Here is a 58236-nt window from a genome sequence, read left to right on the forward strand (position 1 = left end):
GGGGGTGGAGGCCTGGTCGAGGACCGGGCCGCGGGGACACTAAAAAGCCCCGAAATCATCTCAACATAACCTTAAGAAGGCCAAAAATCATCATCGTACTAGAAAACGGTAGCGGCGAAATTGGCATAATATCTCGTTTTCTGTTTTGGGTCCTCTGGTAGGTTAAAATAAGGGCACTTTAGTGCGACACTTTCTTGACGTTGGGGATGGGGGGAAGGTGCTTGAGTAATGTGTAAAATGCAGACAGGAGCGTCCAGGTGCATGTGTTAGTTCCGGGAGACGACAGAGGCGCTGACTCCACGACTCAGGACACGACGACAACCACGACCCGGATTCACGAAGCACTTACACAAGCACTTACGAACGTGTACATCTTTCCTCAACCTTTGACGGCTTTGGTTACATTTATTAAACAGTTTACAAGCATGAAAACTTCCCAATCAACTGTTGTTATTGTTATAAACAGCCTCCTGGTGCTTCGGAGTTCATTAACTGTTTAATAATTGTAAACAAAGTCGCCAAAGATTGAGAAAAGATGGACAGGTTCGTAAGTGCTTGCGTAACTGCTTCGTGAATCTGGCCGCTGGCAACTGGGGAGCAGGAGCGGTCATGGCACTTCCTGGAGGAGGGCAGAACGAGCCTAAGCTACTCTATATTGTCTTGAGATGTACCGTATTGTCTCAATAACCGTACCTGAATGTTACCTCTCGACGACGATCTATACGGGAGGAGGCCGGCGGCCATTGGTGGAGCCTCAACACCCCCCCCCCCACTCACTCCCTAGTGGCTAGTTGGCTAGCTTCACCAAGCTAAAGGTTTCTCACCCCACAATGTGAGGCACTTTACAAGTAACTCCTATTCTCGTTGTATTAAATCCTTTTACACACAGTTCCTCTACGGTTCCAAATAATCAGGTGTCCATTGGCTGGAACAAATTCTCTCCATCTCTGCAGTTAGGCGAGAATATCTCACATCCCTTTTCTGCCATTGCACGTTTCAATAATAGTATGCGGTAGACTGTATACCTCACTGACTATATCTTGCACGGAACGATGGTGTGTGATAGGTCCGAACTCTTCTGCAACAGAACACAGGATCTCCCACTCCAAGACACAAACATTGAAGAATTCTCCAAAGCGCTAAATCCCCCCCTAAGTTACCTCTTCAACTTTTACTGTGAACAAGTTAGAGGACAAGACTTGGTTTCAAGTCCCCCGCCAAGTTCAGCCGCCACTGGATTGCGCACAAAGGCTTTTTCCCGCCAAAACAGCTGCAAGGCAGGACAACCATCTGTAGCAAGAAGTAGCTTGACACATTAATGCATAAGTAGTGCTATCAACATCTGGTGGATGTTGGGAGGCCTTAATAACCCTCCAGAGGTTGATAGGCCTTAATAACCCTCCAGAGGCTGATAGGCCTTAATAACGGTCCGGCGGCTGATAGGCCTTAAGCCCAACGCCAAACAACAATATGGCGGCCTCTGGGCACCGGGTGGCGGGAGGTATATAAAGGCGGGCGGGTGAGCCGCCAGGCCTCACTCCTCAGTCACCGCTCTTGTGCCCAGGTCACCTTCCTCGCTCCCACAATGGCTCCCATCGCTGGCAAGTACGTCCTCGAGTCCTCGGAGAACTTCGACGAGTTCATGAAGGCTCTCGGTAAGTGTCTTCAAGTTCTTCCTGTGAAGTAGCGGTACTTACCTACCTTAATGCCCCGCCTGCTGGCCCTTGTTGTACCCGTTGATAAAGGCGTTCTTTGCATCGTGGCCGCAGCTGGTGGCTTCGTCAGCAAGGGCCGAGGGTTGGAAGCCTTCCGTCGATACAGGCTTCCACTAATTTATTTTTTTTATACAATAGTTCTTATACATTCTTGTGCAGCCACTAGCAGGCGTAGCGTCTCGGGCAGGTCCGTAATGCTAATATTTTCCTCGGAATACGACCCGCCAAATCGTTTACCAGGTATACCTATTCACTGCTGCATGAACAGAGGATGCAGTTAAGGATTGGCGCCCAGTCAATCCTCCCCGGCTAGGATACGAACCGAGGCCAAAGCGCCGGGCGAGTGTCTTACCACTGCGCCACAAGACACAGTGGTAGGGGGGGATCAGTCTGAGAAGATTTACCGCTTGTATTTAGAGGCCGAGAACTGATCCTTTCTTCCTTCGCTATGGCGGCCAAACTGCTATCTTCTTGAGGTTATCTTGAGATGATTTCGGGGCTTAGTGTCCATGCGGCCCGGTCCCAGGCAGCAGCCTGTAGCAGCTATCTAACTCCCAGGTACCTATTTACTGCTAAGTGAGCAGGGGCATCAGGGGTGAAAGAAACTCTGTCCATTTGTTTCCGCCTCTGTCGGGATCGAACCTGGAACCTTAGGACTACGAATACCGAGCGCTGTCCACTCAGCCGTCAGGCCCCCCTTGCTAAGTTAATTACTTTCTGCAAGAAGTACTTCATCAGTTTTAAAACACTGATGAGCTGAGCCTCGCTATGCTCTGAACCAGCCGCTAGTGGAGCTTACCAAGCAGCCAATCACAGCCCACTGACTGAACACCATTTCCGGCGGCAAATTTAGAAATATGAACCAGAGAGTAAGGACATCCTGCAATGGTTGAATGAACTTGTTTTCTCTACATTCTTGTGAACTGCTCGTTAATTGTTGATGGTTAAAAAAGTGTCTTGGGGTTATCTTGAGATCTTGAGGTTATCTTGAGATGATTTCGGGGTTTAGCGTCCCCGCGGCCCGGTCCTCGACCAGGCCTCCTTTTTGTTACCCTCCCCCAGGAAGCAGCCCGTAACAGCTGTCTAACTCCCAGGTACCTATTTACTGATAGGTGAACAGGGGCATGAGGGTGAAAGAAACTCTGTCCATTTGTTTCAGTCTCCACCGGGGATCGAACCCGAAACCTCAGGACTACGAATCCGAAGCGCTGTCCACACAGCTGTCAGGGCCCTCTCGGGTTAAGAAAATTCTTGAATTCTTCATTTACATTGCTAGTTTTAAAGATTAAGGTAATAGCATATTTAGTGAGACAATCAGTAGGAACCTTGAGCAAGATTCGAACCCGCGTTCTGAGTAGTCCCACGCAACGCACACATCCTACTGGTTTTCCCATAGATGAAACGTCACGTTAATGAGATTTCTTTGTGCAGTGTCTTGAAGTTGTCTTCGTTGATCAAAGTATTCATCTGCTTCATAATCTTCGTTGGGTTCTCATCCCACGGGCTACCTGTTAATGATGTAGACTTGGCTCTGATTACATTTAGCATTGTCTTGTAAAATGGAGATTTATCTGTGATTACTTCACCCGTGAGTGATGTATCCCTCAGTCATGTTCGGTCGACACGTTATACATCCTGGTGTTCGGTCACTATGTTATACACCCTTGTGTTCGGTCACTATGTTATACACTCTTGTGTTCGGTCACTGTTATACACCCTTGTGTTCGGTCACTATGTTATACACCCTTGTGTTCGGTCACTATGTTATACACCCTTGTGTTCGGTCACTATGTTATACACCCTTGTGTTCGGTCACTACGTTATACACCCTTGTGTTCGGTCACTACGTTATACACCCTTGTGTTCGGTCACTACGTTATACACCCTTGTGTTCGGTCACTACGTTATACACCCTTGTGTTCGGTCACTACGTTATACACCCTTGTGTTCGGTCACTACGTTATACACCCTTGTGTTCGGTCACTACGTTATACACCCTTGTGTTCGGTCACTACGTTATACACCCTTGTGTTCGGTCACTACGTTATACACCCTTGTGTTCGGTCGACGCATTATACACCCTTGTGTTCGGTCGACGCATTATACACCCTTGTGTTCGGTGGACGCATTATACACCCTTGTGTTCGGTCGACGCATTATACACCCTTGTGTTCGGTCACTACGTTATACACCCTTGTGTTCGGTCGATGCATTATACACCCTTGTGTTCGGTCGACATGGTATACACCCTTGTGTTCGGTCGACACGGTATACACCCTTGTGTTCGGTCGACACGGTATACACACTTGTGTTCGGTCGACACGGTATACACCCTTGTGTTCGGTCGACACGGTATACACCCTTGTGTTCGGTCGACGCATTATACACCCTTGTGTTCGGTCGACATGGTATACACCCTTGTGTTCGGTCGACATGGTATACACCCTTGTGTTCGGTCGACACGGTATACACCCTTGTGTTCGGTCGACACGGTATACACCCTTGTGTTCGGTCGACACGGTATACACCCTTGTGTTCGGTCGACGCATTATACACCCTTGTGTTCGGTCGACATGGTATACACCCTTGTGTTCGGTCGACACGGTATACACCCTTGTGTTCGGTCGACACGGTATACACCCTTGTGTTCGGTCGACACGGTATACACCCTTGTGTTCGGTCGACACGGTATACACCCTTGTGTTCGGTCGACACGGTATACACCCTTGTGTTCGGTCGACACGGTATACACCCTTGTGTTCGGTCGACACGGTATACACCCTTGTGTTCGGTCGACACGGTATACACCCTTGTGTTCGGTCGCTACGGCGCGCGTGCCTGAGAGAGACAAGTCTAGACGCCGTTGTTCCTGGTACTGGTAGTCTAAAACAATCACTCCGGACCTTGGTACTGTGAGCCTGGTAGTGCCTGAGGCGAGAGGCAGTACCTGGTGTTCAAGGGAGTACCAACCCAGTCATGTGTGTCGAGAAATGCATAAGAGTTGCTTGAGGTCTCCTTGTCTGGTGATGCAAGCACTACAATCACCTTCTGTGGTTGATTGTTCAATAAATCACTGCTTGATACCTGCTTGATGGGGTTCTGGGAGTTCTTCTACTCCTCAAGCCCGGCCCGAGGCCAGGCTTCACTGAACTATATGTTGAACACATCTCTCACCCTGTCCATGGAGGACAGAAGAAAATGTATATATGCTGGTTAGCATTGTAAATGTCTGGCCACGTCTGTGGTAGAAAATGAAAATATCCGGACCTATATATTTCTCTGATCAGATCAACTTGACCACCTTATTGACCATTCCCAGGATGCAACCCACAACAGCTGTCTAACTCCTAGGTGCCTACTTACTGCTAGGTGCTCATGCACCTAGCAAAGTTAAGGGTCCGGTTTAATGTCCTCTAATTACTGCACAATTACCTCCGTCCCCGCCCCAACACGTGGGTGATAACGCTCAGTGCTCTCCACACCACTCTCACAGTCTACGCTATATGCCGCTGATTAACAGCTATGCAAGTTTGCCATGCACATTATCTAAATTATAAATGGGTTATATCCACCTAAGATATAGCTAAGATCACCAGGATGGGGATGTGTGGGAGGATGATAGGCATCCGTCAGTCTCAGGAGACTATGGAGTTGTGCTCTGGTTGTCGGTCTGGAGTGGCCTCACCAGGGCGCAAAGTCAGGGTAGGTTGATACGGGGGAGAAGCTGTTACCCAGGCAGCAGGCACCCCCCCCCCCTCTCCACGGCGCTGAATTTCTCCAATGGAAAGGCTTAGGGTAGGTTGATACGAGGGAGAAGCTGTTACCCAGGCAGCAGGCACCCCCCCCCCCTCTCCACGGCGCTGAATTTCTCCAATGGAAAGGCTTACGCCAATATGATTGGTTCCAGCGCCGTCGCAGGAACTGTGAGTTCCAGGACTAACTGAAACAACTCATATTGAGAATATGTATAGATATAACCCACATAATTTGGGCAACGGGTTTAAGCTCAACAAGCCACACTGTAGGACTGAGAACAGGAGATACTTCTTCACCCAGAGGGGTTATAAACCCGTGGAACCGCCTACCCGCCGAAGCCGTAAATGCCAAAACTCTGTTGGGCGTTGAAATACAACTGGAAAAGATCCTCGGGGTAAATAGGGGCACCTTTGACAAGCCGCCGGCTTCCTATCTTCGTCGAGGCCACTAATACTAGTGGCCCCTAAGGTAAATTCAAATAAATTCAGGAATGTTCATCAATGCCGGGGAGCCGGTCGGCCGAGCGGACAGCACACTGGACTTGTGATCCTGTGGTCCCGGGTTCGATCCCGGGCGCCGGCGAGAAACAATGGGCAGAGTTTCTTTCACCCTATGCCCCTGTTACCTAGCAGTAAAATAGGTACCTGGGAGTTAGTCAGCTGTCACGGGCTGCTTCCTGGGGGTGGAGGCCTGGTCGAGGACCGGGCCGCGGGGACACTAAAGACCCGAAATCATCTCAAGATAACCTCAAGGAGATGGTTCTCATCGTGGCTGTAACTACAACGTAAACAGGACGATGGGCTGTTGCAGCAGGGCTTATATAATGTTCCCGTCATATAGGATCATTATAGAGCTCCGTCTTCAGCTCACTCGAGAAGTTCCTGTATATACTTCAGTTAAAGTCTACTGCTAATTTTGTTTTTAATTTTGCCTCGAGGGGCGAGTTTATTGGGCAGCGGCACTCATCCTGTGAGTGGACACACCGCCATAGTGACAGTATTGGGCAGCGGCACTCATCCTGTGAGTGGACACACCACCATAGTGACAGTATTGGGCAGCGTCACTTATCATGTGAGTGGACACACCACCATAGTGACAGTATTGGGCAGCGTCACTTATCATGTGAGTGGACACACCACCATAGTGACAGTATTGGGCAGCGTCACTCATCCTGTGAGTGGACACACCGCCATAGTGACAGTATTGGGCAGCGCCACTCATCCTGTGAGGGGACACACCGCCATAGTGACAGTATTGGGCAGCGCCACTCATCCTGTGAGTGGACACACCGCCATAGTGACAGTATTGGGCAGCGCCACTCATCCTGTGAGTGGACATACCGCCATAGTGACAGTATTGGGCAGCGCCACTCATCTTGTGAGTGGACACACCGCCATAGTGACAGTATTGGGCAGCGCCACTCATCCTGTGAGTGGACACATCGCCATAGTGACAGTATTGGGCAGCGCCACTCATCCTGTGAGTGGACACACCGCCATAGTGACAGTATTGGGCAGCGCCACTCATCCTGTGAGTGGACACACCGCCATAGTGACAGTATTGGGCAGCGCCACGCATCCTGTGAGTGGACACACCGCCATAGTGACAGTATTGGGCAGCGCCACTCATCCTGTGAGTGGACACACCGCCATAGTGACAGTATTGGGCAGCGCCACTCATCCTGTGAGTGGACATACCGCCATAGTGACAGTATTGGGCAGCGTCACTCATCCTGTGAGTGGACACACCGCCATAGTGACAGTATTGGGCAGCGCCACTCATCCTGTGAGTGGACACACCGCCATAGTGACAGTATTGGGCAGCGCCACTCATCCTGTGAGTGGACACACCGCCATAGTGACAGTATTGGGCAGCGCCACTCATCCTGTGAGTGGACACACCGCCATAGTGACAGTAATGGGCAGCGCCATTCATCCTGTGAGTGGACACACCGCCATAGTGACAGTATTGGGCAGCGTCACTCATCCTGTGAGTGGACACACCGCCATAGTGACAGTATTGGGCAGCGCCACTCATCCTGTGAGTGGACACACCGCCATAGTGACAGTATTGGGCAGCGCCATTCATCCTGTGAGTGGACACACCGCCATAGTGACAGTATTGGGCAGCGTCACTCATCCTGTGAGTGGACACACCGCCATAGTGACAGTATTGGGCAGCGTCACTCATCCTGTGAGTGGACACACCACCATAGTGACAGTATTGGGCAGCGTCACTCATCCTGTGAGTGGACACACCGCCATAGCAGCATGTACAACACTCCCCAATAGGAAGAAAACCCGCTGGGTTGTTCATCCTGTCACTTGTACCCAAACACACTGCTTATGGTTCATTGAAGTAGTTATGGCAAGTGATCTTCTGTGTTGTCAGGTCGTGTTAACAGCAGGGGGTCAGTCACCTGACGAGGCAGTTAGTGCTCAGCTCAGCAGGGGGCGGCGTGAGGTCAAGGTCGGTTAGTTGGGCCGTCGTGGTTATTGGGCTGTCGCGAGGTGACCCGGGAGGACCCTTAACATTATCTCTGGAGTGCTACTGATAGTATGATAGCTTGTTGGACCTTAATCAGTGGGTGAGGGGCGCATCTGTGGTGGTGGGAGGGGCGCATGTGTGGTGGTGGGGGGCGCATGTGTGGTGGTGGGAGGGGCGCATGTGTGGTGGTGGGAGGGGGGCGCATGTGTGGTGGTGGGGGGCGCATGTGTGGTGGTGGGGGGCGCATGTGTGGTGGTGGTGGGGGGCGCATGTGTGGTGGTGGTGGGGGGCGCATGTGTGGTGGGGAGAGGGGGGCGCATGTGTGGTGGTGGGGGGGGCGCATGTGTGGTGGTGGGGGGGGGCGCATGTGTGGTGGTGGTGGGGGGCGCATGTGTGGTGGGAGGGGCGCATGTGTGGTGGTGGTGGGGGGCGCATGTGTGGTGGTGGTGGGGGGCGCATGTGTGGTGGGAGGGGCGCATGTGTGGTGGTGGTGGGGGGCGCATGTGTGGTGGTGGTGGGGGGCGCATGTGTGGTGGGAGGGGCGCATCTGTGGTGGTGGGAGGGGGCGCATGTGTGGTGGTGGGAGGGGGCGCATGTGTGGTGGGAGGGGCGCATGTGTGGTGGTGGGAGGGGGCGCATGTGTGGTGGTGGGAGGGCGCATGTGTGGTGGTGGGAGGCGCATGTGTGGTGGTGGGAGGGGCGCATGTGTGGTGGGAGGGGGCGCATGTGTGGTGGTGGGGGGGCGCAGGTGTGGTGGTGGGGGGCGCATGTGTGGTGGGGGGGGCGCATGTGTGGTGGGAGGGGCGCATGTGTGGTGGTGGGAGGGGCGCATGTGTGGTGGTGGGGGGGGCGCATGTGTGGTGGTGGGGGCCGCATGTGTGGTGGTGGGGGGCGCATGTGTGGTGGTGGGGGCCGCATGTGTGGTGGTGGGGGCCGCATGTGTGGTGGTGGGGGGCGCATGTGTGGTGGTAGGGGCCGCATGTGTGGTGGTGGGGGGCGCATGTGTGGTGGGGGGTTGTGATGGTTGGCAATAAAAACCATTGAATCTCCCGCCATCTTGCTTTATGAAAAGCAAGATGGATGAAAAACGAAAACGTCATTAAATGAAAAAGTCACTATTTGACGTTTTGATGGGATGAAGTATAGGTAAGGAAGGTAGTGTATTTCACCTAGTTGTGCTTGCGAGGGTTGAGCTCTGGCTCGGTGGTCCCGCCTCTCAACTGTCAATCAATCTTTTTTTCCACACACACACAGCCAGGAAGCAGCCCGTGGTAGCTGTATAACTCCCGGGTACCTATTTCCTGCTAGATAGCAGGAGCATCAGGGTGAACGAAACTCTGCCCATTTGTTTCCACCGCCGCCGGGAATCGAACCTCGGTCCATAGGACTACGTATCCAGCGTGCTGTCCACTCAGCCACCAGTGTGTGTGTCCGCCCAGCCTACTGTAGCATCACAGGGCGATACTTTTTGACCTAAGTTCCAACACCACATATGTTGGTGTCGGCTGCACAACACCCACATAATACAACATGGAGCCCCCAACACCCACACAACCCAACATGGAGCCCCAACACCCACACAACCCAACATGGAGCCCCCAACACCCACACAACCCAACATGGAGCCCCCAACACCCTCACAACCCAACATGGAGCCCCAACACCCACACAACCCAACATGGAGCCCCCCAACACCCACATAATACAACATGGAGCCCCCAACACCCACACAACCCAACATGGAGCCCCCAACACCCACACAACCCAACATGGAGCCCCAACACCCACACAACCCAACATGGAGCCCCCAACACCCACATAATACAACATGGAGCCCCCAACACCCACACAACCCAACATGGAGCCACCAACACCCACACAACCCAACATGGAGCCCCAACACCCACACAACCCAACATGGAGCCCCAACACCCACACAACCCAACATGGAGCCCCCCAACACCCACATAATACAACATGGAGCCCCCAACACCCACATAATACAACATGGAGCCCCCAACACCCACACAACCCAACATGGAGCCACCAACACCCACACAACCCAACATGGAGCCCCCAACACCCACACAACCCAACATGGAGCCACGAACACCCACACAACCCAACATGGAGCCCCCAACACCCACACAACCCAACATGGAGCCCCCAACACCCTCACAACCCAACAAACATGGAGCCACCAACACCCACACAACCCAACATGGAGCCCCCAACACCCACACAACCCAACATGGAGCCACCAACACCCACACAACCCAACATGGAGCCCCCAACACCCACACAACCCAACATGGAGCCCCCCAACATCCACACAACCCAACATGGAGCCCCCAACACCCACACAACCCAACATGGAGCCCCCAACACCCACACAACCCAACATGGAGCCCCCAACACCCACACAACCCAACATGGAGCCCCCAACACCCACACAACCCAACATGGAGCCCCCCAACACCCACACAACCCAACATGGAGCCCCCCAACACCCACACAACCCAACATGGAGCCACCAACACCCACACAACCCAACATGGAGCCCCCAACACCCACACAACCCAACATGGAGCCCCCCAACACCCACACAACCCAACATGGAGCCCCCAACACCCACGCAACCCAACATGGAGCCCCCAACACCCACACAACCCAACATGGAGCCCCCAACACCCACACAACCCAACATGGAGCCCCCCAACACCCACATAATACAACATGGAGCCCCCAACACCCACACAACCCAACATGGAGCCACCAACACCCACACAACCCAACATGGAGCCCCCAACACCCACACAACCCAACATGGAGCCCCCAACACCCACACAACACAACATGGAGCCCCCAACACCCACATAATACAACATGGAGCCCCCAACACCCACACAACACAACATGGAGCCCCCCAACACCCACACAACCCAACATGGAGCCCCCAACACCCACACAACCCAACATAGAGCCCCCAACACCCACACAACCCAACATGGAGCCCCCAACACCCACACAACCCAACATGGAGCCCCCCAACACCCACACAACCCAACATGGAGCCCCCAACACCCACACAACCCAACATGGAGCCCCCAACACCCACACAACCCAACATGGAGCCCCCAACACCCACACAACCCAAGATGGAGCCCCCCAACACCCACACAACCCAACATGGAGCCCCCCAACACCCACACAACCCAACATGGAGCCCCCCAACACCCACACAACCCAACATGGAGCCCCCAACACCCACACAACCCAACATGGTGCCCCCAACACCCACACAACCCAACATGGAGCCCCCAACACCCACACAACCCAACATGGTGCTCCCAACACCCACACAACCCAACATGGAGCCCCCAACACCCACACAACCCAACATAGAGCCCCCAACACCAACACAACCCAACATGGAGCCCCCAACACCAACACAACCCAACATGGAGCCCCCCAACACCCACACAACCCAACATGGAGCCCCCAACACCCACACAACCCAACATGGAGCCCCCAACACCAACACAACCCAACATGGAGCCCCCAACACCCACACAACCCAACATGGAGCCCCCCAACACCCACACAACCCAACATGGAGCCCCCAACACCCACACAACCCAACATGGAGCCCCCAACACCCACACAACCCAACATGGAGCCACCCAACACCCACACAACCCAACATGGAGCCCCCCCAACACCCACACAACCCAACATGGAGCCCCCAACACCCACACAACCCAACATGGAGCCACCCAACACCCACACAACCCAACATGGAGCCCCCCCAACACCCACACAACCCAACATTTTGACCCTGTGTGTCTGCCTGGCAACCAAACACTGGCGCCTTCCTCCCTTCCTCCAGTCATCATCCAAGTGGAATGCACTGAAGGAAGTTGTGGAAGCCGCCTCCACCCAGAACCTTCTTGAGGTTATCTTGGGATGATTTCGGGGCTTTTAGTGTCCCCGCGGCCCGGTCCTCGACCAGGCCTCCACCCCCAGGAAGCAGCCCGTGACAGCTGACTAACACCCAGGTACCTATTTTACTGCTAGGTAACAGGGGCATAGGGTGAAAGAAACTCTGCCCATTGTTTCTCGCCGGCGCCTGGGATCGAACCCAGGACCACAGGATCACAAGTCCAGCGTGCTGTCCGCTCGGCTGACCGGCTCCGACCTTGAGGCCAGTTTCGCCAAAGAATTCGACCAGCAGATTAGTTAAATTATAAAGCAACGGGACCAACAAGGGTGGCAGGCGGGGCACCAAGAGCTAGACCTGACACTCTAGTAGTCAGATAGGTAAGCACTACCACCTGTGACTGCTATACTGGGCGCCGGTGTCCACATCTTATCAATAAGACTGAGACAGATAACGCCTCCGTCAGGTGCCCCTCGAGGCGGCCCAGCCTTGACCTCTTATCTCCCTCCCTCTCTTGTATTGACTAGTTGTCTAGAGAATCGAGCTAGTAGCTCTTGGACCCCGCCTCTCTAACCTGTCTATTTTTCGTCTATTCAAGCATTCATTCTTTTATGAATTATACAATAGAGGCTTGAGATCTCTATCTCTCTAGCACACGCATACACATTCCCAGGAAGCAGCCCGCAGCAGCTGTTTAACTCCCAGGTACCATTTTAGATCCAGGTGAACAGGGGCACAAGGGTGAAAGAAACTCTGGCTATTTATTTCTACCTCGGCTGGGAATCGAACCCTGTGAATTATGCACTATTTACCTGTGAGTCACTACGAGGAAATGAGACGAAGCTCTCTCTTCAGCCAACTAGCCTCGTTGTCCCAGCTGTATGAGTTCGTGGCCACTCGAGCCCCGTCCTCGGCTGCCTGGCTGGCTGGCTCCATCTTCGTCTCATGTTTTTTAGGCCCAAGTTGGAATCTTCGATTATAAAAGCGGATGAAATGTTGCTATTTACGACGCTGTGTATTCCATCTTATGGCGTGGATGATGAGGCGGGACGCTACCAGATACCATGGTGGTGAGGCGGGACGCTACCAGATACCATGGTGGTGAGGCGGGACGCTACCAGATACCATGGTGGTGAGGCGGGACGCTACCAGATACCATGGTGGTGAGGCGGGACGCTACCAGATACCATGGTGGTGAGGCGGGATGCTACCAGATACCATGGTGGTGAGGCGGGACGCTACCAGATACCATGGTGGTGAGGCGGGACGCTACCAGATACCATGGTGGTGAGGCGGGACGCTACCAGATACCATGGTGGTGAGGCGGGACGCTACCAGATACCATGGGGATGAGGCGTGGCGCTACCAGATACCATGGTGGTGAGGCGGGGTCGCTACCAGAATCCATGGTGGTGAGGCGGGACGCTACCAAATACCATGGTGGTGAGGCGGGGCGCTACCAGAATCCATGGTGGTGAGGCGGGACGCTACCAAATACCATGGTGGTGAGGCGGGACGCTACCAGATACCATGGTGGTGAGGCGGGACGCTACCAGATACCATGGTGGTGAGGCGGGACGCTACCAGATACCATGGTGGTGCTGCTGAGAAGGTTCAAAGTCTTCGTTTAATAAACGCCGCGAATACTAGGTACCAAGGTACACGCCTTGTATGTACCTAGGTACATGCCTTGTATGTACCTAGGTACACGCCTTGTATGTACCTAGGTACATGCCTTGTATGTACCAGCTCTATCTATAAATCCATCAACGTTTTGTATCTCACCTTGTATGTATGTACTTTACCTGAATAAATATTTGTATTAGTGGCTTTACAAGAATGTAATCATTGTTATGTAGCCTCACAATCCCAATGTACCTTCTTGTGTATATATATATATATAAATAATACCAGTTACGTATAGCTGGAGTATACCTGAAACAGGTTCTGCCAGTGTCTCTACACCTGGCCTGGAGCCAGGCTTGATTTGTGATAGTTTGGTCCAGCAGGCCCAAACCTGCTGGACCTGCGGGCCTGCGGGCCGCTCCAGGCTTGCTTGGAGCGGCCCGCAGGCCCACTTGTAACTCATTTCGTATATGTGTACTTTTCCCTAAATCAACATGATCCTTATCATCATCACAACCGGTTGGTCCGGCGCTTCCTGCAGGAACCTGTACTTCTGCAACCGAGCTTAGTGAGGATCCTGGCATATGTTTTGCACATGTCTGCTCTTATGGACGTGAAAGGTGAGGCGCGGAAGTTGAAGACAAACGAGAAGAAGACAGCGTAGGTGACTCACCTCCCAGTAACGTGGCGGGAGTTTGTTTACGCGGCGCCATGACTGACACGGTGTTTACATCCGGGGAGCTGGACCCCTTGCCCGGACCCCTTCCCCTCACCCTGGACCCCCTTCCCCTCACCCTGGACCCCTTCCCCTCACCCAGGACCCCTTCCCCTCACCCAGGACCCCTTCCCCTTCACCCAGGACCCCTTCCCCTCACCCTGGACCCCTTCCCCTCACCCTGGACCCCTTCCTCTCACCCTGGACCCCTTCCCCTCACCCTGGACCCCCTTCCCCTCACCCTGGACCCCTTCCTCTCACCCTGGACCCCTTCCCCTCACCCAGAACCCCTTCCCCTCACCCAGGACCCCTTCCTCTCACCCTGGACCCCCTTCCCCTCACCCTGGCAGACAAGGTTGCCGACACCTCCACAGGGATATATACACAGGGATGTGTACCCTGCTTCTTGGTCTATATACAGACTTCAGTCCTCAACTATGTTCAGGAGTTTAGTTTAGTTCATTTACTATGCACCCCATACCCATCATGAGGGCGGTAGTGGAAAGCGTTATTTTTTTATATCTACTGTACAAGAGTTCATTCATTCTTGTACAGCCACTAGCACGCATAGCGTTTCGGGCCAGTCCCTTAATCCTAATATTCCCCGGAATACGACCCGCCAAATCGTTTAACAACCATGTACCCATTTTACTGTTTGGTAAACAGAGGCTACAATTAAGGACTGACGCTCAGTAAATCCTCCCAGACCGGGATACGAACCCAGGACAAAGCGCTCGCGAAACGCTAGGTGAGTAACTTAACCACTACACCACGGGGAATGGTTACAGAGGTACATAATGGGCTCAGGGACTGAACGCCACAACTCATTTAGCTAAGCAAGTTACAATCTTGATGAGCTAGTTACAAAATTCAATGCACATCGTCACATCAACAATGGGCTCGAGACTGACCACAAGTACAGTTTCTAATTGTAAGGTGATTAATAGGCTATTGTGGTGGTTTTAATAACCCGTTACAGAGGTTGAGAGGCCTTAACCCCAACACCAAACCAAGATAGCACACTTGTAACATACGATTATGTTACGTTGTTGAGTAGATTAGATACAGTGTTTAGTGGGGTTTTGATATTTATTTAGTAGTCTTGGTTACAGCAATGTCGTAGACGTTGAGACGGAGTTTGGAGCAGAGGTGAGAGCTGAGTGAGGCCGCAGTAGCGGAGCTCGATGCGGGCGAGCGTGGAGGCTCGATGGGGGACGGAGAGTGTCTAAACTCGATGCGGCTGAGAGCGTGGGAGCTCGATGCGGTTCTAGTCTACTGTCTGCTCTGTGTCGAAGCTGGAGCATCTTGGGGTCGGTTAGAACTGCATACACCGAGTGCTACATTCTTGTGATTGAAGGTGTGTGGTAACTCCGAAGCGTCTGTGCTGAAGTTAACTGAATCACTGGAAATTGTACTGATGATTACTCGATTTAGCCAACCAGGAGGTGGCACGGGCATGAATAGCCCGTAAGTGTTAGATTTTATTTTTGTTATTTTTTAATGAATGTATACTGTGTTCTGAGGTCGCATTTAAATCGTCAGGCTGCTAGTGCGGGGGAGGATACTGCTTGACTGTGTTTATGAGGGTCTCCCGCTGCTGGACACCTTTTTCTTGACCACAAGAGTGGCAGTGCTGACGGCTTCAGGGTGGTGACTGCAAGATACTGCTTGACTGTGTTTATGAGGGTCTCCCGCTGCTGGACACCTTTTTCTTGACCAGAAGAGTGGCAGTGCTGACGGCTTCAGGGTGGTGACTGCAAGATACTGCTTGACTGTGTTTATGAGGGTCTCCCGCTGCTGGACACCTTTTTCTTGACCAGAAGAGTGGCAGTGCTGACGGCTTCAGGGTGGTGACTGCAAGATACTGCTTGACTGTGTTTATGAGGGTCTCCCGCTGCTGGACACCTTTTTCTTGACCAGAAGAGTGGCAGTGCTGACGGCTTCAGGGTGGTGACTGCAAGATTCAGGGACTCTTGAAGCTCTTATAAGGTCGTTGGTTGCTTGACATTCCAGGAGATAGTGAAGTAGTGGCTTTTCTGTGACTGTTTGGCAGAAGAGATGATTACTGGCTTCTCAATTGCTTATATGATTGGACTACACCTCATCTCATCATCCTCCAATAGGTTGGAAGGAATGATAACTATAATTAAGGAAAAGGTATGAGTGATATCATTAGTGCTAATGAGTTTGGAGCGATTATATTGTTTATACTCGCCACACACTGAAAGAACTAGCGGAAGCCACCTCCATCAACAACTTCACAGTTAGACTTTACAAACAATTCGAACGTCAGAATAGTTCCGTTATAACGCAACGGGTACAACATGACCAGTGGGCGGGCGTACACAGCTAGACAAGTACCTGTGTTCCCCTGGTTGCCTGGTGACAGTCTAGTTAATTTATAATGGACCCCGTGGATGGTGGTGGACCCCATACCCATCCTGTGGGTGGTGGTGGACCCCATACCCATCATGTGGGCAGTGGTGGACCCCATACCCATCCTGTGGGTGGTGGTGGAACCCCATACCCATCCTGTGGGTGGTGGTGGACCCCCATACCCATCCCGTGGGTGGTGGTGGATCCCATACCCATCCTGTGGGTGGTGGTGGATCCCATACCCATCCTGTGGGTGGTGGTGGATCCCATACCCATCCTGTGGGTGGTGGTGGACCCCATACCCATCCTGTGGGTGGCGGTGGACCCCCATACCCATCCTGTGGGTGGTGGTGGACCCCCATACCCATCCCGTGGGTGGTGGTGGATCCCATACCCATCCTGTGGGTGGTGGTGGATCCCATACCCATCCAGTGGGTGGTGGTGGATCCCATACCCATCCTGTGGGTGGTGGTGGACCCCATACCCATCCTGTGGGTGGCGGTGGATCCCATACCCATCCTGTGGGTGGTAGTGGACCCCATCCTATCCTGTGGGCGGTGGTGGATCCCATACCCATCCTGTGGGTGGCGGTGGACCCCATATCCACCTTGTGAGTGGTGGGTGGACCCCCATCCTATCCTGTGGGCAGTGGTGGATCCCGTACCCATCCTGTGGGTGGTGGTGGACCCCCATACCCATCCTGTGGGTGGTGGTGGATTCCATACACATCCTGTGGGTGGTGGTGGACCCCAGACCCATCCTGTGGGTGATGGTGGACCCCAGACCCATCCTGTGAACAGTGGTGGACCCCCATACTCATCCTGTGGGCGGTGGTGGACCCCCATACCCATCCTGTGGGCGGTGGTGGACCCCCATACCCATTCTGTGGACGGTGGTGGATCCCATACCCATCCTGTGGGTGGTGGTGGACCCCCATACCCATCCTGTGGGTGGTGGTGGACCCCCCATACCCATCCTGTGGGTGGTGGTGGACCCCCATACCCATCCTGTGAACAGTGGTGGACCCCCATACTCATCCTGTGGGCGGTGGTGGACCCCCATACCCATCCTGTGGGCGGTGGTGGACCCCCATACCCATTCTGTGGACGGTGGTGGACCCCATACCCATCCTTTTGGTGGTGGTGGACCCCCATACCCATCCTGTGGGTGGTGGTGGACCCCCATACCCATCCTGTGGGTGGTGGTGGACCCCCATACCCATCCTGTGGGTGGTGGTGGACCCCCATACCCATCCTGTGGGTGGTGGTGGACCCCCATACCCATCCTGTGGGTGGTGGTGGACCCCCATACCCATCCTGTGAACAGTGGTGGACCCCCCATACCCATCCTGTGGATGGTGGTGGACCCCATACCCATCCTGTGGGCGGTGGTGGACCCCCATGCCCATCCTGTGGACGGTGGTGGACCCCCCACACCCATCCTGTGGATGGTGGTGGACCCCAGACCCATCCTGTGGACGGTAGTGGACCCCCACACCCATCCTGTGGGTGGTGGTGGACCCCCACACCCATCCTGTCAGTGTTGGTCTAAGCCTATCGTCGCCTAGCAACCAAATTACTACTGTATTATTATTATTATTATTAATAAACTACACAAAAGAACATGTTACGGTAGTTAACTATCATGTACAAAAATTGTATATTTTAATTTTGTAATTGTAATTGTAGTTTAAAATTGTAATTGTAATTGAAATTGAATATTACTGTATATAAAGCTATTAATTCACGAAGTGTTTGAGTAATTATCTGAATTTACCTGAGGACCACTAGCACTCTAGTGGCCTCAATGAGGACAGGAAGCCAGTGGCTTGTCGAAAGTCCCTCCATTTGTCCTGATAATGTGTTCCAAGATGGATTTTAAAGTTCAGTGGCGTTTTGGCACTTATGGCTTTGGCGGGTAGGCAGTTCCATGGGTCTATAACCCTGTGAACTGTTTGAAGAAACATCTCCTGTTTTCTGTCCTACATTGTGGTTTTTTGAGCTTGAAGCTGTGGACCCCCACCACCTCTCTCTACCTCCATCACCACTCACTACCCCATCACCACCACCACTCACTATCCCCATCACCACCACTCATTGCCTCTTATGGTGTGTGGTCATACTCACCTAGTTGTACTCACCAAGGTGTGGGCATGATGCTGAGGAAGCTGGGTCAGACGAGCAAGCCGACGGTGGAGCTGATAGACAACAACGGGGAGTGGAACCTCAAGACGACCACCACCTTGAAGACCACTGAACTCAAGTTCAAGCTCGGCCAGGAGGTCGACGAGTCCACTTTCGATGGCCGAGATTGTAAGGTAAGTGTGTAATGGGTGTGTGTAATTACCTAAGTGTAGTTACGGGATGAGCTACTTTCGTGGTGTCCCGTCTTCCCAGCACTCTTTGTCGTATAACACTTTGAAACTACTGACGGTTTTGGCCTCCATCACCTTCTCATTTAGCTTGTTCCAACCATCTACCACTGTCTTTGCAAAAGAAAACTTTCTAATATTTTTTCGGCACCTGTTTCCTCAGATTGAATCTGCGTTCCTCTTGCTAGTGAAGTTGCTGGTTTTAGGAATTTCTCTTTGTCAATTTGGTCGATTCCTGTTAGTATGTAAGCGGTGATCATATCACCTCTTTTTCTTCTAACTTCTAGTTTTGGCACGTTTAATGCCTCTATAAGTCTCTCCTCATTACTCTTGTATTTCAGTTCCGTTGTGTGTACATTTGCATGTGCTGTTTATTCATCTGTTTGTGTTTACAGAGGTGTTTATAAGCATTAGTTGTCTAATGTATTGACTCCTGAGCTATTTTCTCTTATATTTGTTACTAGATATAGTATGTGGCTGTCTCTCCCTCCCAGTGCCCAACCACATTGACTGGACGGTAAAGCTACGATCTCACTTCTTGCAGGTTGACGTTCAATCCCCAACCATCCAAGTGATTGGGTACCATTCCTCCATCCCCCTTTCCACCATCCCATTTCAAATCCTTATCCTGATCCCTTCCAAATGATATATAGTCGTATTGGCATGTTGCTTTCTCCTAACAGTTCCCATTCTTCATCCCTCAAAACATGCAGTATAAACATCCCATCAAATACACACTGTAACCATCAATTATATTTTAAAATTGTTCCTTAGATGCAATGTTGTGCAGGCGATGAGTCACAATAACGTGGCTGAAGTATGTTGACCTGACCACACACTAGAAGGTGAAGGGACGACAATGTTTCGGTCCGTCCTGGACCATTCTCAAGTCAATTGTGAGAATGGTCCAGGACGAACCAAAATGTCGTCGTCCCTTCACCTTCTAGTGCTGTGGTCTGGTCAACATGCAATGTTGTGGTTATGTTGTATGTGTTGACAACTGAAAAACAGGTGAAAAACAGGTAAAACAAACTCGATTCAAAAGCAAATCCCTCCCCCCCCCCCCTCCCCACCTTTCAGACTTCATAGTAGTTTGCCATATTGGAAACACTCCTAAAAGCCTTAGTTTCCATCCTGGGCATTAGTAGAGTATAATGATGGGCACCATGTCAGGTGCATCACCATCCCCTGACTCGGGTCCATGCTGGGGAACATTGACGCAAAATTTTGAAGACGTTTTATGGACCTGGAAGATATTAACGATGAGAAGAAATCTATTACAAATAGTTAACTTGAAAATAATTGTGCAGAATATGATGCCATTAATATTTCATCTCACTAAGGCTAAATTAAAATTATTATAATAATATTTTTGTATTTTCCCAACATCAGAAAGCAATGTTTTAGAAAATAGAAAGAAAAAATATTTTCTCTTTAATTTTGTTATACCTGTACTCATCAAGAAACTAAGCTAATGTAGGGTGGGCAGTTAGGAGGTTAATGGTAGTTTATACTCATTATATCTGTATCTGCTTTCCAGAAAGCAAACGCAGTAGTCTTTTACTCAGTGTTGCAATATCCAGCACATTAATAACTAGTACAGTACATGCATCACCTGTCCAATTCTAAGACACTGTTGATCTGCCACAGACGGTGTTCACGCTGGAAGGAGACAAGCTGATCCAGGTGCAGAATGCCACCAAGGGCAAGAGTGCTAAGTACACAAGGGAGTTCACCGACTCACAGATGATCATGGTAAGTCGCCTTCAGGCTTATTCTTTTATAGCCTCCTTAAGTTCCTATTACAGTTTCCTCCCTACAAAGTTCTCCTCAGGTTTCACCTTTTAAATCCTCCTAAAGTATCGTCTGGTATGTCCTTCTCAAGCACCTTTTTGTATGTCTTCAAGAACCTCCCAGTAAATCCTCCTCAAACCTCCCTCTGTATGTTCTCTTCAAGCATCCCCTGGTAAGTACTCCAGTACCTCCTGGTAAGCCCTCCTTAAGGACTCCCTGTTATGTCCTGCTTTAGCATCCACTGGCATGTCCTCCTCAAGCATTCCCTGGTAAATCCATGCATGTCCGCGTTCAATCCCCGACCGCCCAAGTGGTTGAACATCATTCCTTTCACCCGTCACATCCCAAATCCTTATCCTGATCCCCTTCCAAGTGCTATATATTCGTAATGGCTTGGCATTTTCCCCTGATAATTTCTTATTTTTCCCTGATAAGTCCTCCTCAATGACCCCCATCCCCACTTGGTAAATCTTTACAGCATGTTCACTGACATCACATCTAAAGAAATGTTCATTTCAATATAAAGTTAAGATCTAGTAATATGTTTTACCTACAGCTTTCCTGTTATCTGTGCCATAATGTGTCTGATAATTTGTTACGCCACTGATGATGTTGCTCTATTCATTGTGATATGTGAAAAAGCTGACAACTCTTATTTTTAAATAATGGTGGCAAATAAACTAACAACATAATTTTTTAAGCTGTCAGAGTGTGATGGTGTGGTGTCGAAGCGTATCTACAAGCGCCAGTAATAGAAGCAACAGTGACAGCAGTAACAGGTGATGCGATGGCAGCAGAAGTAAACTCTGTAGCCACAACAGCACCACTACCAAACATCCGTCATCTTTCTCTTCCTCGTCTGTATGCATTAAAACGCACCAGCAACCCACCACTTGCGACCAGTCTCGTTACCAAGATCTCCTTCCATGTCTGTCATGACTGTTCATAAATATTTACAAACAGTTTGATACAAGTACTGAGCCAGTGATAAACATCTTTATTTTTAGTCCCTACTGACAACCCAAAGCATGTGTGATACACTTCCACAAGTCTCTACTCGAGACCCATTTTTAACAATTACGGATAAAAATTTAAATATAATTTACCGGTACAGTTTGAGCCTCATTACAACAGTATGAATCAACATAGTATAAAACGGGGACAGCCTCATTGTCATTACATGTACCACTCATGGTAAACATTAAGCTCAAATATGCTAGTTTTTTTTTATGTATTTTACACAATAAATCAAGATTAAGAAAATTTGATATTTGTAGTAACAGTGTATAATTTTCCTTCTCTACATTTACGGTAGCATAGGTGTCATTTGGTGGTCCGGTCCCGACTACCTACCCCATGATGGTATCTGCACAATATATATTTATGTAGTCTTCTGCAGAAACTTGGAATAAGATTTGTGGAAACTAAACTTGAGAAATATAAAATTCATATGACACCTTTATCACACATTACAAATACAAGTCACTCAAAGTGACTTGTATTTGTAAACCAAGTATTTCAAGCCACTTGACTTGTATTCGAGCCATTTTTTTTTATTGTATTTAAGTCAACTTTTCCCTCCTAAACAAACACCCGCATACTCTGGCAACCATCAGGACAGCTTTCACGAAGCATCAGAACACTACACATCACCTACCAGAGACCAGTCCTCAAGTATGCAGCATTAGCATGAAGTTGCTTCCTCAATATCCCCATTACTGTAATATAGCCTGAGAGGAGTACCAATGTTTGCAATGAGGCAGGTCCATGAACTAAGTGGGATGTGGTGTAAAGAAACATCAAGGAACCTGTGCCTTTCGAGGCTGGAAATAGGAAAAAGGGGAAATAATATATACATCAAATACTTAACAAGCCAGGAGAAAATATATACAATGAATGAATGGCACTAGAATGAGAAGATATAGATGGAACTTACAAACACAAATGAGCCATAATGATGAAAAAGAAGAGTAATGCAGTAGTAGTAGGGGAAATTGAATGAAGTAGATGAGACGGTAGAAGTAAGGTAGTCGCCATCCTCCGCCCACAGGGGAGGATCTTGGCTGTGATTTATGGTCGAGACAGGGATGGTCCAGCAAGTGTGCTCCGACATAATGTCTATCTAATTCTACCTAGAATTAGAGATACCCAAGAGTTCAGCATCCTTTGGAAGGTTGTCAGTACTTGGCATATGGCAACCTTGATAAGCAAAACATGCTTCTTGTTCCTTAAAATGAGAACCATGAGCTCAATTGATTTCAGTCCACAAATTTAAAAGCAGATATGATGGTGACACTTGGGTAAATGATGAGAGACATCATGATCAGAAGTGATGGTGACTTGGGTAAATGATGGGTGACACCATGATCAGAAGTGATGGTGACTCTTGGGTAAATGATGAGACACACCATGATCAAAAGTGATGGTGGCTCTTGGGTAAATGATGAGAGACACCATGATCAGAAGTGATGGTGGCTCTTGGGTAAATGATGAGACACACCATGATCAGAAGTGATGGTGGCTCTTGGGTAAATGATGAGACACACCATGATCAGAAGTGATGGTGACTCTTGGGTAAATGATGAGACACACCATGATCAGAAGTCACTGCACTAGGGAACCAACAGCTGGAAATGTTTATTTCATGTGTGTTAATACATCCGTTGGATACTACAGTAGAAGCAAAACGCAATCCAAATTTTATTGTAAAAAGCAGAAATACAATTCATTAAATGAAAATCATTTTATTTTCAATTAAATGTTCTTACAATATAATGTTTCATATACAGTATTACATGTCAATAAAGAATGACATAAATGCTGTTCATTCATACAGTATTATTGTATACTGAATCACGTGTATGCCTTTATTTTAACAATTTAACATATCAGCCTTTTAATGGTAAAGGTAATAAGTAATGTAGAACTGTATCAATACCATACAAGAACTTTTATGATCAAAATCTTTAAGCATGAGAAACCTTATATTTAAGGAGCACACAACAGATCACAAACATACACTGAGTAAACAGGTACCTGGGAAAGCTGCTATGGGCTGCTTCCAGGAAGGGTGGGGGGGTGTAATACAAAAAGGAGGCCTGGCCGAGGACCGGGCCGTGGGGACGCTAAGCCCCGAAATCATCTCAAGATGACCTCAAGATGTGCCATCTCCAGTCAAGATATATGACTAACAACAAATTCTACGTTGTTAGTATAGGAAATGGGCCCTTGGAGCCTGACGGATTTGTGGACAGTGCTTAGCGTTCGTAGTCCTAAGGGTTCAGGTTTGATCCCTGGCGGAAGCAGAAACAAATGGGCAGAGTTTCTTTCACCCTAATGCACATGTTCACCTACCAGTAAATAGGTACCTGGGGGATTAGACAGCTGCTACAGGCTGCTTCCTGGGGATGTGTGTGTGTGAAAATTATAATTAAGGACTTGCCTGAAATGCTATGCATGCTAGTGGCTGTACAAGAATGTAAGAAATCTTGTATATATAAATAAAAAAATAAATAAATACATACATACAGTATAGATACTGTACAGTACTAAAACAATTTTCATTTATGACAAGGTTCGGCTTTTAGCTAATTGATGCAACAGATAATAGTCATTTGTAATGAAAATTATGCACTGAATATGAAAGAATTTTGAGAACAATTGAGATAAATCATTTAGATATAAATATTATACTAATCTGGGATTCAAAACATCTTTGGTAATGGTTTAATTCTGACCTTACAACCAGATCTTTATAAAAAATTAATTTATCATTGTTAATGCATAGAAGAGTCCAATCTGCAAAATAACAGATTAACAATAATGCAAGAATTAATGTACATTAGTTATAATTATGCAAAGCCCATATTATACACAGCAGCTTGGGCAAAGGTCGCTTAAAACATAGCCCTTTAAGTCACATTATTTGGATTCATACATAAAGTAGGTTTTGTAAATATTGTACTAAACATATAAATATTAATAATTATTATATGAGAATATAAAAGTATAAATTATTGTATCTATAATAGCTAATTATAAATAATTGGCTGGTAGGTGAGAAACTTAATTAGGTCAAGAGAAAAAAGTTATTTTTATTTTAATTATATTGAAGTAATACACTACTAGACTATATACACTATTCAATGATTACATGGTGTTTAGGTCCAAAATGTTAAATATTTACTGGGTAATTAGAGATTAATACAGAGCAAAGACTGAGTAATAACAGCTTGGAGTTAGCACTGGATATTAAAAAGATGTGTATTTAAAAATAAACATCTACAGGTACAGTATAATTTCTTACTCTGAAAACAGATGTGCAATCAGAAGTTTACACTGAGATGACTTTAGAGAAGGTTCCTGAGAAAGAGTGTAATGTGTGTCTGTGGTATTTATGGACTTTGAAAAAGCATATGGCAAATTTAAGTAAGTAATTACCAAAAGAAGGTACCATGCCAGGAAAGCTATTTTAGCACTGTCTATGTCATGGGATGCTCAAAAGGTCTCAAATATCACTCGAGATGCCAATATGAGAGCAAAAATATAAACGAAACTTGCCCGAAACGCTATGCATACTAGTGGCTTTAGGTATTGTGTGTACTAGCTCTATCTATAAATCAATCAGAATGTTTGTAACTACATCTATGTATGTACTTTTTCTATTATTATTATAAAATACAAGGCAAACAATGTGAGAGGAAAATATGGCAAATTTAATAGAGAACCACTTTGGAGAGTGATTACATGTATGTTGTTGTTGTCGTCGTCCAAGTGTCGGTAAAATGTGTGAAACAATTCTATTTAGGTAGCAGAACATGTATAAAAGCTAACAGTGCTTTGGGTGCAAGCTTAATGCACCTTTTCAGTTGGACAATTCCTCAAGTCTGCTACATGTTCAATACACTTTCCCTCGTGAAGAGGCAGATGTTACAGCCCTTTGCAAGTACTGTACCTTCAGTGTGATCTCCAAATGATGAGGTTTAGAATAGTGCAAATATAATGTGAAACTCAATATTATAAACACAACACTCGCCATAGAGTTTATCTGACCTTGTTTGAAGTTTGATTAGTGGTGGAACCAGCTATCATGAATGACTAGTTGACACAAGTTAGGTGATTATGCTAAGCATGTTTGATATGATAGTGAAATATGAAATAAAACTAATAGTGATCACTAAAGAAGTTGTCGATACAAGTGTGAATGAATATCATGGTGTCAACTGTGGTGGACAGTGTCCCCCACCTCAACAATTGCTGCAATGGTATCAGCATCCAACAAAATGGTTTCCCATTCCCCGAGGCAGTAAGCCTGTAAAGCTTATCGTGGTCACCCTAGCCCATGACTGGCCATTCCTCAGGATGCAACCCACAACTCTTTACCACCACCCTGGAATCCATTTACTGCTAGGTGAATAGAGGCATTAGGTGTAAGGACATGTGCCCCAATGTCTTCCCCTCCCCAGGAAACTAATCCAGGATAAGTCGGTAGTGAACCATCTACACTGGCTCCTGCCCTAAAAGTATTCAATGAATTATTAATGTATCTAACATGTACATTAGTATTATGCCTTACAAGTACCTCGTACTTGATCTGTGCATACCTTATCAACACTCTTGTACTCAAGGGGCACATTAGTGTTGTATCCTGCAAGAACTTATGCATCTGAGGTATACAATTGTGTAGTAAATGCCAGAATATAATTAGTTTGACCATACATGTACAGTATACCTAGGATATATACCTTATAAATTGCAGAGTATTATATCAACATTTCAAATATTAATAAACCTGAAAATCATTTTACTTTATAGAAAAAAAGTAATATATATACAGAACAGTATTGGGTTTAGTCTGAAAAAATGAAAGCTATAAATATATTTTTTAAATTGCATATATCTCCACACACAGAATATTAAATTAGAGACTTTCAACATGTGTGAAGTGTCAATTAAGTTATATAACAATCTGCAATACTTACAGGACCAGATCCAGAAAGCTCCTTAAACTAAAGTCTGAGAAGCCAGAATTTCATCGGCATGGCAAGTCTAGGACTAAAATTCCGTAATTGCTTGGCGAGGGGGAAAAAAAAAAGAGAATGGAATAATCATAAGATACAAATTATCTTTGGCTGGATAAGTTAGTTGTAGCATTGCTTACATAAACTCTTTGGTTGACTGGAGAAGGGGTGGTGTGGAAGCCTAAGATCTAAGAACATAAGAATAGAGGTAAGTGCAGAAGGCCTATTGGCCCATACGAGGCAGCTCCTATTTATAACCACCCAATTCCAAAACTAGAAATTGTAGAGAAAGTCTAGATCTAGAAACTCTTTGGTTGATTGCAAGAAGGGGAGGAGAGCAATGTGACTTATGATGAATACAATAGTAAAGTGCTGTACAACGAACAGGTGAGAGACTAACAAAGTATTTTAAAATAATATGCAAGATGTGAAAGAATGAACGAGAAGTCACCCTTTGTCAACCAGATTACTTCAAGCAGTGAATAATGATGAAGCACTAGCAATATGGAAGAACATTACACACACCTTGCTAGTGTTAATGCTAACTTATATAACACTGGCTAAGTTTATTATGCTTAATCCAACTTCACATTATTCATATTAACGCTTTCACATTCTGGCGTCTTCACGCACTCGCCACTGTAAATGTTCCGGGCTCCCTAGGCCTCTCACAGGCTGCTCGGTGATGCAAATTTTTTTTTACTATTACCTAGGGAATAGATAAAAAAAAAATGTACTGTATTTATAACAGATTATTCATGACGACAATAACTATACGAATGTTCATGAATAGTAATCGAATGACACATTTTAACTTCATTAGAACGATTACTGCAGGAGTACGGATGACGTGTTTCAGCATCGTTGGAACACAAAAGTGTTAATACTTGAAGGAAATAGTCAACATATACTGGAAATGTGTAAACACATCACAGCAAATACATAAGCAAATTAAAATGTTTATGATTACAGTATTATTATACATGTAGATAAAAAACACAAAATAAAAATGATCAAAATACAGAATTAGAAAACTATATTTGATTTAAATAAAAGATTTAAATAGCAAACAATAACAGGAAAGCACTGACTAGCAAATAATAATGACTACCTCAAATTTTGTACCTTTGTATAACATTTTTGGTAAAGCAAACCACAAATCTTGTGTAATTACAGCCGACAAAGGCACATTTCACTAAAATACAGTACATGGCTTTATGGTTTGTTTTCTTGCCATGCAATCTGTAGCTTTATTTAGGCTATTTCATTAAAACAATTGGTCCCAAGAGTGTTTGAAATGCATCATTCAAAATTTCTGACAATTGTCCTGGAAGGTTTCTCCTCAGTTAGCATTGGTTAGCTCCCTGTTTCAGGGGAGCCCCTGAGGGAACCCACCACACACAAGTTTTTTATTACATTCAATGCTAAATGGTTTTTTTTTTAATAAAGTGAAATAAAATTCAAACACTTAAAACCTCAAAATAAAGAAGTATCATCCACGGAGAATCTAAACGTCTTCCAGCGAGTACCTTCGCGTCTGATTAATCTCGACTAACCTGAAAGATTGCAATACAGTAGTCAAAGGTCTCAGACACACCACTATGATGTCACTGAAGTATAGGGAAACACCATGCACACTGATGAGGAGCGGCCTCAACACACCACTCATGATAGGATGCAAGAAATACTCCACTATCAACGTCAAGGGCTCTACCAAAAGAGGGCGTAACACCCCCTGAAGAAAGAACCTGAAAAATATAAAACCACAAGAAAAATAAATTAATGAAAAAGCCTCTTAGAAAAAAAGGTTTCATGCTTACTGCATACAAATACATATAAATATATTGAACCAATAAGCTTTGTGTATAAGTGACTAAATAATATACAATTTCTATACTAATTATCTCCTGTAAAATATATTTTATAAATACAAATTCTTATAGCATGTATAAATTATAATACTGTATTGTCAAATGTTATAAACAGTCCATGAATAATAAGGGAATACAGTATTTCCCCTTTTGTCTTACCGTATTAAATGATGAAGAAACAAAGTAAAGCAGGTGAAAGGGAAGGTTATAAGAGCAAAGGCTTCCCCCATGGCCCTATTGACGGCCTCCACCGACTTCTTCCCAGCCGACTCCAGAGATGTTTCTCCCGCCGTCAGTATAAGAGGTGGCGACCTACAAGTAAATAATGAACTTCATAAAACAGTCAACTTTGTATCACTTTAAATGCAAATTGCAGTGCTGGACAGTACTTCAGTTACTCTACAAGACTACTGTAATGTTAAATTATCATACATAGTACTCTAGAGTACAGTATTATCTAAATTAACTCCAATAAACAATGTTACATTACTGTACATCGAAGTTACAGTACAACAATACTGTAGTTTTATCCAAGTGCAGGACTATCCAGCCCATCACTTGGTACCAGAGGGTGAGGGACTATCCAGCCCCATCACTTAGTACCAGCGGGTGAGGGACTATCCAGCCCATCACTTAGTACCAGCGGGTGAGGGACTATCCAGCCCATCACCCTCTGGTACTAGAGGGTGAGGGACTATCCAGCCCATCACTTAGTACCAGAGGGTGAGGGACTATCCAGCCCATCACTTGGTACCAGAGGGTGAGGGACTATCCAGCCCATCACTTGGTACCAGAGGGTGAGGGACTATCCAGCCCATCACTTGGTACCAGAGGGTGACGGACTATCCAGCCCATCACTTGGTACCAGAGGGTGAGGGACTATCCAGCCCATCACTTGGTACCAGAGGGTGAGGGACTATCCAGCCCATCACTTGGTACCAGAGGGTGAGGGACTATCCAGCCCATCACTTGGTACCAGAGGGTGAGGGACTATCCAGCCCATCACTTGGTACCAGAGGGTGACGGACTATCCAGCCCATCACTTGGTACCAGAGGGTGAGGGACTATCCAGCCCATCACTTGGTACCAGAGGGTGAGGGACTATCCAGCCCATCACTTGGTACCAGAGGGTGAGGGACTATCCAGCCCATCACTTGGTACCAGAGGGTGAGGGACTATCCAGCCCATCGCTTGGTACCAGAGGGTGAGGGACTATCCAGCCCATCACTTAGTACCAGAGGGTGAGGGACTATCCAGCCCATCACTTAGTACCAGAGGGTGAGGGACTATCCAGCCCATCACTTGGTATAAAGACAAGTGCATGGAAAGTTGGGTGCAGATGTGCTAATTTGTTGTCACAACACTGCAGAGTTAATAAACCCTCAACAAAAATATAAACTGGTTTTGTAAACAACCATCTTAGGTCATGATCTCCAGTTTCAATCAATTTAATTTTATGAACATGCTTAAGGACTGCAAATTATAGCCAATTGATTAAGCACAAAATAATAAAAAAGAAATCCATCAACCAGGAGAATTTGTGATGACATATGCACTCTTACAATGTTTTTATTCAACATTTTAGACCCATAAGGTTTTAATCTTTCGTAACCAATACTCTTACTTGGTGACTTATGCCAAACTATCAACTGCATACTTCAGGCTGACTCTATTACAACGCTCTGTAGGCTAATCGTGCTGATTGAGTGTATTCATTCATACATCATAAACTACTGTAAATGCAGAATTTAACGTACCATTCTTGATTAACCAATAAGCTGTTTTCAGGATTTGGCATTGTATGGCATGTATCGTGCTTCAAGCCCTTGTTGACACCTATTACGATCCTGTGGTAATTTGGGTGGAAGGCGTTGGTTACCTAAAGTATGAGGTTTAGCATAAACTGGACTAGAATTTGTGGATTTTTTATCTGCAGCTTCATTGTCCTCTGAAATTAAAACAAATATCAGGCTTAGATTTTATATATGATGAGTTCACTTATTGTACCCTATGGCAAGGTCCTTTTGAACACCCCCTTCCCAGTGGAGCCAAACTCCAAAATAAGCAAACAGCGCAGAGGTAAAAGGACAAATGCCCATGTACAGACCCCTTTCCCAAAGACCCAAGAACAGAAAAAGAGAAGGGCCCAAGAGGCAGAGCCAAGAACAAATAAAAGACTCCCTCTCCACACATACACAGGACAGTCAAAGGGATGGCAAGTAATATACATAGATGAATAGCAAGTGTCTGCAGAGCTAGCAAAACCCAGAGAACCTATGCCATGTGACACACCTGATGCAGAAATAATTAAACTTGTTTTGTTGTGTTATACCTTCCTAGTACTGTAGTTTCTACTCATTAGTTAATGTGGTGGTCTGGTAACCCCTTCCCCACCAAGACTCTCCTTGCCTCTATTGAAGGGGCCAGATTTTGGAAGTGATCTCTAGTAGGTGCTCATGATTTGTTACAGACTGGTGTTCTCCAACCTAGGCTTGGAGGACTTCAAGCAGGTAGCTCGAGGAAATACAGAGAAAAGCCTGTAATTATATATTGTTCTGTATCTTGACATTATTTGTAGAAACAAATTCATTTAGCATTATAAGGCACACTTCTCACTATCCTTAATAGTGAAATTAAATTGAATGTGTACCTTTGACAAACACTATGTCTCGGTAGGCATCCACAGGGATGCAACAGCCAGGGATTAATTATATGAATTTGCAATCTTTGATCCTTGCCCAAGGCAAGTAGGCAGGGCAAAAAAAGCTAGATCTTGCATCCCCATAGTCACTGATAAGTACAGTACAGTAAAAATAGGTAAGCAGTACTTGGTTTGTACCTGGATAGGGTTCTGGAAGTTTTTCTACTCTCCAAAAAGAGTAGAAGAACTTCCATTATGACTTGTGAGAGTTTAGTTCAACAGGCTGTTGTTTATAGCAGCGCAGAGGCTCACATATCTACTACAGCCTGGTTGGTTCGGCACTTCGTGCACAAAACTATCCAGCTTTTTCTTGAAGGCTTCCAATTTTGTTCTGGCAATATTTCTTATACTTGCTTATACTTGCTTAACATACCAGGTCCATGGTATGTTAAGGATACTTAACATACCATGGACCTTTGATATTCAGTGTTCTTTGATTGTGCCTATGGCATCTCTACCCTACACTGGCACTATTCTCCACTTCCTTCCATTTTGTTCACTCCAGTATGTTGCTATTTTAATGTGAAAATTTGACACCTAGCTCTCCAGTATTTTCCAAGCATATATAATTTGATACTTTTCTCATGTCCTTTCTACAAAGTACATTTTGAGAGTTTTGAGACGATACCAATATTTTAGTTGCTTTGTTCGTGTCTATGTGTGTTGTATATGTTCTCTGTATTCCCTCTATTTCAGCAATCTCTCCTGCTCTGAAGGGGGAAGTAAGTACTGAGCAGTACTCAAGATGGAACAGCACAAGTGATTTGATATGAAGATTCTCATAAATCATCCTATCCTTTTTCTGGCTGACACAATATTTGCTTGGTTATGTTCCCTAAACGTTAGGTCGTCAGACATCATTATTCCCAGATCTTTTATGTGTTCCTTTCCTACTACAGTCAGATTTAATTGTGTCTTATAGCCTGTATTTTGTTTAACCCCTGCACTGCAAACACCTGTTTTTGGCAAAAACGTCATGGTGCAGTTGTTAACCCCTGGGCTGCTCTTGTGATTATAGCCTGCAACACACCCAGGCGCAAGAAAAAAAATTGTCTCATAAAAGTGTTCATTTGTTCCCTGACCACAGGAATAATACAGAAAAATCATAGGTGACATATTTTGGCCACAATAGGGCGAGAAAGTCTGCCAAAATTGAGGCGTTGACAGAATAATCATTGGAGGCGGTCACCTCCGCCCGAGCAGTCAAGCGGGAGTTGCCACAAAGATATTATTATCTAATTGTTTCAATGTCTCTGATTGATTTTTTTCTTAGTTTTTTGCAGTAATATTATTCAATGGTGTATAGTGTGTAAGCAACCGCCATGTGACCTGGGAGTCCCTCAGGAATAGCCGAAGGCGGGACTCCAGTCGGAGCAACGCCGCAGGAGGGAGAGACAAGGACACAGTCCGGGAATCCCAGACAAGACCCAGCCAGGTCTGAACCTGGGACGGAACCAAATGGAACTTCCTCCAGTTCACCAGGAACCGGAACTCGGCAAGCTGGGAAAGAACCAGATCCCTGGCGAGCAGAAATGCGGCCTGGCTGGGAGCCCATACTAACCAGTCGTCGAGGTAGGCCAAAACCCAAACACCTAGCAAACACAGACAGAGCCACCACGACCCGGGTAAGATGCGTGAAAATAAAAGGTGCCAGATTCAGCCCAAAGGGGAAGGCATTGAAAGCAGGAAGCCTGCTGCCCCACCACAAAACCTAATCAGTCCCTGAACTCCGGATGAATGAGGACGTGCCAATACGTGTCCCAGAGGTCTAGACACCATCCAAGACCCCGACTCCAAAAGAAGCCGAACCTGGGACAGAGTGGTCATCTGAAAGCAGGGGCAAGGAATTCAGCAGTTCAGGCAGGACAAGTCCAGAATGATCCGAAGATCTGCACAGCCCCGTTTCGGCACTGGAAACAAGTGAGAAACCCACTTGAGGGATGAAGTCATCTCGACCATACCCAAGCGCATCCACACCAGGATGACCTGACAGAGCACAGGGAAAGAAGCCTGCCCCACCAGCCCCGACGCTCTGAGAGGAGGAGGAGCCGGCAAACGTCTCCACACAGGTCGGAGGACACGATCCAAAATGCCCACGCATCAGAGAACCAAGCATAGGAAAACAAGGAAAACAACCTCCCCCCCATCACCCTATTAAAGGGCGACCCGCAAAAGGGTAGATGCCCCTTTCGAAAAGCCGACTTATGCACAGAGCGAGCACCACATGGATCAGATGAAGACGGCTCCAGAGGAGGCACCGGCACAGAAGCTGGCACCAAAGACCCACCTTGACCTGCAGAGACCTAAACCCTGGCATGACCTTTCTGGAAAACACAAGAATGCCCACCCAGGATCACCAACAAATCAGAAAGAGGACGGCAACTATCAGAAGCCGCCTGCAAAAAGTGAGTAACAACTGAGTCCACAAACAATAACGGAGAAAAGGGGGGATGAAAACCTAAGAGCCAGGTGCCCAAGCCAAATCATGAGAGAGAGCGAGGATGGCCTGCTAACACGCAAGGTGAGAGGCAAAAAACAGAGATACTGCCTCCCAGAGGATAGGCGCATACAGTTTCAGCAACAGCGCCAATGCCCTAGCAGCCGAGGCCAATGGCCCAGACGACTGCCCAGCACTCAGCGCCTCCATATCCTCCACATGCCAGTTCGAGGAGAGCTCGAAAAGTGAAAAGAAGCACAGGACTGAGACCAGATTCCTGCGAGCGCAAAGATCCTCTGCAACCAAGGCAACTTCTTGGTTCCTTCCCAAAAGGGAAGGAACCTGGGTGTGCAAATGTAGCAAGCCAGCCTCACAAGGAAGCACAGGGGCGTAAAGGCACACAATGAAGCGCTCAAAAGCACCCCCCAGGTAAACCTGCAATACCGTAGTAAGCTCCCACCAATCAAGCGTGCGGGTATGACAGAACCCGTACCACACCCCAATCAAAAAGAAAGAGCAGTCTGCAAGCCAGGAAGATGCTGGAACCTCTTAGTGCACCTAATATGAGTAAAAAGAACCAAACTCAAAAGAGATTGGATTCATCACAGAGGCAAAGTCCAGGTCTCACAGGAGGTACTTCCCAAACCTCCACAGGGGGAAATCCGAGAGGTGGAAAACCTCCTGAAGGATGAAGCCGCGGAACCTAAAGGAATGAACCCATATCAAACTCGTACAGGGAAGGGAGATACAAAAACCCGGAACACTGCAAGAGCAAACACAGCCCCAAAGGCACCAAGGCCCAGGCAGGATCAAACGGGGCCCAAGCACCCCAGGCCGACTCCTCCCCAGCCTCAGAAGTCTCAAAACCAGGCTCTGGGGCAGGGCTGGCCTCCACACCCTCTACCTTTGAAGAGAAGTCAGAGTCCAGGGAAAAGGCATCAAAGAAGGGGGATCTGCTGGTAAGATCTAGAACCCTCAGCGGGAGGATCAAACTCAAAGGTCCCCGCATCAAATGGGGCAGCCCCTGGAGCTGCCTGAGTCTCATACCTGGCTAAACCCCACCTCGACTCAGATGTTTGGGAGCGGCAACAGGGTGAACCACACCAACAGGGGAAAGACTCAGGGGCGCGGACTGAATCAAGGTCGAAGCGACCAACACACCAAGTCCGGGTCCCTAAAACCAAAGCGGGGCAGCCCCGGGGACATTCGAGCAGGCAACCAACCTAGCATGTTGCAACAACCTAAACCTAGCATGCAACGCGAAAGCCTCTTGACCCCGTAATATCTCCTGAAGAATAATGGGTAAACTGGATAACAAGCAGGGAACAAGTCTCGCACGATTCCTGGTCGAAGATGTCGTTGACCCAACAAGCAGCATGACAGAGGCAAAACAGATGATCATCACCCTTGAGACAAGGGCAACTAACAACCCTCAAATTCACACAAGGCGAGATGCGACTCGGAAGACATATCCATGGTCACACGAGCCCCGACGGGGGTTTCCAATGCCTGCAGGGGAAAGTGTTCCTATGGGAAGCCCAGGCACTGGGGGCTTCAAAGCTGGTTGAACCCCATCTATATACTGAGCAAATTGGCCCCAGTGAAGGGAGCAACCCCGGGGGCCAAGTAGAGGACCACCAAACAGAACGTAGGCATACCTAATGGGAAGCCAGACAGCCCTCCACCAGGCAGGAAAGAAACTAAAAAGAATGAAAAGAAACACCAAAAGTGCTCCACAACAATAGCAGGCCAGAGAGAATCACAGCTGCCGCTCATGTGTGAGCTGAGCAGCACTGTGCACCCCAACCAGCAACAAACACTCCCTACCCAGGGCCACACAAAAGCACCAAGAATACCGCTGACACCAAGGGCGAGGCAGATGTCACACGACAGCAACCACTTCGAGAGTGAGAATCCTCCTAGGGTTTTCATGGGGTTTGATGTGAGCACCTCGAAGGGTTCAATGAGGCTTCGCTCAGAAAATCACTTTAACAGCATTAGTTTGCCAGAGAACAGCAAAGTTGTACTCTTTCTTGATACTAGCTCAACACATCCACATGAAGATGAGCTAGTTTTGGGCAATATGTGTGGTACATTTTTGCCACCCAACACAGCTTCCTTGATCCAACCCATGGATCATGGAATAATTTTGAACCTCAAACTCCACTTCAGAACTGAGTTTGCCAGACAAATGCATGCAAGGAAGGGTATCATCAAGGACTTTATAAAAACATTTACTATAAAGTCAGCTGAGTGGTGTATTGCACATGCATGGGAAATGGTCAAGCAATTAACCTTGAAGCATGCCGGGAACAAACTTTGGCCTGAAGCTGGTTTGTTTGTGTCTCACAAATGAATGGGTGGAATAATCAAAAGATTGAGGTTCGACAGTTCGGTCGGGGAGTGTGTACCTTAAAACATAAACATAATAAACCCTGTTTTAAAAGGGGTTAAGTATTAGTAGGAATAGTTACTTCTCTTTCAAGGAATATTTTATAACTAACGTATAGTCTGGGGGTATTAGTATAAAAGTGCAAGATTTTTTATTAATTTTTAATACTGTAGTAAAACATTGGGTCAGTAATTAATTTGTTAATGCTACATAAGGACTATTCTATTTATTCCATGCAGAATCATTAAACCATTATCAATTACCTCTTTAAGACTTTCCATATGAACAAAAATAATATATTTACAAGACTCGTAGACCAGGATAAATTACCAATCGTTGGACATCCTCGAGATTTCAGCCAAGTGTGCACCACGACACTTTAGAACTGCATAGACAGCACAAAGGACAAAGTCAGTACTGTATAGCACCTTTAAATAGTTAACAGCCTTCACAAAAATAACTGTAATAATGTATAAAAATTGGACTATGTCTTACCTATAAAGCCCTTATTGTCTATTCCTTGTAGCTTCTTATGCAAAGATTTAGAAAAAATTAGAGATTTCTTTCTCTTGGATTCATGAATAATTTCATCTTCATTTCCCTTCTCAACTGGAGGTTCAATATGGTCTGGATTGTTAGCCTCTTTCGGTTTAACAGTAGAATACAGCGGATCTTCAATATCACTGTCAGTGCCAATCATGCCTCCATTTGCTGATGGTTTGTCTGTAACAAGGTGCAGTATTCTAAACACTATTACATTGTACATCTATATAAAATAAACAAAATATTTACCTTATAATATGTTCTTAATACATAACTTGTTTTCAAAATATTTGCATTTGTACCACCTACACTCAAATGTGCTATGTACTTGCTACTTTCCAAGTGAACAAGTCTATCTTATTTCACTTCTATACATGCTCAAATTACAACCCCTCTAACTGTGGAAATTGTTTTTCCATTTGATAGACAGAACTTTCTCTCCCCCGCTTCAACAAATAAAGCATGGAGTGTAATGAAACATCACTTTCTGCATCACTATAGTAGCCCCACAGGGCCAAATCCAATTCACTATTAATCAGTGCTTTTCTTGATGCACTGGGAGCAAGGACAAGAGCCTCTCACACTATGGGACGGGAAAGCATCTGATCCACACAACTGAGATGAAATGCCTGATAAAACGAAAGGAAATCGCAAAACATCCAGCTTTAGTGCTGCTACAGAAGAATTTTTCAGTAGAGATAATCTGCATGTGGACTATGCATATAATTAACAAATCCACAAGGGCCGCGATGAGCTTTCGCTTTGATGTCTAAAGGGTTTGGAAAGGATGGGAGGGAGGGGTAGAGAGATGGGGAGGTGAAATTCTGGAAGAGGATGTGGGTGTAGAGAGAGAGAGAAAGAGAGAGGAGGTTTGAAAGTTCGGTGGCCTGTCCTAAATGGGTTGGCATATGTGTGTGTCGTTTGTTTTGGTATGTGGTTTTGGTCCGCGATGAGGGTTTGAACTTACACCCAGGATGATTCCAGATGCTGCCTTAGTCGACTGCATCATGACATGGTAAAAGAATTGCAATCGGGAGTTCTACTAACCTCACTCAGATCCTGCAGCCTCTTTACACAATTCTCCCATGCACTCGGACTGTCAACAAGCTATTCTACCTCTTCGCCCTTACTTCAATACACACAGAAATCACAATAGCATGATACAGTATATCAAATGAACAAATCCACAAGGGCCTGATGAGGGTTCGAACTTATGCCCGGGATGATCCCAGACACTGTCTTAGTTGACTGTGCCACGACATGGTAAAAGAATTTCAACCGGGAGTTCTACTGACCTCACTTAGATCCTGCAGCCTCTCCGAGACACAAACTAGGGTTTTACCATGGGGGAATTGTGTAAAACCCTGGTTTGTATCTCGGAGAGGCTGCAGAATCCGAGTGAGGTTAGTAGAACTCCTCGTTGCAATTCTTTTACCATGTCATGATGCAGTCGACTAAGGCAGCGTCTGGGATCATCCCGGGCGTAAGTTCGAACCCTCATCACGGCACTTGTGGATTTGTTCATTTATATATCACGCTATTGTGATTTCTGTGTAATGCATATAATTGTAAAGAGAGCTTATCACAAAGACATGCCAGAAACAAAAACCTCTAAAATGCACCAACAAAATAGTGGCCCAACTTAGGAGCCAGGCCACAGAGAAGATAACTTTGGGATCCCTTTTTCTTTGATTATTCAGCACCAACGAAGATAACCCTGAAACCAAGTTTATGTAAGAAGACAGTCGGAGACATGCAAATGACTGGTAACCATGCCGTGAAGTGAACACTAATGCTTAATGAAATCAGCCTCTGCAGAGCTGAAACATTAGCAGGTGGATGCTAGATGGAAAATGAGAGTTGTTGGTTTCTCAATTGTTATGTAACTAGTGATGCCACCTAGTGGTAGACAAGTGGCAAGCTCATTAACTTGTTAGCAGAACAATAATTTGGTTTTCTAGTAACCCTCGATTGATGGATGCAGGGTGTCTTGAGCAACTTAATTTTGCTCTTTGTACATTATAAAAAGAACTGTAGCTTTTGTAAGAACATAAAAACATAAGAATGAATGTAACTGCGGAAGGCCTATTGACCCATACAATGTAGCTCCTATTAATATCCACCCAATCTCATTCATATACTGTAAATGTCTAATACACAGAAATCACAATAGTGTGATGCATCAAATGAATATTTGATGCTCATTTGATGCATCACACTATTGTGATTTCTGTGTGTAATGAAGTAAGGGTGAAGAGGTGGAACAGCCTATTGGCAGAGCTCAGGTGCATGGGGGAATTGTGTAAAACCCTGGTTTGTGTCTCGGAGAGACTTCAGGACCTGCGGTAGGTCAGGATGATTTCCCAGTTGCAATTCTTTTACCATGTCGTAGCTCAGTCGATTAAGGCAACGTCTGGGATCCTCTCAGACGTAGGTTCGAACCCTTGTCACGGCCCTTGTGGATTTGTCAGTATATGTCTAACCTATGCTTGAAACAATCATAAGAACATATGAATGAAAGTAGCTGCAGAAAACCTATTGGCCCATATGAGGCAGCTCCTATTTATAACCACCCAATCTCATTCATATATATATTAAACCTACGTATGAAACAATCAAAATGGAGGCGATGAGTCACAATAACGTGGCTAAAGTATGTTGACCAGACCACACACTAGAAGGTGAAGGGACGACAACATTTTGGTCCTTCGTAGACCATTCTCACAATCGACTTGAGAATGGTCCAGGACAGACCGAAACGTCGTTGTCCCTTCACCTTCTAGTGTGTGATCTGGTCAACAATCAAAACGGATACTACTACTATTATGTTACACTGTAAATTGGTTCTACAAATCAACAACCCTGTTACCGAACCAGTATTAATCCAGGTTTTCCTAAATCTAAACTTAACCAATTTATACCCATTGTTTCGTGTTCTATTTTGTGTTGATACTCTTAATGCCCTATTAATATTCCCTTCATAATGCCCATTTATCTACTTGTACACATCTATCATATCACCACTAATTCTTCGCCTTTCTAGAGAATGTAATTTAAGCTTTGTCAATCTTTCTTCATATGACAGGTTTCTAATTTGCGGGATTAGCTTTGTCATCCTACAGTAGACGCGTTCTAGTGAATTTATATCCATTCTATAGTATGGCGACTAAAACTGAACTGCATAATCTAAATGGGGCTTAACAAGAGCAAGATATAGCTGAAGAATAACGCCAGGTGTCTTATTGCTAACACTTCCATAAATAAATCTCAGTGTCCTATTTGCCTTATTACGAACATTTATACATTGATTTTTTGTTTTAAATTCTTAGTAATCATAACTCCTAGATCCCTTTCGCAACCCGACTTCGCAATCTCAACATTATCTAGCTCGTATCTTGTAAGTCTATCATCATTACCTAGCCTCAAAATCTTACATTTGTCAGCATTAAACTGCATCTGCCAATCTTTTGACCATTTCCATACCCTATTTAGATCATCCTGAAGTGATAGTGAGTTTTTTCTGTGTTTATTTCCTTCCCGATTTTCGTATCATTGGCAAATTTACAAATATTGCTACTCAAACCTGATACTAAATCATTTATATATACAGTATTATGAATAACAGAGGTCCCAGGACAGAGCCCTGAGGCATTCCACTTACAACATTTTCCCACTCTGACTTTCCCACTATGGCAAAAGTCAATAAGACTTGATGTCTTAGTGTTCTTGTTGGACCGTGGCTGCTGGTTCAGGGAGGAATGTTTAGGGCCTTGCTCAAGAATCCTTGCTTATTCACAGTATTGTATTATTTGTGCAATATGTTTAAATACACATAGAGATGTCTTCTATCATTTGCTAGGAGAAAACTAACCTTTGGTGAAAAATAGCCAAAAGAATTGAAAAACTTTAGAAATTATGCAAATCTAGAGCAGACCTCCTATAGCAATGGTCGCCAACTGGTGGTCTGCGAGACAATTTTATCTGTGTAACTGTGTATTTTCTTTAACTGTTATATTTAATGGCATCAAATAGTTTGACTTTAGTAATAACTATTATTTCTTGTTTGGTGGACCGCGGGATTCACATTAATGGTCCGCAGGATTTAAAATTATGAATTGGGTGATCCGTGAGCATCAAAAGGTTGGCGACCGCTGTCCTACAGAACAGCCTAGATTTTAGAGGGGGAGGAGAATACTGTATGAATAACTTATTCAAAAGGAATACCTTGGTCAAAGGAGTCCTCTTCAACAAAGCTTACACGCCTTTGAGATGGTGGACGAGGGTCATACAACTTTCCTTTCTTTTGTTTACCTGGCTTGGCAGTGTGCTCAGACAAAACTCTGACAGGACTCTTAATCTCAGACCTGAAAAGAAATCCATAACTTCATGAATAATGGAGTAGGTTCACAAGTAGTATCCCCCAAGGAAAGTATCAAAATTAATGTACATATAATATTCATCATTATACAAAACATTGACACTAAGAACAATGGGGGAGACCTTTAATAAGTCATTTGCTCCCTATCTCCATCAAGCATAACCAGAGATAGTAGCCTTTAGGTAAATATACTTTAATTCTTTATAACAAGATAAAATTATGTTATACTGTATTTGCATGTCAACATTTCTGAAGTATTGTAATTTTAGAATTTGAAATGTGACAATGTTAATGAAACATTTATCAAAAGGCCAGCTATAATCTGAACTAACCAATTACAGTGGAACCTCAAATCAATGAACTTTGATTCAGGGAATCTCCAGTTGGAACACACACTTTCTATGTGGGATTTACTCATCTGATTCGATGAATAAGAGTTTGCTGAAGAGGGAGATGTGTGAACAAACGAACAAACCTACCGCCACGACCAAACGAGCAGAAACCCCTGCACAGGAGGAGAGCATGAAGCTCCCCTACCTGACCTCCCCTTGTCAAGCAACCAGGATGGCTGAAGCGGCGCATGAGTAGGCCGGAGGTGAAAAACGCACGAGACAGCTTGTGAAACGGCACAGAAGTAACATCAATACTGAAAGCAAGCTGCAGCGGCTCCGCCAGCGCCACACGATAGGAGGCTACAGTATTCGGCATAAGACAACAGTCCTGGAACAACCAAGAAAGAACAAGACAACCTTGACCGACAGCGAAGTATACCTACGAAGCGAAAGAAAGAAACAGAATGACCGCCAAGAGACTTCATTCTATTGTACCACCGAGACGAAGCCCGTAGATGGAGCACCAGCAACGAAGCCACCTGATCACCATAGAGATGATGATAGACTCGAGTCAAAAATACCATACACGAAGATTCAAGAAGATCGAACCAGCCACGTGACGCACCGGTCAGATCTGCTAAAAGAGGCAGAGCCACGGGAAAACCTCCGGGTTCAGACACCGTGCAAGGCGTGCTTAAAACCAAGGCTGGACCGGCCACCATGGGGCCAAAAGGACTACTCTCCCCTGGTAAGTCTCCAAGCAAGTCAAGACCTGGAACAACAGCTGAACCGGGGGAAAGAGGTACAGGAACCCCCACCTTGACCAGTCCTGCCGAAAGGCATCGACCCCGACGGCCTCGCAGTCAAAGAAGGGCACCACATATATTGGAAGGCACTGCAACCACGCCGACGCGAAGAGATTCATCTCTGGGTGAGCGAATGTCTGGCAGAGCCAACTGAACAAGTTGGCGTCGACCTTCCATTCCGTGGACAGGGGAACGAACAGAGACAGGCCATTCACCAAGACGTTGGACATCCCCGAATGTGAACTACCAGGAGAGCCAAACCCCGAGAACTCAGCAGACGAGTTACCCGAAGCGACCAGCGCCAAAGAGCCAGGGACCACATGGAACCCCCTCAGTTCAGGCAATGAACCACCAGGGTGAAGTCCGAAAGAAGATGGATCGTCGATCTGCAGGCGACCCGAACCCTCTGAAGCGCAAACTAAACTGCCCCAAACACTCACACCGTGCTGTGGGCCTGACAGAAGCATGGACCCCATCACCCCTGGCCGACCCTGGTAAGCACTGGTCACAAAGCCCCAGCCGAGAGACGATGGGTTCGTGAACACATCGAACAAGGGCTCGGGTAGGCGCCATGGCACCAAACTCCGAAAAACCTAAAGAGGAAGCCGGCGACGCAGCAACTGATGCAAAGCCCCCGGGGGTCAAACCCAGCAATAGTGAGAGAGGCGGAAAGGACATCCCCGAAGGAACCAGAATAGGCGACGCAGCCAAACCTGACCCGGCGGGTAGGCCAACATTGCAAAGTTCAGACTCCCTCAGAGCAACCGTCGAGTGACCCGGGAGCCCTCCACTAAACGGCAATGGCGGGACCGCAGGCGAAGGAAAGACTCCAGAGGGAGAGACAAGGAAGCGGTCCGAAAATCCCAAACAAGACCCACTCAAGTTCGAACCTGGGAAGGGACCTCCTCCAGTTCATCAAGAACCCACACCCGGCGAGCTGGGAAAGAACCAAACTCCTAGCTAGCAGACATGCGGACCGGCTGGGAGCTCATACCAGCCAGTTGTCGAAGTAGGCCAACACCCGAACACCTAAAAGACGCAGACGGGCCACCACGACCCATGTAAGGCATGTGAAAATGTGAGGTGCCAGGTTCAACCCGAAAGGGAGACAACAAAAGCAGTAACTCTGATGCTCCACAACAAAACCAAGCCAGCCCCTGAACCCTGGATGAATCAGGACGTGCCAATACGTGTCCCGGAGGTCCAGGGACACCATCCAAACACCCAGCTCCAACAGAAGCCGGACCTGGGACATCCAAAAGGAGGAGCAATGAACCCAGGGGTTCAGACGGGACAAGTCCAGAATGAACCTCAGGTCCACAGAGTCCCATTTCGGGACTGGAAACAAGCAGGAGACCCACCTAAGGGACGTCGTTGTTTTGACCATGCCCAAGCGCACCCACTCCAAGATGACTTGACAGAGCGCAGGGAAAGAGGCCTGCCCTGCCAGCCCCGATCCCCCCGAAGGAGGAGGAGCCACCCAACGCCACCGCAGACCGTCGGAAACGACCCGAAACGCCCACAAATCATGGGACCAAGCCTTCTTGAATATATAAATAAATAAAAAATATATAAATAAATACCTACTTACTGCTGGGTAAACAGGGGCATTGGGTGATAGGAAGTGCGCCCAACCATTTGTCCCGCCCAGGATTCAAACCCGGAATTCTCAATTATGAGTTGAAAACAAACCCGACTGTACTACTGGGACCCATTGTATCAATCTTAAACACAAATTAGAATTGAAGTAAAATAAAACTTAACAATGTAGTTTTTGAACATACCTGAAACTAAATGGGGGATTTTCACTGGCCTGCTTACTCCCAAGATGTGGATCAACATGCGTCAATGATTTTAGTTTACGAGGTACAGCTGCCAACTGATCTGTAAGCAATTATCAAGAAATCATTATAAAAATAATGAAGAAATATCATGAAAACTTACTACAGCTGGGTACTCAGATCAACTTAAATTATCATACCAATACAAGCTGTATTGTATCCTGTATATAAAATTCAATGTGACAGTGCTAAAAGTTGTAAATCTTTATTTAGGAAACCCCCAAATTTGAGTGACAGCTTTCTTTATGACAACTCTAACCTATTAGTTCCACAAGCTTGATCCCTCAAAATACCCTATGGAAATTGCAAAAGATTCACAAAAAGTAAAGTTCATGATTTTCCACAATAAAATAAAGGCCAACTTTATCTAATTTTTGTTAGGCCTATAGAGAGAGGAATGCAATCTCTTATGAGACCTAAGGAAGAAAGATAAAGGCATGGGAGTGGAACGCTTACAAATGTAAAAGTTATTGCCTTTATGATTGTAAAATTACCTGAATTTTACATGAATTTACCTGAGGGCCACTAATACTAGTGGCCTTGACAAGAGCGCAAAGCTGGCGGCTTGTCAAAGGTAATACATTTGCCCGGATGATCTTTTCTATCTGTATTTTAAAACCCAGCAGAGTTTTGGCATTTACGACTTCAGCAGGAACGGGTTTACAACCCGTGTACAAGTGCTTGTTTGTCCCTGCCCTTCCGTGGGATGTTGGTGTGATGCAGCTTCATGTGCAGGGTCCAATTCCCTTTCGGCTGCATTGGTCGCGGAGGACTTCCTGCTGGCTTTGGCCCTGCAGTTCTTCTCCCTCCTTGAGCTGTCTTCGGACTGGCTTGCGGAGGATGTGGAGGAGCTTGGGGACCGCCTATGGGTCTGGTGCGTTGTTTTCGGCGGTGTGTGTGTCCTCTGCACTGTTGAAGCTGTTCATGCCGCTCCTGCGGGATGCGGTTTCACGGTACTGTATTTTGCTTCTCGGCTCACGTGTTAGCAGGCGGTGCTCGCTTCTTCCTTGGAATACGCTTGGGCCCTGACTCTCAGATTGTCTTTGCTCTTTTGTCCGTTGCTGTTTGCAGAGTCTGCGGTGTTGCAGTATCTGCAAGCGGCTTCGGTTAGTTGCCCTCCTATGTTGGAATTGTTGGTCCGGGGGGGGGGGGGGGGGCTCGTGGGAGGCCGTCTCGGCAGGGTCGTGCCAGGGGTCGGGGTGCTTTCTCTCATGGTAGCCCAGTGGTGTCAGGTTTGGTGCCGTCTATTTCTGTTTGGCGCGGGGATCACTCTTTGCGCCGTTTGGGTGCTTGTAAGGTGCGTTGGCCCTTTTGTGGTTCATCCCATTGATGGGGTAGTGGGAGGAGGCTCGCTCTGTTTGCTCGTGCCTGGTCTCACAATTCATGGGCCTTTTGGGTCGTTTCGTGTGGCCTATGGTGGCATTGAGTGGCTCCTCCTACGGGGAGTTTGGGGCTGGCGGCCTCTTCTCCTGCACTCTGTCAAGTCTCTCGGAGTAGGTTACCTTGGGTATGGCCGAGACGTCTTCGTCCCTCAGGTGGATTTCCCGCCTGTTTCCAGTCCTGAAACGGGACTGCACTGATCTCTGGTTCATTCTGGACTTGTCTCGTCTGAACCCCTGGCGCCTCGCGTTCTCACACGCCTTACTCGGGTCATGGTGGGCCATCTGCATCTGTTAGATGTTCGAGTTCCGGCTTACCTCAACGACTGGCTGGTTTGGGCTTCCAGCCTGTTCACATGTCTGCTCGCCAGGGATTTGGTTCTTTCCCAGCTCGCCAAGTTCGGGTTCTTAGTGAACTGGCGGAAATCCCATCTGGTTCCCTCTCGGGTTCGGTCTTGGCTGGGTTTTGTGTGGGATGTTCGGGCTGCTTCCTTGTCTCTTCCTCCGGCGGCTCAGCTTTGTCTGTGTTCCTACCTTTGTCTGTTTCTGAGGGGCTCACGGGTAATGCAGCGGTTGCTCGGGGGTTTGTGCAGGAGCCTGAACTTTGCCATGATGGTCTACCTGCCGGTTCAGTTGAGGCTTCATTGGCTGTTCTAGTTCTTTTGGGGTTGTCCCTTCTGCCTCTCTCGTGACCGCTGGGTTCGGCCTCTGGGGGCCTTGTGTCAGTTGCTGCGTCACCAGCTTCCTCTTCGGGTTTTTCAGGGTTCAGTACCATGGTGCCTACCCGAGCCCTCGCTCGATGTGTTCACAGACATGTCGTCTCTTAGGTGGGGCTTTGTGACCAGTGCTCACCAGGCCGGCCATGGGCGGTGGGTTCCGTCCCTCCGTCAGGCTCTCAGCACTGTGCGGGAGTGCGTGGCTGTGAGGATGTCGCTCAGGAGGATTCGGGTTTCTCGCAGATCGGCGGTCTGGCTCCATTCGGACTGTTCCCTGGTGGTTCATTGTCTGAACTGAGAGGATTCGATGTGGTCCTTGGCTCTTTGAGGCTGGTCGCTTCGGGTGACTCGCGTGCTGAGTTCTAGGGGTTTGGCTTTCCTGGTGGGTTCACGTTCGGAGGGTGTCCAATGTCTTGGCGGACGGCCTGTCCCAGTTCATTCCCTTGTCCTTGGAATGGACGATCGAAGCCGATGCGTTCCGTTGGCTCTGCAGGACGTTCGGGCCTCCGGAAGTGGATCTCTTTGCATCGGCGTGACCGAGGCATTTCCCGGTATACGTGGTGCTCTTCCCCGACTGCGAGGCCGTTGGGGTCGATGCCTTCAAGCAGGACAGGGTGAGGTGGGTTTACCTGTACCTTTTCCCCCAGTGGTCTTACTTACCAGTGGATTTACTAGGGAGTAGTCCTCTTGGCCCCTTGCTGGCCAGCCCAGCCTTGGTTTCAGGCGCTGCTTGCTCGGTGTCCAAACCTGAGGGTCTTTCCGTTGCTCCATCTCTTTCAGGAGATCGGTCCTGCCCGTTACGAGGCTGGTTCACTCTTCGTCTCGAGTCTTCGTGTCTGGTCTTTATGACTTGAGTCTATCACCATTTGTATGGAGCGCAGGTGGCTTCATTGTTGGTCTCCCATCTGTGTGCTTCGTCTCGGTGGCAGTATGAGGTTTCCTGGTGGTCCTTCTGGTTTTTCCTATCACTGCGTAGGTGTATTTCGGTCTCTGATGGGGTTGTTTTGTCCTTCCTGTTGTGATTGTTTCATGACTGTCATCTTATGCTGAATACTGTCGCCTCCTATCATGTGACACTGGCGGAGCCGCTCCAGCTTGCGTTCGGTATTGATGTTACTTCTGCTTTATGGCGTCTGTTAAGGAGAGCTCTGAGGAAGCTGATGTGAACCCCGTGTACCCGTGGAAGTTTTAAATGATACGTTATACCTATAAGAGTCCTGACGCCCATTGCACATCACCCATAGAGAGCCTCAAGGCTCGTTGCACAGTGCAGTGGTTAAAGTGGTGATAAAATCAACTATACTGATGAAGTTGCATTTCTATATTGCAAAAACTAGCTGAGTTAGTATCACAAGGTGGGATACTACATAATTGTTCTACTTTTGAATTAAGTATCTGTATAGGTTAGGCAATTTTTTTAATTCATTAGGAAGCGAGTTCCATATACTGTATTGGGTTCTTTTATTTGCAAGGCCTGTTTGCATATATTTAGTCTGACTCTGAGAATATCAAAGATATATTTATTTCTGGTGTGATGTTTATGGGTTCTATTAAATACACCTAGGAAGAGTTTCAAAACTGGAGTAGAATTTAGCAATAAAGCGTTTTATGAGTACATAGCACAACAGAATGTGTGGAGTGAGTATGTTTAGCATGTCCAGGGACTTAAATAGAGGGGCTTTGTGCTATCTGATGACAGAATTTGTTATAATAGCAGATTTCTGCTGGGTAATGATGGACTTGAGGTAGTTTGAAGTGGTTGAACCCCCAGGTGCAGCTAGCATAAGTCAGATAGGGATAGATTAGCGAGTATCAAAAAAAAAAGGAAAGAATACCTTGAGATTGTCCTCGAGCAGAAATTTGGCTCTCTTGTTTCTTCGGTGGTGGTGGAGCCATTTCAGAAATACTGTCCCAGTCAGACCCAGAGTCATCATCTCTTGATATATGCCCGTGCATCTTGTCCTATCAATATGCTGATCAGCTGTAAATATTACAGGATATTAACTTAATGTTTCATTTGCTACACTACTTGGAAGATGTGTCTACTGTAGTACCAAAGGGACCAATTTTTCAAGTCATCACTTCTGGCAGATAACTTTACTTGACAAAGAAATTGCAGCACTTCTTATGCTAAAACTACTTGTTATAACAGTGTAAGAAATGGCTTTGAAATTATCCTGCTTTCTATTTCAAGCTAGTTTCAAGCTAAATTTGTTAAATCTAACTGGATTCTATAATATTTTACTAATAATTATATACACTGTACTGTAAATTGTTTATAATTTATAGTAACTATAGAATCTGATGAATGAATGTAAATGAAAAAATTAGTTTTATTTTACTTTTATGTTCTGTAAGGAAAGATCATTAAAGATCTCATTGGAAATCAACACGAGCCAGGGTACGGTGACAATATACACCAAAACAGCAAGGGGCAAGCATTGGGCATGCAAGTCTCAAACTGCCTAATGTAGTACTCCTCCACATGGCCAGAGAGTGGGCGGCTCATCAGCATTTGCCCTTATTTTTAATGTTCTTATACCACCCCACCCCCAAAAACCACCCCAGCAAGGGCAAGAACGACCCCAGCCTCCTGAAGCAGAGCTTGGGCTGCACGAGCTCTAGGTGGTGAATTTCCAAGCCCCTGCACTTACTGGTTCCAGACAGAGATCGTCACAGCCCCCCAGTTGCATCCTGGGGGTCAGTAGTTCAATCCTGGCAGAATCTAGATGTAAGCCTAACATATGTATATATACACTGGCTGCCAGTCCCCCATACACAGTGAATTACTGTATAATATTTCCCTTGCAAATACAATTATATTTTTATTATAATAATAATTATAATAATAATTGTTGTAATTAATAATTATTACTCTTCCTTTTGCTTAGTCTTGAAGGAAGCTGGCCTCGGGTGAAAGGGGGTTGTGACGATCTCTGTCTGGAATTCATAGGTGTGGGGGTCTTGGAAGTCCACCTCTTAGAGCTTGTGCAGCCCAAGCTCTACTTCAGAAGGCTGGGGTCATTCTTGCCCTTGCTGGGGTGGTTCTTCTATGGCCCCGACCATGACGGTCTCCAGGTTTGGGGTCCCTGTGCCTTCTTTTACCACTTCGAAGTAAACTCCGGAGCTGGAGCCCCTAGGGTAGTTCGTTGTTGCCTTCAACATCATTCTGACAATTCCTGCAACAGTGCTGAAACCAATCGTAATGGCATTTGCCTTTCCATTGGAGACTTTTGGTGCTGTGGAGAGAGGAAGATCTTCTGCATGGGTGTCATCTTCTCCCCCCCATATCAGCCTACCCTGGCTTTGTGCCCTGGAGAGGCCACTCCAGACTGATAATCAGAGTGCAACTCCATAGTCTCCTGAGACCGATTCATGCCCACTACTACTGTACCAGGGTGCATACGTCTAGTAACGTCACCTCCCTTAAATCAACAACATGTTCTTATACAAGAGACACTGATAGTGGAAGGTCAAAACCCCAGTAAAACATCCCAGATATTTTACGGATGGATGCACACTACAGAATTAATAAATTTTGCCCCGAAGGGTGAGTTTATTGGGAGTCACTCATCCTGTGAGTGAACATACTGCCAAAGCAGCATGTATATCAACTACCAACAAGAAGAAAACCCACTAGGTTGTACACTCTGTCCCAGGAGAATCGATTGCTTTCAGAGAATGTAAAACACCAAAATTATTAATGGTAATGTCTTCTCCCAGACAAAATAACATAGAGTAAAACTCCACACTTATGTATTTGTGTATTTTTATGTAAAGATTTGCACCAAGTCTTTCACACTCTCCTTAGTGCTTTGTCAAGGTCTGAGCATATGATTAGGACAAGACTTACCTCTCAATGACTAATACTTGGTGGTATTTGTCGTTGAGATGTAAGGCTTTTGCTAACCATATGCTCAGACCTTGATAAAGTTCTCAGGAGAGTGTGAAAGACTTGCTATAAATCTTTACATAAAATATACAAATACATAGGTATCTTGCAATGTTGTAATCCATTTTGTGTAATGACCTGCCTGATGGCTGAGGGGAGGCCTGACAGCTGAGTGGACAGTGCTCGGGACTCATAGTCCTAAGGTTCCGGGATCGATCTCCCATCAGAGGCGGAAACAAATGAGCAGGGTTTCTTTGACCCTGATGCTCGTGTTTACCTAGGAGTAAATAGGTACCTGGGAATTAATTCAGCTGCTACGGGTTGTTTCCTGGGGGTGTGTAACAAAAAGGGGGCCTAGTCGCGGACCAGGCCGCGGGGACTCTAAGCCTCAAAATCATCTCAAGATAAGATGACATTTTATATAAAATAAAATAACAAAATATACAATATATGGAGGGTGGTATGAGAAGACAATATGTATGTGGGTGCCCCACAAGGCTCCCCTGGATGCTACATATCTTCTTCGACGTCGAAGGTCCCTACAAATATCATCAGAGGTGGTACCACCTATATACAAATAAAGCTGAGTACCCAAATGAGCCACAGAGACATTAGAAAGAACTTTTTCAGTGTCAGAGTAGTTAGTAAATGGAATGCACTAGGAAGTGATGTGGTGGAGGCTGACTCCATACAGTTTCAAATGTAGATATGATAGAGCCCAGTAGGCTCAGGAATCTGTACACCAGTTGATTGACAGTAGAGAGGCGGGACGAAAGAGCCAGAGCTCAACCCCGCAAACACAACTAGGTGAGTACAAATATTTATTCAGGTAAAGTACATACATACAAGGTATGATACAAAAGTTGATGGATTTATAGATGGAGCTAGTACATACAATGCATTGTATAGTACATACAGTATGTACTAGCAATACAGTATTGCTAGTACATACAATATATATAATACATAATAGTGAGGGGTTTTATTCTACCAAAATTATTGTAAACCCAATCAAGAATCCAGAGTTCGAATCCCAGGCAGGCCAGAAATAGTTGGGGGCGTTTCCTATCACCTGAAGTTCCTGTTCACCTAGCAGTAAATAGGTACCGCCCCCCTTGATATGGGGTTACATCCTGGGGGTTGGTAGTTCAACCCTGGGGCGACCTAGCTGTAAGCCTAACATATGTACATATACACCGGCTGCATGTCCCCCGACACAGTGAATTACCATATCATAATTCTCGTGCAAATACATTTAATAAATTGGAAAAAGAAGACATTCTGTACCCGTGAAGCGTCGCCAAGTTGACAACTACATTTGTTTACAAACAATTCACGTCGCATCTGTAATATATTATAAAAAAATTAATATTGATGTTATGGCATAAATGTATATAATGTATTTAAAATAGACCAGAGCAATAGATTTAAAAAATTATAGATAAATAATTTACCAAAGAATAACGTTACTTACTAATAACTATTTACTTAAATTTTTACTTGACAGTCACTAGCATTAGGGCTAAATCAGGTATTTATTTATTTGTTTATTTATTTATTCAAGAAGGTACATTGGTACATACAGAAATCACAATAGCGTGATATATCAAATGAACAAATCCACATATGCCACTCTCCATAGTGAATAGTATGTCACTGGAGACGGGAGACCTGCCAGAAATATGGAAGACGGCTAATGTAGTCCCACTATACAAAAAGGGTGACAGGCAAGAGGCACTGAACTACAGGCCAGTGTCCTTAACTTGTATACCATGCAAGGTGATGGAGAAGATCGTGAGAAAAAACCTGGTAACACATCTGGAGAGAAGAGACTTCGTGACAACCCATCAACATGGGTTCAGGGAGGGTAAATCTTGCCTTACTGGCTTAATAGAATTCTACGATCAGGTGACAAAGATTAAGCAAGAAAGAGAAGGATGGGCGGACTGCATTTTGTTTGGACTGTTGGAAAGCCTTTGACACAGTACCCCATAAAAGGCTGATGCATAAGCTGGAGAAACAGGCAGGAGTAACTGGCAGGGCGCTCCAGTGGATAAGGGAGTACCTAAGCAATAGGAAGCAGAGAGTTACAGTGAGGAGTGAGACCTCAGATTGGCGTGAAGTCACCAGTGGAGTCCCACAGGGCTCTGTACTCGGACCTATCCTGTTTTTGGTATACGTAAATGATCTCCCAAAGGGTATAGACTCATTCTTCTCAATGTTTGCTGACGTCGCCAAAATTATGAGAAGGATTAAGACAGAGAAGGACAGCTTGAGGCTTCAAGAAGACCTGGACAAGCTGCAGGAATGATCGAACAAATGGCTGTTAGAGTTTAACCCAAGCAAATGTACGTAATATAATGAAGATAGGGGTAGGAAGCAGGAGACCAGATACAAGGTATCATTTGGGAGATGAAATACTTCAAGAGTCAGAGAGAGAGAGAGAGAGAGAGAAAAACCTGGGGGTTGATATCACGCCAGACCTGTCCCCTGAAGCTCTTATCAAGAGGATAACATCAGCGGCATGTGCCATGTTGGCTAACATAAGAACGGCCTTTAGAAACTTGTGTAGCGAGTAGATTATCCCAATAATATACTCGCTCCAAATGCTTTGTTAATATTCCTGTCAACCTTTGGAGATGAATGAGGTGAGGCGTTGCCCGGGCATATAAGCAGCAGAATAGCAAACATTAACCAGAGTCTACTTTCAAGTGTGGTCTAGAGCAGACACTTGCGAGATACTGTACCGACGCTCAGTGCGCTTAACTCACACCAAGGTATCACCTTTGTACTTCTGTATATTCGACCAAATATATATATAGTATCTTAGTGTCTATGTTTATTTGTCACCATACTTTACGTAACAACAGAACCTTTACATTGGTGACCCCAGAGAGTTTCGACGATACCCAGCCACGATGGACTACAACATGGACTCTCACTGGACCTCTACTGCTACTGTTTGCTGTGATGGAACGCTGCCAACACCCTCGCCACAGCTATGATTTTCATCGCGTCCATCTCTGCATTTTCATCTACTACGGCTTGCTGCTCCACGATCGTTACTCACTCATCTGACAGCCTCATCAATGATTACATCATGTTGGATCTACAGCTTGTCCTGCCGACTGTCCGTCGCTGCCAGGGCACTGCTTGTCCTACGCCCACGACAGCTGCTCTGTCATCAGATTCATCTACACGTTCACTGCATTTTGATACTCGGCCGACTCAAGCCCTTCGCGCAAATACAGGATTTACAGCTTGCGTTTCCGACACTTCGTCGCCTTCAGGACAATTCAGCTCCAGATGTGATTACCTCGTTGTCCTAACTACGTGCCTACATTACCTCCTAATGTCCTGGTGCCCGAGCCCATCCGCCCCGGATCTAAATGTTCCACCAGCGACCCAAGGACGCAACAATTATGCACATTCTTCTCTCCTGCTACACCGAGCTTGTCCACTGCCTACATCTTTTGGTACCAGACTACAATTTCCACAGTCAACAATGTAGTACTCGGCGTGTACAGTCCTAATCAACCCAAGACGCTACAGCTTCGACACAGAGCAGACAGCAGACTACGACCGCATCGAGCCTCCACGCTCTCGCTCCCCGAGTTCAGACACTCACAATTCTCAATCGAGCCGCCACGCTCTCGCTCCCCGAGTTTAGACACTCACAATTCTCAATCGAGCCGCCACGCTCTCCCACATAGAGCTCCACGACTCCGGCCTCACTCAGCTCTCTGCTCTGCTCCAGGCTTCGTCTCAACGTCTGCGACACTGCTAAATCCAGAGACACATCCGCCGACTACGCAGTTCACTTTTCGACCACAGTTACCAGCAGCACCGCCACCTACGACAACGGACGATCCTGTACGACCTCCCACCCTACAACCCCAGTTACCAGCCGCACCACAACCTGATCCTACGACGACGGACGATCCTGTGCGACCTCCCACCCTACAACCCCAGTTACCAGCTGCACCACAACCTGATCCTACGACGACGGACGATCCTGTGCGACCTCCCACCCTACGACCCCAGTTAGATGACATCAGCGAAGAGGAGGAAGTTAACTTTGATGGTTATGTAACGCGAGCAGGGCGTACAATTCACCGACCAGCTAAGTTCCTTGATCAAGTATTTTTCCTTTCATCCCCTGGGAGGAGGAGTTCTGTAGCGAGTAGATTATCCCAATAATATACTCGCTCCAAATGCTTTGTTAATATTCCTGTCAACCTTTGGAGATGAATGAGGTGAGGCGTTGCCCGGGCATATAAGCAGCAGAATAGCAAACATTAACCAGAGTCTACTTTCAAGTGTGGTCTAGAGCAGACACTTGCGAGATACTGTACCGACGCTCAGTGCGCTTAACTCACACCAAGGTATCACCTGTGTACTTCTGTATATTCGACCAAATACATATATAGTATCTTAGTGTCTATGTTTATTTGTCACCATACTTTACGTAACAATAGAACCGTTACACTTGTGTAAGAAATCTTTCAGAACATTATATACCACATATGTCAGACCAATCCTGGAGTATGCGGCTCCAGCATGGAGTCCATATCTAGTAAAGCATAAGACTAAACTGGAAAAGGTTCAAAGGTTTGCCACCAGACTAGTACCCGAGCTGAGAGGTATGAGCTACGAGGAGAGATTACGTACGGGAATTAAACTTCACTTCGTTGGAAGACAGAAGAGTTAGGGAGGACATGATCACCACATTCAAGATTCTCAAGGGAATCGATAGGGTAGATAAATTGGATAAGTTTAGATTATAGGAAAGACTTGGGTAAATACTGGCTCGGTAACAGGGTTGTTGATTTGTGGAACCAATTACCACGAAACGTAGTGGAGGTGGGGTCCCTCGATTGTTTCGAGCGTGGGTTGGACATGTATATGAGTGGGACTGGGTGGTTATAAATAGGAGCTACCTCGTATGGGCCAATATAGGCCTTGTGCAGTTACCTTTGTTCTTATGTTCTTTTTAGTCTTAGTATTTTTCCTGCCGAAACGCTTTGCGTATTAGTGGCTTTAGGCATTGTATGTACGAGCTCTATCTATAAATCCATTAATGTTTGTTTCACACTTTGTGTGTATGTACTTTACCTGAATAAACATTTGAATTTGATTTTTTTTAAATAAATACGCATACGAATAACGCTGTGCGTAATAGTGGCTTTAAGCACTGTATGAACTATAGCTCTATCTATAAATCTCAATGTTTTGTATCTCACCTTGTATGAATGTACTTTACCTGAATAAACATTTGATTTGATTTGATTTGAATAAGGATCTGCCCGAAACGCTATGCGTGCTAGTGGCTTTACAAGAATGTTTTCTGTGGTTGGAAGAAAACGCGCTCAGATTGGGGACTTGTTTATTTTATAACAGTAAATAATAAATTAATAATAAATTATAAATTAATAATAATAAATAATAAATAATAAATTAATAATAAATTATTATTATTATATAATAATTAATATAATAATAATAACAAATAGTATAATGATAAGCAATTACTTTTAATGAATCAAATAGCTAATTAGGGTGAATGATAAATAATTAGTGACTAATGCATAACAATAAAGTATTACAGAATAATTATAATGAATAATCATTATAATGATAAAGTATTAAATCAATTACAATTAATAGTTACATCTATAGTTAGTAATTGAAAGTTGCATTATTTGAATTTACACTAATTACAATTCATGGTAATATTTCTTAGCTATCTGCAGGCTTATCACTTTGGGGGTTCCGGCGGAGCACCCCCAAAGATACCGCAAATGCTTAGCAAGCTAGAGCAAGTGCCCCCTGAGCCTGCGTGTGCGTCGTCCCTTGGAAAAGAAAACAGGGGATGCAGAGGATCCCGGGAGGAGGGTGGGCGCTTTGTAAGTGAGCAGCTGCTTGCTTGTCGAGAACAGGGGCCCCCACAGTATGTGGGCAGAGCTTATATAACCTTGGCTCGTTGCAGCGCGCAGCTTGGGCGGTTAGACTCAGCTCTCAGACACACGTTTTCTTCTCTCAGAAAACCCACCGCTATTTTTTTTTGGGGGGGGGGGGGAAAGCAGTGTTCTTATAACTTCAAGTTTCTGTACTCTAATAAACCCAATGTACCTTCTTGTATATAAATAAATAAATAAATAAATAAATACCTAATGCCACTAATACTGTTGTGAATAATATAATAGTTACCATAGTATTAAGTTTTAGTCTTTAGTGTTTTTCCTGCCCAAAATGCTTTGCGTAATAGTGGCTTTAGGCATTGTATATACTAGCTCTATCTATAAACTCATCAATATTTGTATTACCTGAATAAACATTTAAATTTGAATTTGAAATTGGCTTGCCTCCCCGGCCCCCCTCTCGTTTTGCATACCAATGGGAGACTATTTTAATTGTTTTTGAGATATATACAAGAGTTGTTACATTCTTGTACAGCCACTAGTACGCTGTAGCGTTTCGGGCAGGCCGCGAAGAATCGTTGTTACAACCAAGTACCCATTTTACTGTTGAGTTAAACAGAGGCTACAGTTAAGGATTTGTGCCCAGTAAATCCTCCCCGGCCAGGATACGAACCCATGACAAAGCGCTCGCGGAACGCCAGGCGAAGTGTCTTACCACTACACCACTGGAGACATTATTATTTTATTATTTATTCTGATCGTGGAGAAAAAACAAGCCAGGAGTGGGGGGACCTTAATTTATTAAGTAATGTTTACAGAGCAACTGCTGTACCACAATATAAAAGAAGTCGTGTAACATGACTGAGTAGAATGCCAGTACTGCAAAGATGCAACTAAGGGAAAAAGTCGTAGGACATTAACCGTGCCTAGTGCCGGCTAGCCGAAGCAATGTTGCAGTACTCGCAATCAGCTTAATGCTATAATTAAAAACAACGCCAGAGTTAATTGAGTGGCACAGCCAGTACAGTATGTATAAAATATATTCTGTATACACAGAGGGCATAGAAAAGAATAGATAAGAATTTCCAGGGGTAATGATATGCTAGTGCCTAGTTTACATGTAAAGTCTGCAACCCCCAACTTGCACTACAAGTGAGCACTTGACATATGGTAAGTAGCTGCAGGCAGCCCTAGACTTGGGGATCCGGCGCAGCATCCCCCAAATTTGTAAATTAGAAAGTAAGCATAGGAGAAAACGTGAGGAGCTCTAAAGTGCATAGATGTTCTGCAGTCAAGGGAGGAGGGCGGGTGTTTCGAGCGGAGCGGACCGGAGCTGTGGAGGACTGAGGTAGAGACTGCTCGTGCGTTTGCTTAAATGTATTTATTCAAATTCAAATTCAAAATTCAAATGTTTATTCAGGTAAAAGTACATACATAGAAGATGAGTTACAAACATAATGTTGAATTTAAAGATAGAGCCTAGTACATTCACTACCTAAATCCACTAATACGCAGCGTTAATGGCAAGGTGTGAGGGAAAAAACACTTAGATTAAAACTTATACTAATTGAGATTAACGTATAAATTGTGTTAAAAAAAAGGAAATTAAGAGGGGGTGGGGGGTGGGGGTTAAAAATGGCAAAAATCAGCAATTATACAAGCTGGTCAACAAAACTATTGTTTAATAATAACAAGACATGGGTTGACACGTAGGGGGTTTAGGGCTAATATAAGAGGGAGAAATAACAAAAGGAGAGACAAGACAGAATGAGACAGACAGACAGACAGTTAGTTAGTTTAGTTCATTTATTATGCACCCCATACCCATCTTGTGGGCGGTAGTGGAAAGGGTTACAGAGGCACATAATGGGCTCAGGGACTGAACCCCACAATTCATTTAGCTAAGCAAGTTACAATCTTGATGAGCTAGTTACAAACTTTAATATAAGTCGTCACATCAACAATGGGTTCGAGATCGACCTCAAGTACAGGTTCTAAATTAAGCAACTGACATATGTGGAGAGCTAGTGTCAAAATTTATATGTTTGTCCTGACAGATAGAAAGAAGGTGTGTATATACTTAGTGTATATATACTGTGTGTATATACAGTATATACTCTGTATATATAGTATATATAGTATATACTATAAGGTGTGTATATACTCTTGGTGTGTATATACTTCTCTGTGTATATACGTATATATATGCCATATGCCCGTGCGGGAG

General features: G+C 46.0%; 1 protein-coding gene and 1 non-coding gene across 2 annotated transcripts; one reads left to right on the plus strand and one right to left on the minus strand.

The window, feature by feature from the left end:
* The first annotated feature begins 1498 nt into the window (after positions 1–1498).
* Positions 1499–22056, plus strand: LOC123763135 (sodium/calcium exchanger regulatory protein 1). Its single transcript, XM_045750074.2, has 4 exons — positions 1499–1655; positions 18760–18932; positions 20637–20741; positions 21482–22056. The coding sequence occupies exons 1-4, from the start codon at positions 1586–1588 to the stop codon at positions 21530–21532; spliced, it is 399 nt and encodes a 132-aa protein (XP_045606030.1). The 5' UTR covers positions 1499–1585; the 3' UTR covers positions 21533–22056.
* Positions 22057–23508: 1452 nt separating this feature from the next.
* LOC123763136 (uncharacterized) lies at positions 23509–51431 on the minus strand. Its single transcript, XR_011222457.1, has 10 exons — positions 51376–51431; positions 48032–48177; positions 44045–44144; positions 40969–41108; positions 36697–36924; positions 36532–36586; positions 35666–35778; positions 30429–30619; positions 28831–28983; positions 23509–28548 (listed from the first exon to the last, which is right to left on the minus strand). It is a non-coding gene; the product is annotated as an uncharacterized protein (transcript).
* Between the last annotated feature and the right edge of the window lie 6805 nt (positions 51432–58236).

Source organism: Procambarus clarkii, chromosome 49 (genome assembly GCF_040958095.1).
Source record: "Procambarus clarkii isolate CNS0578487 chromosome 49, FALCON_Pclarkii_2.0, whole genome shotgun sequence".
Taxonomy (NCBI): Eukaryota; Metazoa; Arthropoda; class Malacostraca; order Decapoda; family Cambaridae; genus Procambarus; species Procambarus clarkii.

Excerpts from the sequence above, each read along its gene's own strand:
- LOC123763135 (XM_045750074.2), top strand. The coding sequence starts at position 1,586 with ATGGCTCCCATCGCTGGCAAGTACGTCCTCGAGTCCTCGGAGAACTTC. Across the intron at positions 18,933-20,636 it reads TCGATGGCCGAGATTGTAAG|ACGGTGTTCACGCTGGAAGG; the intron begins GTAAGTGTGTAA and ends GATCTGCCACAG. Across the intron at positions 20,742-21,481 it reads CCGACTCACAGATGATCATG|CTGTCAGAGTGTGATGGTGT; the intron begins GTAAGTCGCCTT and ends TAATTTTTTAAG.